The sequence below is a fragment of the Simochromis diagramma genome, unplaced genomic scaffold, assembly GCF_900408965.1.
Source record: "Simochromis diagramma unplaced genomic scaffold, fSimDia1.1 OVJJ01000501.1, whole genome shotgun sequence".
Taxonomy (NCBI): Eukaryota; Metazoa; Chordata; class Actinopteri; order Cichliformes; family Cichlidae; genus Simochromis; species Simochromis diagramma.
Window position 1 is genome coordinate 1645995 of NW_024387320.1, and position 53256 is coordinate 1699250.

A 53256-nucleotide genomic window follows, 5' to 3' on the forward strand; every position below is an offset into this window, starting at 1 on the left:
TTTGGCGTTCACGTCATCCCTTGCTGTTGCCAGTAGCCGAGTCTGCAGGGTGCCCTGGAAGAGCTGAGTTAATGTTCGACTCCTCCTGGTCAGGCTCTCCAGCTGGATGAGCTGAGGTCTCCCCTCTCGCCGCTGCCTCTGAACACAGAAACACAAATTTCATCTGAAGCAGGAGGTGCAGATTTTTTTTGCTATTCTTTTCTAAATCCAGGCTAGATCACGTGGAGGTATTTGGAAAACTTTTTTGGCCAGCGGATGACTGTTGTCTTGCAGAAAGTCAAATCAAACATATGCGATACACAATCAATTCACAAGAACACATAAAAAATAAGTCCAGTTCTTGCCTGATTTCAAGTGAAATCTGCATCAAAACAGGGTGACAGAAGTAAAACGAGTGCACAAAGCCTCACTTTGTACAAGCCTGCTATTACAGTTCTCCTCTATGCAGACGACTTTCCTGTTTTCAAGGCACAACTTGGATCTGCTGTACAAATCTTATGGATACACACTAAATGAAACAATAGTGTGCACGACTCCAGATTCTGATCCCTCATCCTAATATGGTCCCAACATAGCAACAGCAATAAAGCAAATGTTGAGGCTTCAAAATACAAAGTCCATAAACCAATGGCTGACGTGGGTTTTATCATAAGGGTGATAAATATACAGATTTCAGTCTGTCTCAGAGATTTGATGTTCATTTACCTGCAGATGCACTATACGTACCTGCTCCATGGTTTTTCACAACATTTTGCACATCACTATTTAATACAGGAAGTAGGTGAACTAAAACAAGTCATCATTCTTTGTGAGAGGACCATATTAATGAAACAAACCTCAATGACATCATAGGGATCCCTAAAGATGCTCCTGCTGCTTCTCTTCCTCCTCATCCTAAGCTTCCTTCTTCTTGTCCTCGCCTTCCATCCAATTGTAATTCAACCTAATTGTGTTTCTCCCCCTCCTCTTCCTCATTTTGTTGGAGCTGTGAACACAATTAATGTGAATCTGGATTAATTTGTGCAAACAAGAAAAATCTACAGCTTTTTGGTCAGAGGTGCTCTTGTGATTTAAGCCAGGTAGAGTAGATTTATGTGTTGATGCGACCTGCTTCAGCTCTGGCTGCTGAGTGATATTTACACCCTGGCTGGATTACAAACTTTAACCATGTGCTGAACTTTGGCCCAGCGTTGATACCTCTTGTTAGTATAACGACCTCTTCTTAGCTTGTATGTATGATGTATGATGGTGGATAAATGAAATATACAAAAAAATTAACTATATTACAAAAGAACATCTATCTTGGAAACATCAAATGACCGGAGCATAACTTGTCAACTAGTCCGAAACTAAGTTATGCAGGAACAGTCAAAGACACACCTTCTCATGTTTGAAACCATTGTTTGAAAGGTTCTTTGTGGCACCAAAAAAGGTTCTTCTATGGCATCAGTCTAAAGAACCACGCTCTATTCATTTCTATATAATTCGATTAGACAATATAGAGTTATCTAATCTAATTATTCATTCAAAACTCTTATGCATAGCTGCATTTTATACAGCTCATACAGAATTCAAAGCACAGGTTCATGTGAGTATTTAATGTACGGCTCAGATCTACAGGATTTCAGAGTTTCTAGAGCAGACACAGAGCTCACAACAGGCTTCAGGCGCCATTTTAGTGACTTTAACAATATATTAAATTTTAATTTCGGCCTAGCTGACATTAGGTTATGCACGCAGCACGCAATTGAACCACATATTTTAGAAGCCAAAGGTTCAAATTAGCTGGGAGCAGCTTCACTTAATTATAACAGTGGTTTTGTTTGGAAAACAGTTTCTGTATACCGGATACTAAATTGCGCTGACGTCAACGGCTAACGTATCTAGCTAATCGCTACTGTTAGCATAACATTAACAGCAAGCTACAATGACGAGTAACAAAAACAAAACAGTAATAAGGTTTTAATGAAAATGTTTTACCTTTTCTAACAGTCCCAGAATCCACAGCTTCAAAGTCCAACAGGTACTGAAGACTGTTATCCGTTTCGCTGTCACCGTCCGTGAGTTTTTTTTCCCCGAAAGGTCAAGGCCCGCCGCTCGCGCACTCTGTCTGCGCATGCGCATCCCAACGACTGACCCCCTCCGTCCGCTCCCGGGAGGTTATAGTATGACGTGTTCTGACGTCACTGTCTCTCTCCCTGTCATTTATTTGGCTCGAAACACATATTAACAAATTGCTCAGTGATGAACAACTACTCAGATCATTTACCTAAGCAGTGTGCTTTGTCAAAACGAAGTGTGTGTTCATTACACTGACATTCTGTTCTGCAATTGTTATTTACTTGTATTTCATAATTTGACTTTACATACTGCTGGGTGGTTTGTAAAGCTTACAATAACTAGTATTATCATTATGCTATATTTTCAAAAATATATAATAATCTCAAAAGTAATGCCTTGGAGTAGAAAATAGAATAGAATAGAATAGAATAGAATTCAACTTTATTGTCATTGCACATGCACAGGTACAGGGCAACGAAATGCAGTTTGCATCCATCCAGAGGTGCTTTAGTGATATAGATATATTGTATTACATATTATATATTATCCATTATAGTAATGCTTTATCAAAATTTATAACTAAAGTACAGTATTTGAATGTGTGTATTGTGTCTACTGTTTGTTAACTCACCATATTCATAATGTGTTTGTGGGGTTAGGGGTGTGTGTGTGTGTGTGGGGGGGGGGGGGGGGGGGGGGGGGTTAGGGTCTTTAGGCTTTGGCCCCCCACCCCTGCCACCAGTATATTTTTAAGCAAATATTTCTAGCTTTTATTTGAATATTCAGTTTCCTACCATCGTCTCTTAAAGGGTAATTGCCAGGTATCCCGTCCTCTCCCTTCGCACACACATGCACACAAAGAAAACACACAGTACAATTCACAGCCTCATTATAGTGAATAAATATTTATGCCATTTACACCATCAAACTTAGATTGCTAAGGATGAAGAACCTTTTGTTCTTTAAAGAACCATTTGTAATAGCTGAAGAACCATCCACAAAATAAAAAGGTTCTTTGACGTATGATGGTTCTTTAAAGAACCATGAAGACATCTGAAGAACCATTTAAGAACCATAATTTTTCTGAGTGTAGGAGCAACATGACCCTAGAGTCAGATAGAAAAGAGAAGCAATCACTATCAGATCTTAGAGTAACTGTTTCCCATTTTTACTTAATCTATTCAATTCAATTCAATTCAATTTTATTTATATAGCGCCAAATCACAACAAAAGTCGCCTCAAGGCTATTCTATTGTGCAATCTTCTTCTTTCTGGACGAGCAGAATACACTCATTCATTGTTCACAGTTTTAATCGTCTCTAAGTTAAACTTGATTTAACCAGTCAAGTGATGAAAGGCTGTGAGGCACCACTAAGGGGCAGTATTGTTAAAATTAAAGTCCACATGCCTGTTCTATGGCATAATTTTGCATGTGGTAATCTGAAGATCATGGCTTTCTGTCTACATTTTTATACTATTATTTGTCATAAACAAAATCTCTAACATCAAACAAACTTTAGATGAGGATTAACAGAAAATTCCATTTCAGAGAAACTTTTGTTCCCTCTACATCTTGCGACATCTTGGGCTTCCTCTTGAGTTAAGATATAGATCTTGTGGTATCACCATATCCTGTACACCTATTTTGCAACGTTCAAAGTTATATTAAGATAAAAGTGAGGGCTTGGTAAGGCTGAGGAAAGCCAAGTGAGACAGTCATAGCATATTATTATTTTACTACTTTAATAACAACCATGTAGTTCCACAGTGTTTTTCTTCAGTCAAGTGAAGTAAAAATGCCATAGCAACACAAGTTTGTTGCCATGCCACTTTACAGTAATATGCATGGTGGATCACCATGCATCACCACAAAATGGTTAGTTAGGTTTATATGAGCAGGCAGAGCAGCTTTTAGCTAAAAAAAGAAATTAGGCCACATAACAATTTACAATTCAGTTTTATTTATATAGCATTAAATTAAAACAGCATTTTAAATACATCAGGAACAACAGAGTTTTAAAACTGCAAGCGAAGTGCTCTAATGAGGGGATACGGTAATATAAGGTCATTAATATAAGATAGGGCCTGATTATTACAGACAAGTGACTTTTATTTGGCATTTCAACCATGTGCAGTGGTACAGTACAGAGTGAAACGAGACAACGTTCCTTCCTGGTGCTACATATGACATATAACAGATGAACACAGGACTACGTAAAATGCAAAAGGGCAAAACAGTGGAAGACCGGATGGAACAGGACGATACAGACACATGCTATTCTATTGTGCAAAATGCTATTCTATTGTGCAAAACGAGTGAGTATTGTGCAAAAAGTAGCTTGGTGTCTGAAGGTGTGCATGTGAAGCTTGGGCTTCAAGATGGCGCCAGTGTGTACGGCTTGCCGTCTGATTCTGTTTGTACTAGTGTTTTATTTTTACTTTGTTTTAAAACATGCTAACTCTCTGCTTTTATATGATCGTCAAATGCTGCTGGCTATAAGATCCTCTCAGTTAAAAACTCTTTATTGCAATCGTGGATATCAGGGAACCTTCTCCCCACCACTCCTGTCAGGAGTTCCAGCTTGTCTCCGTTGCGTTCCGGCGCCACCTCAACTGAGAGGGCGCCGTAGACGCCGTGGGAAACGCAGTGGCTTATTGGTGAGAATGAAGGCAACCTGGACACGATTTCGAAAAATACCTCACCCTATCCAGACTGGATTTGACCGCGTCAACTACTGGCACTCTTTGGACACGGCTTACACCTGCCTGACACCTGTTGTCGGGCTTACGACAATAACCCCTGCACCAGCGTCCCCCCCGTCTTCGCTCAGGTGGAGTAAACCCTCAGAATCTACGGCCGATAGGTCGGGCACCCACATCGGCTGCTGAGCCACCTGTACCACTGAGATTAAGTCTTGTTAATGCACGATCGCTAGCAAATAAAACTTTTATTCTTAAGGACTTTTACCGATCGGGAGCTGGATCTAATGCTTTTAACGGAAACTTGGCAGAGAGTCGGTGAGTCCAGTTGTTTTACTGAACTTTTACCGCATGACTGTGAGTATCTTAATGTGCCGAGGATGACTGGGCGTGGTGGTGGAGTGGCAGCTGTTTTTAGGAAGAAGCTCTCTTGCAAACAACTCTTAACTGACTCATATTCTAGTTTTGAACTTCTGGCGTTTGAATTGGGGAATCCCCGCCCGACACTCGTTGCAGCTGTATACAGACCTCCAAAATACCACAAGGATTTTACCCAAGACCTTTCAAACTTCTTAGCTGGAACTGTGCCAAGCTACGATCGAATCTTAATCGTTGGAGATTTTAATATTCATGTGTGTTGTCCCTCCAATTCGCTGGCCAGAGACTTTTTAAGCTTGATAGACTCTTTCAGTCTTGCTCAACTTGTGTCTGGGCCAACCCAGAAACAGGGTCATACATTGGATCTTGTGCTGTCTCTAGGGTTACCGGTCCTAAACATGGAAATATGTGATGCTGTTTTTTCTGATCACTGCCCTGTTGTGTTTGACATACTTTTATCTCTCCGCCATTTTACACCTCTTATTTCAACACGTCGTTGTCGTGTTTTTAACCCATCTACAACAGAACAATTTTCTATTGCTTTTAAAAAAGTTTTAAGATCTCCCCTTGGCTTTGGCAGCAAATTGAAAAAGCTGTTGGATGAGTGGAGTCACCTGTAATCCAGAGGGTGGGTGCAGTAGATGTCCTGGAGGGAGGGAAGAGATGTACCCATGATCCTCTTTGCTGCTCTCATTACTGACTTTTCCTGGCAGGACTGTGTTCAGGAGCCATAACACACAGTGATGCAGCTTGTGAGTGTACTCTCAATGGTGCCTCTGTAGAAGGTGCTCATAATGGGGGTTGAGGCTCTTGCACACCTCAGTTTGTAGAGAAAGTAAAGTAAAAGCTAATAATAGCTAATATTAACATTTCTCTGAAGGAAATTTCCAAGTGTGGAATGTTTTGTTTTAGTGAAGGTAAACGAACCGCAACATTTCTAAAACTCATGTGTGTGTGTAATGCCTGAAAACATGAGACAGGCTGTGAACTACGACTCACTGAGGTTGAACAATCCACAACCCCTCACAAACAACAACAACAACAAAAACCATGCATTCATCACAAAGACAAAAAATGCCTAAAGTAAAACACAATCATAAAACAAACAAACAACAAACAGCCATAACATTGCTTAAGTGTCTGAAAGCTCTGCTACAGGAAGATGTGTCAGAATATCAAACAACTGATCCAAAATGACAGCGTGATATAAATGTGAGCAAGTGGTGACTGGATATGTTAGTGTGTGTCTCTGACAGATAAAAATAGCACTGTCTAGGGTCAGAGATTCCAGTAATTTATGCCTCAGAGGTCCAAATATATGAGTCACATGGATTGTGGGTAAAAGTACTTGCTCTCACTGCACTTTGCAGATGTTTGCAGTTTTTGGAGACTGCCTTCTTCCCGAAACCTGGGTGAACTACTATTTACTATTTACTACTTTATTATAAATTATTATTGTTAAACAGATAGGGTTTGCTTAACTGTAGCTTGGAACATTATTCTCAAACTCAAGGGAATCTTTTTCATATCTTGCACTCTTTCATGTTTGACTTTTTACTGCCTACAATGCCAAGTAAGAGCACAAAGTCGTGACTGCTGAAAGGGGTTTCGTTACAGTGTTCCTCTTCCTAGTTTCAAGTGGACTTTTATGCATTTTTAAAAATGACAGACGAAGCAAATACATGCCATGCGATCTGTAGCCTCTCGCTGTGGTGTTGGTATAAGTAGAACATTGCAATAAAGGGTTGTAAGCGACTACAATATGCCATCGTCAACAAATGTCAGCATGTACTCTCAGAGCATCTCCTGCAACTTTCAAAGGCCAACCAAAAAAATATGAGCATATCTCTCACATGGCCACAGACCAAAGTTTTTCACTTCCTGTGTGGAACTGTATCTGTGGTATTGTGAAAGAACGACAGCGAGGCTGTATCTTAACGCTATGCACGTATGCCCCCCGTAGAAGCTGTGCCTTCTAATTACTATAGCTATTAGATATTGCTTTTTCTTGCTTTTGCGACCTTAAAGCTGTTGTCGTATTGAGATAAGGACCAAACAGCATATGGCAATCAATACTGGTAAGATAATTGCTGTTTATTACTCTCAAGGATATTACATTTCAAATCTAATTGAAGCTCTCGTAGTAAAAGATGCAAATAAACTACCAGTTAGAAATATTCGCAGATCATCCAGCACATACTGAAAATATGTTTCTAAATTATCTTTCCTTCATGTTGCTATGGAAGACTTTTCAAGATATTTGGGCATCAACTGGACCTTGACTCTGATATGGTGCTTCTTCTATATTTTCTTGCAAGCAGGTAAAATAAATTTGAACTCTCTCTGACAATGTGCAGAGCAATATGTGACCCATAGAACAGCAACGATAAGCTGAATATGTGGGTGAGTTATAGTTGTAGCTTTTTGCTAGCAAGGTTGATTTTCAGTTCAGTTACGACAGCTTTAATCGGCAGAAGACTGCTACTTGAACTTTAATGCACTACTTTTTGTGGCTTTGCTCCCTACACTTTGAAATGCAAACATGACTATGTTTAAGTTACTTAATCTCTATAATTAATAAAAATATTACGCTAGCAATGAACAATAAAAATGTAGAGTATGTACAGTTTAAATGATTTGCAAATCAATTAATTGTCTTTTTATAGACATTTTGAGCTGTGTTCAGATTTTTTGAGGAATAGTTTTGTTTTCCTGTTGCTTTAGTATTCAAAAGTTTCCAGCAAAAACAAAACCTACAATATGATTTTCTTTTTTATCAGAAACACACAGGATCTCACAGACAGCTGGGAGCACAGTGACCCTGAACTGCAGCAATGACTCAATTATCAACTTAACTCAACTGTCGTGGAAAATGAATGGGGAGATTCTGTTCACTATCAGGACAGACAAAACCTTAAACAGCAGCTCAAATGACTCAAAGGTCAGATTTGTAACGTCCTCTAAAGCTGAGAGCCTGAAGCTGAACATGTCCATGTTAAAGAGCCAACTATATGCATTAACCATAACGAGAGCCCAGAGGTGGCACACGGGAAACTACACTTGTGAATTCTCCGCATCAAAGGGAGTCGGGGAAAAGAAATGGGAGCTCGTAATTACAGGTGAATTACTCATTTTGAAGTTTACAGGTCACATAAAAACACAAGCATTCCTTAAACACCTGAAGTAACAACAAGAGAAATTATTTATCATGACTGAGGGGGTAGTCAAGCTATGGAAACAGGAAGAAGGGGGCAATAACGACACTTTCCATATCAACTTCTCTCTCTCTCTCTCTCTCTCTCTTTGTATCAAAGACAAAAGTTGGGACTGCCAGTGGTTTGGAAGCTTTTAGGGTGGAGTAGGTGAAAGTTGAGTTTCCCCTACCACTGCTTAAATGTTATTCTAGGGGAAAGTCAGACACTGAAAGTTGCCTCTGTGTTCAAACACAAAAGAGGTGAAGACATCTGGCTTCACTTGCATTGCCTTTATATTTGTGTTTCTTACAACTCTAGACATTTTGTGGTTAGATTGGTTTAATGTAAAATTTATTTTCTGTAAAGCTTGCAGGTTTCGGACTTTGACACAAAGAAGAATTATGAATAGGAACATGTTTTGAGAGGCTGAGGTCTTTAGAGAGACCACAGGGGATGTGTAAGCAGTGCTAACTTCCTTTCTGCAGGTCTAAAACAGACTAGAAAACTCATACTGGTCTTCCAGTGCATAAAAATATATTAGATCACCCAATGTAGGGTTTATAACACATCACTAACAGAATCATTTTTTATGTTTCTACAATGGTTAATAGGCTTAAAACATGGGCATAAAAACATCCAAAAGAAAGGCTCATAAGAATATAATCTTAAAATGAGTTTCTGACAGAGTTCTAAAATATTTGTCTTTAACAGTTTTTAGGATAGGTGGTCTAATAGATTTGTTAAAAACTGTACATGGAAGTGAAAAAAGTTAACTGAACATTAGAACTGCAGTGAAACAAGTCCGTTTTTGTATTTTACAGAGGATGCTGAAGCAGGAAATCAATTGAAAATCCCACTTGCCATAGCCGTTATTGTACCTTGTACGTGTTTCCTGATCTTTCTAATTACTATTGTGATCATTCAGAGAAAAGTCTGCAAACGACGTTCACGGTAAGTTGCCTGCAGTCACTGCTTTTAAACAGTTTTATGCTAAATGTATTACACTGCTAGGATTAAAAACAACATGTCTCTCTCTCTTTTTATAGCTCTCGTTCTCCTGCTTCAATAATGGTAAATATAATAATTTTTATATTGTCTGTTGAGAAGCAACAAGCAACCAGTCTGTTTCTATGCAAGATCAAGCTGGTCCACTACCTTTTCCACTTTAGGTATTACTAAACATCTGGACATGTTTAGTGGTGCCGAAACATCTGAATTTGGTTTTCTTCCCATGTTTTTGTGCAACAGGAGCAGAAAGAAGATATTTATGAAAACTGCCTGGAACTTGAAAATCGCCGACGTAGTCAAATTCAGGTTCAACCTTACAAATACAGAGTTCAATGATATGGACCACACATAGTAAAAAAAGACTCAACTTTTTATAGCAACAGATTTAAACAGCTTTCTTACATGTAATTTAATAATAAAAACAAATATAAAATGTACTTAAAGCTGCATTTTTCTTGGCTACTTGAACTTCTGTCAGTTTATAAATAAGTCAGCAGTTTACACATTTGCCATTTCAATAAGGAGAGATCGTTCGGAAGAACTGATCTCTATGATATACTGAGATAGAGAAATGGATTGATGTATCTGGTGACTGAACTCTGGTCCCAATGGTGATCGGTTTTAAGACAAACCCCCTCTGGAGTCGTAGTGCTGATGGTGGTGAAAATGAAGATTATGGCTCTGAGTGACTCAGCAAGGTGGAAATGGGGAGGAGGTGGGTTGCACGTATGAGACTCTGAAAGTGTAAGTGACAGACCATTGAGATTTAAACTCTGCAGAGTGGAAGCTGATTGGCTCAAAGAAGTCGGGTAAGAAGATGATTGGACTGCTATAAGGATGTTAGTATTGAGATTAACAGCGTGGGAATGTAGCAGTAATGCAAAGAGTTCCAATAGTGGTTTACGTCCTGGAGCTCTTCCTTGGATGTCAGTTGTGCCGAGTCTCTTTTGTATTGTTCAATCTCAACACCTGGGTTCTGGGTTCTTCATTTGGATGAGTCACTGTTTACTCTTGGAATAATTTGGGTCTGACCACTGCTGGGAAATTTCACTGTTACCTGTATTTTTGTACACAGTGGCTCTCACTGTGGTTTGCTGGAGTCCCAAGGCCTTAGAGATAGTTTTGCAACGCCTTCAAAACAGATAGCAGCCTGGAAAGAGTAGAGTGTCAGTAAATTCAATGTCGTCTGACATGAACTTGTCTGGTGAAATATAACCCAGATTTATAAAAACTGCATTTAACCACATTTCGTTCATGATTTAACAAGGGCAGCAGTTGCTTTTTCACACAGGGTCAGGTAGCTTTTCTTAATTAACAACTGAAATCGTCATTTAATAACTGCATTTTACATTCACATTTCACTCTGAAACATGTAATGGTGAGAAATATGCAAAACACTAAGAAATCAGGAAGGGGGTGACTTGCACACGCACTGACCTCACTGTCTTAAACTTTCACCACTTTTAATATCCACCATTAGTCATGTGTTGCAATAAGGAAAAGCATAATTGGTCCACATTAAATATCTTACTAGATCACAGGAGTGTACTATGAAGTAAGTTGTATGCACTTAATGTATTTCAGGCTTTCTGCGTGCTAGCTGACTAGACTCCACCTAAGATCGTAGTCAGAGATAATGGGTATCATGATGGTGGTTATCAACTGTCTTTGTTAAACCTTCTGACCAACTGACAGCCTCTTGACTGAGTCAGAGACCTGGGTGACAATCCACAAAGAATAGAAAAAAATAAAATGAATAATACGATAATAATGATAATGATACAATGCTGGTGGAGAGTGCTTCTTCACCCCTCTGTAGTGCTGCAGGAAATTGTGCTGTGGTTTATGTTTAATGTGACAAACAGCTGTACATTTGAGGTGTTAAACTTTAAACTTGATGCAGTTTTTTATTTAACCTTTACTTATATAGGTAGTCCCACTGAGACTCTGTGTCTCATTTACAAGAGAGATTTGTCTGTTTCAGACAAACATTTTAAACTTACAGCAATAATAAAATAGCAATAAAATAACAAAAATAAAAATTGACTACTGTCAGTCCTTCTGCAACATATTCCATGAAGACGAGGCAGAAAAGGAAACTCCAACATCCAACAACTGAATGTAATGAAGTCCTAAGACTACAGGCTATGGCCAAAATGTTCATGTATCACGTAATCTGAGAAATAAGAGGGGACTAAACCACAAATATCGTGGTTTATCGTTAAACATTACAGGCTACTCAGTGCATTCATGTCTGAATACCCATAATTACAATTCATAGTACTCCAGTACACAGGACTGGCTTCTAAGGCTACGTTCACACTGCAGGCGAAAGCGCATCAAATCCGATTTTTTTGACCCTATGCGACCCATATCCGATCATGGTGTGACAGTGTGAACGGCACAAAACCGATATTTTCAAATCCGATCTGGGTCACTTTCGTATGTGGTACTGAATCCGATACATATCCGATGTTTCAGAAAGCGACTGCTGTGTGAACGGTCAAGTCGCATTAAATCCGTCTTTTACGTCACTGACACAAGACAGACGCCAATTATCAGCGCCAGAGAAGCGCCCGAGAAGAAATTGCGAATGCTTCCTGGCCATCCGGTGAGACTGCTGGGAAGACAACGTTGGAGAAACGTGAACATTTTATTTGTACTGTATAATCTGCAGATTCTGACAGAAATCTGCAACTATCCTTTGAAGCACCGCTCCTCTAAAACAGCAATAAGGATCATTATTAGGTTATTTACATTATTATGTAAATAACAAAATAAAGCAAAAATTGGGAAACATGAAGTCCGAAGTCTTTATATTAAGGCCATCAGTCAAACAATATAGTTTGCTCTGGGTCTAAACAGAGCGCGTTGTGTGTGACGTCTTCTTTTGCGCATGCGGGCCGCTTTGAGCGTTCACACTAGAGCGCGTTTGCTGTCACATTTTATTTGTAGTGTGAACGAGCAGACAAAAAAATCAGATTTGATCAAAAAATCGGAATTGAGCATTAAGACCTGCAGTGTGAACGTAGCCTAAAAGAAGGCTTCTTTCGGTCCATGCTTTGATGTGTTTAGCCATCACTACAGAGTAAGACAGTTTATCTAACAAAAACAGAGTCTCTGGGGGCATTCGAAATGGACTGGTGATCACAGGGAGGGAGAGGCTACTACTAATCCTTCCTTCTATAGCTGTGAATAGCCCTTTTCCGCTGCTGTAAGGGTACGTGACATACCCCACGTCAGGGGTGTCCAACTCCAGGTCTCGAGGGCCGGTGTCCTGCAGGGTTTAGATCTCACCCTGGGTCAACACACCTGAATCAAATGATAAGTTCATTACCAGGCCTTAGGTGAACTTCAAGACTTATTGAGGAGGTCATTTAGCCGTTTAAATCAGCTGTGTTGGCTCAAGGACACATCTAAAACCTGCAGGACACCGGCCCTCGAGGCCTGGATGCTTTTCTGCCCCTTTGTCCATGCAGTGTGAAAGAACAGCTTCTACACCATACAGAGAGGCATTGCAGGACATGATAACACACTTCTGGGGATCAAAATGCACGAGGAGTGGTGCAGAGCGTAACGGTTGCGTTACCTGCTGGAATGCCTTCTTATGAGCTTGGTACCACCTCCAAGGACTGTCTGTGCAGTAACCCATAGAGCGGTTGAGCACGGCGGAGAGGTCAGGCAAAAACTACATTTGACCAAACAGGGACACTTTGTTTTCTGCGCTAACCTGTTATTTCTCAGATATCAGCCAATTTGCTGGCAGATGCAATAAAATAATAATAATAATAATAATGATGATGATAATCTCTCTTCTCATTACTTCTTATCGAGAAGAGAGAAAGACCTAACTCATGGAGAGGACACGCACAAAGACTAAGCTCACTGGGAGGAGCTTGATGACAAAGTGTACAAAAGAACATGCCTGACAGTGGTCAATTTCGACATTGATATGTTTTTTTTGATAAAGTTTCTTTTAAATTGCAATGTATGCTCATAATACAGCTGATACACTCCTCATTAAAAGGATACAAGCATAAACCCCACGGTGTGAAGGGTTAACTAAGACGGATAGAGCTGAGTGTTGATGGTAAACACTTACAGAACACAGTATCAGACAGGAAGGGCTGATTGGCCTTGGGTGTATGATAACAGGGCGCTGTAGTCAACAAGAAATGGAAACTTCCTTGTGTCACTTGAAGCTGACTTTAGCATGAAAATAAGATGTCTGATCCCTGACTGGAAGTTAATAACTGTTGCCATGAGAAAAGACCCTGAGGAGAATAAATCAGGGGGCACTAAGTGTTAACCACCGCATCTCCCCATCAATAGCCAATCACAATTATTTCCTGTTTTCATGTGTCTAATATATACTTGGAATTATGAATTGTATTTCATTCTCCGTGTGCAGACTGCCTGACACTGAGAAGTCCACAGCTGTGCAAGAAAAATCTTTAACTGCCTGATAATAAAATAGTGTGAACTGCTAGACTGTCTTCTGAACTTCTCTTAGTGAAACAGAACGCAACAGTGACAAGATCCTTTGATCCTTTGACAACATCCTTTGATGCACACGAACGACTCCTTTACACAAACCCAGAGCCTGGACTTATAGATCATAAGCTCCCATTACATTGAAAAAAAGACAAGCCTTCTCTGTTGCATGAGCTGAGACAAAAAGGAGAAACAACTGAGACCAGTTGTGTATCATTTTGCCTTGAAATAGGTACAAATCATAACCATATGAATGGGTCAGTAACAGTAACACCACGTGTAACATTTTAATTTGATTCATATGCTTTGTATGAGCTAAAAATGCAGCACAGGGCAAGTGAGAGAGGAAACTTTATTTACAGCAACACAAACCAGTCATATCAGGAGCATGACGCAATCAACTCTACTCTCATATTTTTAAAAGTTTATGTTGCAAAGGGAAGAAAAGTACATTAAGCAGTAGTTCATCTTGATAGATGTCCTTCTGGGTAGATGAGGAGATGAGATAATGGTTCAGTGGCGAGCCTGTGTGTGATTCATAGGTCAACACACAGAAACAGAGTGAGCCACAAAATGACCACCAGCAGGGAAGAAGAAGCGAAGAAGACAGGCCACAAGAAAGCAGAAATACAAATCGAGGCAACAATGGTGGCATTAACTGATGGTTAGATAATTAGATGATCATTAGATGATTATGCTGTCCTATTCCTTGTTTTCTCTTTACAGTATAAGGATGGTGATAACGATTTCTCCTGAAAGAAAGGGGGAGACACAGCACAGGTTTAAGAGAGAAAGAACAATATCACACCTGTGAAGGATACCAAGGAGGGATGTGAGGCTTTCAGTTTAAATATGGATTCACACCTTAACGGGTGTAAAAGGAGGGATTTGTTAGAATTCATTTTTTATCTTTAATATATGTATTCCCTAATATTTTATATTTCACAAATACCTCATAATTTTAATCACACATTTTATCTTTTACTGCACCAATTAATTTGAAATTCCAACCATTTAATAATAAATTGTAAAAACCTATACTATGTTTTTACTACTATGGGTTTCTTTGTCTTCTCTCATAAACAATTAACCCTGACATCTTTCATTCCTTCTTTATCTTTAGCACTTCTGCATTTCTTGGTTAAGTGCCCCTTTTTCTCACAGTTATGGCATACACCTTTAAAAATGCAGTCCTTGGCAAAATGTGCACCCCCAACACTCCACTGGCTTCCATGGCTTGCTTTTAATATTGATGTACAGTGGCTGGGTGCATACTGCCGTTAGCTTTCTGATTTTCTTTAGGGTTATCAGCTGCTGTCACTATTTTATGTGTTCTTAAAGTTAAGTTTGGTTTCTCCCAACAAGTGATGTTGCATGTTGTCATCATTGATACCTCAACATATCAGATCCAGTCGCCATCTCTCTCTGTGAACTCTGTGAGCCAGCGAGCTAGCTAAATGCAAATTCATACTCTGACCATAATCTCCTGAGAAAACACGTTCATCTTTCTTCTTTTGTTTTTTATCCTTGCCACCTAAAAGGTGTTATAACCTCGGGGTACTCATTCGTGGAAATTTAGTGACCTTACTAGGATTTTTAATGACCTTTTTTTTTTTTGAGGTCCTGATGGGTAAACCATGGTTCTGTGGTGCAGTATTCCCAAACACATCAACACTATCACTTCTGTAACAATATTTATTTTAAAAATATATAATTTCTGTTTCAGTGTTTTTTCATTTCTTAACCAGCAGTGGTGGGTGGGGGTTCATACCAGATGAGTCAAAAGATGAGTAATGACTTTCTCTGGTGCTGCTGGTCAGCAGCATTCTGGTAAAAGCTGTTATTCTATTGGCTGAAGACCAAAAAAGGAAGAGGAAAAGCGTAAGAAAAACAGAAGCTGGAGGTACGAGTAGGACTAAATATAGATATTGTGGTTGGTAAAGGAGGAGACCTTGCTGATATGATGGAGAGAAGGAGGTAGACATATTTTGTGTGTGTGCAGGGGACAAATATGAAGGGAGGCAAGCTGTATTAAAACTTTGTAGAAAGGAAGAGAAATAGGACATTAAGATAAATAGTGTTGTGGGGACGGAGAGATGGTCAGACAGGATCAGTTTGACATCGAAAGGTTAAAGAAAAAAAATGAAAACAAAGAGGTTAGCAAAGAAAAAGTGGAACATTCAGAGAAATTAAGAAAGTAACAGGAGTACAAGGAGACTGGGATTACAGGAAATAGACAGGTGTCAAAGACAACACACAAGAATGATAGTGAGTGGTACAGACACCCAGGAATTCATTGGCTGGTCAGAGAGACAGAGCTGGACAGGATCTGTAGCAGATTAATCTCCATCATTAATCTGCCTAAACTGTACTTTGAGCACTTTAAGTGCTCCAGGACAGTAGAAAAGCCCTACATACAGTAAAAATCAGTCCACTTATCATTTATTAACAAGTGGAGAAAGTGTATTGAAAAGATGGAAGGAGCAATTTGAGGATCTCCTAAATGTAGAAAATTAGTTAAAGAAGAGGACAGATGGATGAAGTCAATCAACAAGGGCAGCGGATAAGTGAGAGCAGTAAGAGGATGTCCAAGGAATGTAGACGAAATGTACTGGTGCCGGTTTTCAGAAGAACGGTAATAAATTAAAAGCAGTTTGCAGTGAGGGGTGAAAAACCGCCCTCCTCTGGCTGCTGAGTGAAATAATGAAGTAAAGTACAAGTTTTCCAGGACAGGATGTTGTGAAGCAGGGGTCCTTAATCCCAGTCCACGAGGGTCCCTGCAGGTTTTAGATGTGTCCTTGATCCATCACAGCTGATTTAAATGGATAAATTACCACCTCAACATGTCTTGGAGTTCTGCAGAGGCCTGGTAATGAACTAATCATGTGATTCAGGTGTGTTGACCCAGGGTGAGATCTAAAACCTGCAGGGACACCGGCCCTCATGGACTGGGATTGGGGACCCCTGTTGTGAAGGAAGACATACACATGGGTGATGTGACACAGGAAGATGCTACAGATTGGATAAGATAAAAGCACATAATCCACTGTGACAGCCCCTGAAGGAAGCAGGCGAAAAAATAACAAGAATTCAACAAAAGCCTTCTCTTCCTTTGGATTTGTGGCAATGCCATAAGGAGGCAAGACCCTGCTGAGGTTTTTTTCAATTCAGAATTTATCCACATATTGTTTAAGAAGTTAGCAGTCATAGCACTGCAACATCAGTGAAGGGATCAAGACCTCCCTGTAGTTTCTTTGTTAGTAATGGCATGTAAAACCAGCATGTTTTTGGCAGTATTGTACTGTACCATGTATAAACGCTGTCTGTGTAGTATGGACTGTTTGTCATGATCCTGGGTCAAACTGTGTTTTTGAACGTTTAAGTGGTGAATTTTCTGTCTCGATTTGTAGTTTTGTTTATTCATGTATTTATTGAGTATCGTGGAGGAGTCTTTAATTCTTGCCATAATCGTAATTTTAAAGTTTCATTTGTTCACTCTGCATTCCCTGTTTTGTTCTCTTGGGTCATGCTTTAGTGTTTCCCAATTTTATTATGGTTCTCACTTCTTGTTTTACTTTGATTTCTTTTGTCTGGTGTCGGTGTTTAATTCTACGTCCCCTCTTGACTCTATACCCCATGTGCGTACACAGTACTGGCTTCCCCTCAGTCTTTGTCTCAGCGTCTGATGTTGTGGATCTAGTTTGCTGCTTGATTTAACTTTGAACTCTTTCAAAGCCTTCACAAAGGTTTGTTTGTTTTATAATTTTTTGTATCTCTCTGTATTTGAGTCTGCAGTTCATGACAGTTTGGTACCAAATTATAGGTCTCTGTAATTTGGTACACAGCAAAATCTCCAGTGTTAAATTAACACTGGAGAGTGTCTATATGGGTCCACACCTCTGAGTGTTAAATTAACACTTTTGACAGTGTTATATGTTTAAAAGTAACCTAGTCAGTTTTGAAGATTAACAATGGCTAACACTGCCTCCCCCCACCGCAGGGAAAAGGGTAACACCACCTGGGTCTGGGTGCAGTTCCCCCCTCCAGGGGCAAGGGTACCTAGACCCGGTTCGTAGAGTACGCTTGGGGAGTGTGATCGTGTGTACAGCGTCTCTTTATGTCTGTCTCCACGTTGGTTGAGTGTGGAGTAAGTGCATATGAGAGCATGAGGGTGGGAATGGATGTTTGTGTCTGTGTGTGCCTGTATGTCTGTGTCTATATGTCAGGTTGGGTATCAGACGCCACCTCTCTGGGGACATCTCAGGCCCCCTAAGGTTTGGAGGCCTATCTCCACCCACCATCACTTCCCCTGCCGGTGGCGGACTCCCTCAGGTGTCGGTGCGTTGGTGGTTCTTTGTGTCTGGGGGTGGGCGTCCGGGTACACACCGGCTCACTCCTTGGTGGCCGCTTATCGGGGCCTGGAGCCTGGGGCTCGCTCGGGCCACTTCGGAGGTGGGGTGCCCCCGGCCTCTCGGCCTGGGGCTCGGTCACTCAGGCACAGCTGGCTGCCGGCGGAGCTCACGGGTGCGTCACTGCAACTCCCCCTGGCTTCTGCTCCGCGGCTGCTGAGTGAGCCCTCATCTGGGACTCTCCTCAGCTCTTACTGGGACAGTGGCGCGGTTGCCCCTCTGTTGGTCTTCCTTGGTCTCTTGTGTTCTGGGGGCCTCTGGATGTCTGGAATTTTGATCTCCTCCATACCTGCTTCATACCCTGGAGGACGGGGCTGTGGCTCCCCACACTCCCTAGCAGATCGTTACATGGAGAAACCTTTGGAATGCAAGCATGCTGATCCACACAGGTATGCACACAGGTGTACACACGGGTATTCACAGACGTGGACTACAGCTTTCTTGGCTGCTGCCTCAAAGCACATTGTGCGCTGTCTATCTTGCGTGCTGCACAATATCGTTTATTATTTAGTATCTACTGATATCTACTGCTAGCTAGTTTATTGTGATGGTGCCGTTTTTTTTTTTTTATTATGTTGCTCTTTGTTGTTTGCTTTCTCTTCTGTTTTTTTTCCTCCATACAGGTGACCCAGGAGTTTTTTTTTTTCTTTCTTCCCCCCCCCTTCTCTCCCTCTCTTTCATTCTTTCTCCCTGTCCTATCCCCCAGTCATGTCTGTCCCGTTTGTAGCAACTGAAAATAAAATAAATTCATAATTATAATAAAGGTCAATCAAATGGACCAATATGGCAAGGCCATGATGATCCACTTGGTAAAATAAATCCGCTTGACATCTTTCTTGGCCTTAAGACTGTCACGGCTGGCGGAGTGAGCCGTGTGGAGTGGAGGAAAAGGAGGACCCAAAATGCAGCACACTGATGATACGAGTGAAGTTTATTTACACGGTGGCAGTGGCAAAAACAGGCAATGAAGCATGAGTAATGACAAACCTAAACTGGGAGAAACTAAAGAGCAAACCTGAAGTCTACAAAACGGAGAGCGGAGCGGAGCGGAGAGACGCAGACTAAGGAACAGGATACCAGACTGACATGGAGTTATACAGACGAACCGGCAACAGGCAGGAGAACACACAGGGCTTAAATATACACACCAGTAATCAGGGGATGAGACACAGGAGGGCAACACAGCTGGGAGGAATCTGAGCTGACGGAACAGGGGAAACATAAACTGAGCACACTCACATATGACACAGACCTTCACAATAAAACATCACACGCAGGCTCGACATCGAGAGACAGACAGGAAATAACATATGAAACTAAACCTGCATCTTAAACCCAGATAAACAGAAACATGGAACTCTAATAATAAACATCATAATCATCATCATAAACATTACCATAACACAACAAGAGAACAAGAACACAATCCCTGATGCAAACTTAAATCAAAACACAATAAACTCAAAATACTGGGTCCAACGGACCCAGAACCGTGACAGTACCCCCCCCCCCCCCCCCTAAGGGCTGGCTCCCGACAGCCCCAAACAGAAAACAGAACAAAACCGAGCACCAGACCAGGGCGGGCGGAGGGGGCCCAGGAAGGAGGGACAGAGACCAGACAAAAAACAAGGAGCACAAGAGACCAGAACAAACCAAAAACAGGCCAACACAAAACAAGACCATTCACGAGTCCACAGTAAAGTCCGGGGGTCGACAATGCAAGAGCTGAAACAGTTCAGGGGGCCGACCGTGCACACAGCAACGGCGGCGACGAGGAAGCAGGTCCGGGGGCCGACCGTGCGGACGGCAACGGCGGCGAGGAAGCAGGTCCGGGGGCCGACCGTGCGGACGGCAACGGCGGGCAAACAGTCCTGGAGGCCGACCACTTGGAAGGCAGTGGCAGCCACTGAGCAGGTCCGGAGGGCGGCCGCGATGCCAGCGGCGGCGACAAACCCTTTCCGGAGGCCGTCCCCGAAGGCCATGACGCCACCTAATAGGCCCGGAAAACGGCCAGCAGAGGTGAGGCGGAACGGGTCGAGCTGGCTCTGACGGCGGTGTGGCAACTGCAGGACCAGGCGAGGCAGGACCAGACGACGCTGAAGCTGAAGCGGAGGTTGGACCAGACGAGGCTGAAGCTGAAGCGGAGGTTGGACCAGACGAGGCTGAAGCTGAAGCGGAGGTTGGACCAGACGAGGCTGTGGATGAAGACACGGAGGCCGGACCAGGCGTGGATGACGGCAGCGGGACGGCTGCGGAACCTGACGGCAGCGGGACGGCTGCGGAACCTGACGGCAGCGGGACGGCTGCGGAACCTGACGGCAGCGGGACGGCTGCGGAACCTGACGGCAGCGACGCTGCAGGCGGTGATGCGAATGGTGGTGATGTGAATGCTGTAGGCGGTGGCGTGAATGCTGCAGGCGGTGATGTGGATGCAGGCAACGGTGGCGTGGAAGTCGCGGGGGATGAGCCAGCAGGTGACGGCTGAACGGACTCTCACGGACTGTCAGCGGATGTGCGGATGTGCCGGACGGGCTCCTCGGGCCCTCCAGCAGACGTGGCGTGGGGCTGGACGGGCTCCTCGGGCCCTCCACCAGACGTGGCGTGGGGCTGGACGGGCTCCTCGGGCCCTCCAGCAGACGAAACAGGAGGCTGGCTGGGCTCCTCGGGCCCTCCAGCAGACGAAACAGGAGGCTGGCTGGGTTCTCCAGAACCCCCAGCAGACGAGACTTGAGGCTGGACGGGCTCCTCATGCCCCCCAGCGAAAACAGTCTCTGGACCAGTGGGCACCGGGGCCCCTGGAACACACAGGTCAGAACCAGCAGGCACACAGGCCTCCGGCAGGGACAGATCAGAACCAGCAGGCGCACGGGCCTCCGGCAGGGACAGATCAGAACCAGCAGGCGCACGGGCCTCCGACGAACACAAAGCGGACTGCGGCTGCACAGAGCAGTGACTCAGCTCAGGCAGCGACAGCCGGATGCAGTCCTCAGCTGGCTTCTTAACCTCCAGGGGTCCAGAGTCGGCTGGGGGCTGGAACCCAGCCTCTGGGGAGGCCCTGGAGTGCGTCACAGTCTCTGTACTGGCCAGCTGTTGCGGACTGACTACTGCGTTATGTGGTGTGTCTCTCTGCTTGACATGAACAGGTGAAAAACAGTTCTTTTCAGGTTGGACGGACTTAACTTGTTGTACAGGAGGAGTGGGTGAAGATGATGGCTGAGCGGCTAACTGAGCTAGTGGCTGCTGGGCAGCTAACTGAGCTACCGGCAGGACAGCCGACTCAAAAAACACAGCCCCGGAATAAACAGACACACAGTCCAAAACAGAAAAAGGGTCCTTTTCACTCACCACAGCTGGCTGTTCCGAAGTCCTAGTCTTCGGCTGTGGGGTGATGCGCCGACGGCGCGATCGTCGCTTCCTCCCGGGCAAAGCCTCCGGCGGGCTGGGCAAAATCTTCGCCGCCGGGCTAAATCTTCGCCGCCGGGCTAAATCTTCGCCGCCGGGCTGAGTTGGGAAGCGGTAGCGGCTGGTGGGTGAAGGTGCAGTTCGTTGAGTATGAAGTCCTGTACGAGCGGGTGAAGAAAGTCCAGCAGCCAGGAGTGAGCAGAGATGAGCTGCTGTAGCCTGGCTTCTACAGCGCGGAGACACTCTTCCCCCTCATGCTCGAGCCATAGGTTAAACAACCTAGAAACGGAGTCAATTAGTTCCTCCCGAAGCTCCTTGGGAGGTGCGGATGCTGCTGGGTCCATGTCTGGTCGGCTCGTACTGTCACGGCTGGCGGAGTGAGCCGTGTGGAGTGGAGGAAAAGGAGGACCCAAAATGCAGCAAACTGATGATACGAGTGAAGTTTATTTACACGGTGGCAGTGGCAAAAACAGGCAATGAAGCATGAGTAATGACAAACCTAAACTGGGAGAAACTAAAGAGCAAACCTGAAGTCTACAAAACGGAGAGCGGAGAGACGCAGACTAAGGAACATGATACCAGACTGACACGGAGTTATACAGACGAACCGGCAACAGGCAGGAGAACACACAGGGCTTAAATATACACACCAGTAATCAGGGGATGAGACACAGGAGGGCAACACAGCTGGGAGGAATCTGAGCTGACGGAACAGGGGAAACATAAACTGAGCACACTCACATATGACACAGACCTTCACAATAAAACATCACACGCAGGCTCGACATCGAGAGACAGACAGGAAATAACATATGAAACTAAACCCGCATCTTAAACCCAGATAAACAGAAACATGGAACTCTAATAATAAACATCATAATCATCATCATAAACATTACCATAACACGACAAGAGAACAAGAACACAATCCCTGATGCAAACTTAAATCAAAACACAATAAACTCAAAATACTGGGTCCAACGGACCCAGAACCGTGACAAAGACAACAATTCTGATGGCTAAAGATCCAAACGGGACACAAAAAAAAAAAAAAAAAAAAAAGGCTAACACTGAGCAGTGCTGATTTTCTAACACTGGAATATTTCTAACATTTTGAGTTATTTTCCAGTGTTAGAAAATCAGCACTGCTCAGTGTTAGCCATTGTTAATCTTCAAAACTGACTAGGTTACTTTTAAACATATAACACTGTCAACAGTGTTAATTTAACACTCAGAGGTGTGGACCCATATAGACACTCTCTAGTGTTAATTTAACACCGGAGATTTTGCTGTGTACAGAGACCTATTATCACATGCATTGAATGTCTTGTTTTCTCTCTCTCTCTCTCTTGGCTTGTTACTAGTTGTTGCTGGTTCACAGTGCAGCAGGGTGTTTTCTAATTTGACATATTTTGCTGCATTTATATTACTTTTTTGTTTTTCTGTCTGTTCACGTCAACCTTTTCACTTCTTCATCCGCACTAAACTCTGTTCCAAAATGTGCATGAAATTGATGGTAGGGGTCGTGCTGAGAGATTCTGATTGGAGAATGCAGTATCAGTAATGACAATGAATGAATAGGCTGTTGTCAGTGTGTGTAAGTACTGGTGCGCAGCGGCCCTTCAATTGGCTTAAAGGTGCATTGGCTTACTTTGGCATGTGGTCATGGCTTGGCCTCCCCAGAGCGTAGACACTAACATTACTGAAGCAATGTGGGATCATTTTGAGATAGCAAAACAAACAAATAAAAAAAATGATGTCGGAGAACTATTCCTGAAGACTTATATTTTCAGGAATAGAGCAAAGAACCAGTAATGTCACACACATGCACCAAAATGGTGGCGTGGCAAATCAAACATAAAGCTCTCATAATTGGCCACCCTGGGAATTTTACCCAAATTATGCTAATTACCAAGAAGGCACTTAGGTCTTTTACACCTAGGACTTAGACATGGTTCAATTAAAAACAAAACAACAATTTATTGACAACTAGTTAAAACATCACATAAAAACAAGAGCCGATGAATCAGTTGCACATGTATTCTAAAACTCAGAGCTGTGGCTTACCAGTGGGTGAGTGGGATGCCAGATGAAGGTAGGTCAAAAAAAAAAAAAGAAATCACCAATGCATACGTGCAGCACAACGTCATGCACACACACACTCACACTATTATGCTGCTCAAGACAAAGGTGTATAATAAACAGAAGGTCCCACCACCAAGGCATCCCAGCCACCTCCACTTCCGGCCTTCTGCATCTGAATAAAAGAAAGAAACGTTATAATGTATTCCAACAAAAACCTAAATGCACCCTCTGTTGTGAGCCCAACTGCAGAAACACCCTGGTGATCCACAGCTAGAAAAAGGGCCTCCTTCCAGTGGTGTAAAACACAAACAAAAGTATACAAATCAAACAGTCAGAGACCAAATATACAAACAAAGTAAATGAAACCTTTAACTTTGAGCAGACGGCCTCACATGTCGGCTCAATGCTTTTCTAAAAATGTTCACTTTTAGTGAAACGGTAAACAACACTGAAAGAAAAGGCGAGAGAAAAAAAAAAAAGAAACCCAAAAGGAAAGGCTTTTGGGTTTCACTTCTGTCAATGTAGCCTGGAAAGGCAGTAGGGTATTGGCTGCCCTCTGAGGCCCACACTTCCTGCAATGCATCATACAATTAGTATTTACAGAAAAAGACAATAGAAGGATCGTTGCAGAGTTACGCACCGGTCAAACGGGGTCGCTGTTAACAAAGTGGCCCAGAGGAGGCTTCTGCAGCTACAACCTATCCAGGATAATTGACTGTTAATGACTGGACTGTCACAATGGTTCCTTTCTTTTTTAGCCATTCTGCTATTAAATTTGCTGCTGTGTTTGGGACCACTGTCCTGTTGTATGACCCAGTTTAGCTTTCACTGTAAAGCAAATTGTACAGTCTCCTGCATTTTTAAGGAAATCCACTACTTTGATAGCTGCTGTCCTGCATGTTTTCCACTTTCTCATTGTAGCAAGCTGAGCTTTAAATTGTTCAGAAATAGCCTTATAACCCTTTCCCGATTGATGGGCAACAGCACTCGTTTTGTATCTAGATCTGCTAAAGAGCAGCTTATTTATTTTTTCAATCATATTCTGGCACATAATACCTTAGAAGTAACAGAAGGTGTGCTTTCTTTTTTTTTTATAGTGACTGTATATCCCACATACTTTTTGAGAGATGACTTTTTATAACAAGCTTCGAAAAGACAAAGTGTCAAGAGAACAGAAGCACTGTCAGAAAAAAAAAGCACAAAAAAGTAAAGTAAACCTCACCTACTTTATGAGATGTTATCTATGACCTGTTGCTGTGGTATTGGTAAAAGTAGAACAGTGCAATACTGGGTGGGAAAACTACTACAGTCAGGGTACACTCTCACAGCATCGTCTCCGACTTCAAAGACCCAACCAGTCAACCAAAAGAAAAAAACGGCATTTCACTCACGTGGTCACACACCAAAGTTATCTGTTTCCTGTTTGCACTCCATTTCTGTGGTATTGTGTAAGCATCTGGGCATGGTCTTAATACTATGCATGTATGTCCACTGTGCAGGCACACATGCAAAGAAGCTGTACGCTAAAATTAAGATGATTATTAGATATCAAATTTTCCTGCTTGTGTGACATCAAAGCTGTTAAAGTTGCCGTGCAGAGAAAAGGATTAAACAGCATATGACTCAACGGTAAGAAAACAGTATTGCTATTTAGTCTGTACCACCTTTAGGTTTGCACAGGATGTGACCGTTATCGTTCTTATGAGCAGTTTATTGCTTTTTATTACAGTCATAGGGTATTTAAAGATTACTGTTTTGATACTGCACTTCAATTTCTTGTAATTATTAAGAAACTCTCAGCTGAAAAGAGCTCGAAAAGTTTTCGTGCATTTAAAAATTTTGCTCTTTTGCGTGACCCTGTTTTTTGTTGCTTTGTGTTTAGGACATCCTTGATATTTACTTTTTGACACTCAGTGAGAACAAAAGTTGCAGTTGCAGATATTTACATTCCAAATGAATAAATAAATAAATAAATCTTTTTTTTTTAAGCTGGCATGGAAGACTTGTCAAGATATTGGGGAATCGACAGGATCTTGTTTCTCATATGTTGCATCGTCTCTATATTTTTACAAGCAGGTAAAATTTATTTTACAGCTTTGACAATGAGTATAATGTAATGGAAAAGTTTAATAGTTTAATTTTTTCAGCTTTTGCTTTTATACTGGAAGCTACATGGAAAAAAGTATGAATAGTGCAAAATAAGCTTAATTTTATATCTGGATTATGACTTAAACTTCAGTTCTTTGTTTTTTTGGGATGGGCTGTATTCTGCAACGTGCCCGCCTTTTTACAAAGCTGTGTATCCTTTTTTGTATATTTGTCACAAAATACGGTTAAATGTTGATTTATATCTCAAGTGAAGTAACCTATCCAGATCTACCTGATATTAAGAAGTAATTCCTCCCTAAATATAAACCCTGTTGCGCAGCCTTGGCAGCAAGAACTGCGATCAGCAGTAACTTGTAATGCGTCTTTCAGATCACTGTGGACAAAACTTGACCCATGTCTTGGCCAGACACTCTTTAAGCATTTTCTTTTAAAGAGCAGAATTCATGAAAACAGAAAAGCAGCCTCCGACCATCACACTACCACCACCATGTTTTACTGTAGCTATGATGTTCTTTTCATGAAATGCTGTATCAGGTTTATAGCGCATGTGCCGAGGCTCAAACCTTCCAAAAAGACAAACTTCTTTTCTCTTGAGCCCACAGATTAATTTCCCAAAAGTTTCATTGATCAACAAGTTTTTTTTTATGTCAAATGTGAAATAATCCTTTGAGGTTTTGTTTATTGGAAGCTATGTAACTCAATTTTTAGGGTGTTTTTTTTATTTATAAATGTTGAAACATGAATACTGACCTTAGCTGAGACAAGTGAGGCCTGAAATTCTTTAGATGTGGTTTCATACCTCAGACACCCTGTGTGTTTTTCTTTTGTTGTTTTTTTTTTACCTCCTCATTGAGTCGTCAATTCTCTCTTGGGGTAATTTTGTTAGACTGGCCACTCTTGGGAAGGTTAATGTTTATTTACTTGTGGATACTGGCTCTCACTGTGATTTGTTGGAGTCCCAAAGCCTTAAAAATTACTTTATTACAGTCAGGTAGATTTGGATATCTTTTTTCCTGAACAAATAGAATCACCATTTGAAAACTGTATTTTTAAAATGTATGTTGGTTATCTTTATCTAATATTAAAAGTTTTTGCTCTGAAGCATACAAAAAATAGGAGGTGGGCAAATAGTTTTTTCACAGCACTGTACATGCGTTCAATATTGATAAAGTCAGAAAAAGGATGAAAAAGCAGAGCTGGCATAACGGTGGGCTGCAAAGTGACTTGAAGAGAAACCAGCATCGATAGTCAAGCGATAGTCGATAGTACCCATAGGGTACACAATGAGATTATGTACCCTATGGGATATAACAGTTGAAAGTGCGTAGGAGCATCAGCTGAGCTAACTGATATACCAGGATTAACTTCATTCAGTGACCTGCTCTGTATGTTCTTCTACTCTTTATGCTCAAAGTTAAAGCTAACCATCTGCAGCAACTGTGACACGCTTTCATAAAAATTAAAATCATGTAAAAACAAAAAAAAAACACATTTCCCAAAATGCAGTCCTATTCCCCAAAATACTGATGCTGCAGAATGTAAACACAACCCAAGCTTAGTATACTACAGGATACTATATATGTAATGGAAGTAATGAGTAAATGAGGCCTATAAAGGGATTTTTTTTTGTCTTTCAAGAAGCGAACAGCACTTCCAGGATGGTGGGGAGCACAGTGACCCTGCACTGTACCAGTAACACAACCGGTGACCTCCTTCAACTGACATGGGGAAGGAATGGGACTCAGCTGTTTAGTTTCAGGCCACAGAAAACCTCAAACAGCAGCTCTGTCACCTTAAGGAAGTCTCCTGCTGCTGCCACCCTGAATCTGATCATGTCCACCTTAGAAAGCCAATCATATGCACTAATCATAGAGAGCGCCCAGAAAAGTCACACAGGAAACTACACTTGTGCAATGACCACAAACTCGGGAGTCTTCGAACTGAAATGGGAGCTTGTGATTATAGGTGAGTTTATCAGCTTTTGATTTTTTGATTACAAAAACCAACCAACCAAACAGACAAAAAAGCACACCTTACACACCCATCATGACTGAATACAGTGTGGGGGCGAGGGCAGAGGCTGGCTGATGGTGGGGCACGTAAAGAAGAAGGGGTTGGCAACAATGGCCTTTTTTTTTTTTTTTAGCTTATCCCATTTTTTATCTTCTTTTTAAAATACACAAGTCCCTGCCCTTTTGCTCTAAAGATTACACTGGATTAACTTCATTCAGTGGCCTGCTCTGTATGTTCGCCTACTATTTATGCTCAAAGTTAAAGCTAACCATCTACAGCAACTGTGACGCGCTTTTGATAAAACTTAAAATCATGTAAAAACAAAAGAAAACACATTTCCCAAAATGCAGTCCTATTCCCCAAAAATACTGATGCTGCAGAATGTAAACACAACCTAAGCTTAGTATACTATAGGATACTATATATGTAATGGAAGTAATGAGTAAATTAGGCCTATAAAGGGATTTTTTTTTTTTTGTCTTTCAAGAAGCGAACAGCACTTCCAGGATGGTGGGGAGCACAGTGACCCTGCACTGTACCAGTAACACAATCGGTGATCTCCTTCAACTGACATGGAGAAGGAATGGGACTCAGCTGTTTAGTTTCAGGCCACAGAAAACCTCAAACAGCAGCTCTGTCACCTTAAGCAGGTCTCCTGCTGCTGCCACCCTGAATCTGACCATGTCCACCTTAGAAAGCCAATCATATGCACTAATCATAGAGAGCGCCCAGAAAAGTCACACAGGAAACTACACTTGTGAAATAACCACAAACTCTGGAGTCATTGAGCAGGAATGGGAGCTTGTGATTATAGGTGGGTTTATCAGCTTTTAAAGTTTTTAGATTGCAAAAACCAACCAACCAAACAGACAAAAAAGCACACCTTACACACCCATCAGGACTGAATACAGTGTGGGGGCGGGGGCAGAGGCTGGCTGATGGTGGGGCACGTAAAGAAGAAGAGGTTGACAACAATGGCATTTTTTAGCTTATCCCATTTTTATCTTCTTTCTAAAATACACAAGTCCCTGCCCTTTTACTCTAAAGATTACACTGGATTAACTGCAGTTTGTGGGACTTTTATAGGCGGCTGGTGAGAGCACTACTCAAATGCTGTTCTAAGTGAAAGTTGAAAACTCACCCACACACATTAGCACTGAACACCTCTGGCTGCACTGACATTTCCTTCATAATTGTGCATTGACCTTAATGTTAGATTGTGTGGCAGGATTAATGCTTTTCCCACTCAAACCACAGTATGAAAGTAGAAATATAAAGCTCCCAAGTTTCAGACTTTACATGAATGACATGAATGACATGAAGCGGTAAAAAAACATTTTGTGAGATGCCTGAGGTCTTTTCAGAGACCACAGGGCAGGTGTAAGCACTTCTGACTTCCTTTCTGAAAACATAGAGCTAATAATAATGATAACAACAAAAAAACAAGATACTGCTGTTGGTTGGAAATTAGCATATCTGAACCAACTGAATTGCAGTGAAATGACTCACTTTTTTTATTTTATTTTACAGAGAACGCTGAAGCTGAAAGTTCGAATAAAATCAGCAAAGTTACAACAATTGCAATTATTGTACCTTCGCTATGTTTCCTGATCTTTATATTAACTGCTGTGATCATTCTCAGAGGAGTCTGCAAACGACGTTCACAGTGAGCTTCCTCCAGTCATTCTTTTACATTATTTTATGCCATTGCTATTACAAATAAAGTGGTTTTTTTTCTTTTTCTTTCTTTTTTACAGAGCAATCACCCAGCCTCCTAGAAGGTTGGTAAGTGTGGTAAGTTAGGAAGTTTCTTCGTTTTTTCCCCATTTATACACAATACTTAGACTTAGAAGGTCAAATAGATCTGCCACCTTTTCCAGCTCCACTAGCACAAGGACAGAAACCAACCAATACCACAATATCTGCATTCATGTTGTATTTAAGCTCCTTAAATATGATGTTTTTTTCCTCTTTTTTCCTTCTGCAGCGGGAGCCGAGACAACCCACTTATGAAAACCTGGATTTTGAAGGTCGCCAGCAATGTGGACAAATTCAGGTTCACCCTTATAAATACAGGGCTGAGTGATATGAATCGCACAGTAAAATAAGGCATAACTCTTTTAAACGATCATCCACTTTAAGCAGCTTTCTCCCTGAGTATGTTGTAATGAAGAGCACAATCTGTAATTGAAGATGCATTATTTTTTCTCTGGGTAACTGAACACCAGTCAGAATGTGACATCATCGATTTGTAATCATAAGTTGACAGTTGACAGTACATCCCTGTCAGTTTGTACAGGGTGTGTAAATCCTGAGCAAAATAGCTTTCTTGGAGCTCCTAAATGCACTGTTATTCACTCACTGGCTAATGTTGTTTTAAATGAATTCAGTTTTATTTATACAAGTCCAAATCACACCCACATGTCATCTTAGGCTGCTTGTCTAGTAAGCTCAAGACGTTACAGTTTTACAGAGAGAACAAGTGCCCATTCATTATGCTCTCAGTGCTGCAGTTGCGAAAGTAAAACTTTAAACTTGACGCATTTGAACATGATAGGGTAGTTAGTGCGCTCATCTCTGATGCTGTCTCACAGTTTAATATAGGAGATGCAGAGAGAACCAGATCAAAGCGGAATTTATTTACTTAATTGAAGATTCTTGGTGATAAATAAGACTACACAAACCCTGATCACTGTTTTTGTTATCTGTGTATGCTTTCATTTCATAAATCAGACTTCAAGGCAAATAAGTTACAAGTATATTTATTGTTTTTCTCATCACCGGGTAAATGCAAATGCATGACAATGCAAAAAACATAGTTTATGCTGGTGTAACCTCACAGGCGATCTACCTTCTGTGGTTTTAGTACGATACGTCTCAACAGGTTACATATATAGAAAATATTCTTTCATCAGAGATTGTATATCACTGTTAAAGCACACTGTAGCAACAACCCCAAAAAGTTTGACACTGTGTGAAATAAAAACAGAATGCAATTATTTTCCAATCTCATAAACTCACATTTTACTATTTCATGGGAAATATGAGCTCATTTTCAGTTTAATGGCTGCAGCATGTGTCAAAAAAGCAGGGATAGTAGCAACAGAAGACTAATACTAATTAGGTTAACTGTTTTCAGGCCATTAGAACCGATTTTAGAAAATACGACATCTACAAATTGTGGAACAGTTTCAGAATAATGTCCCTAAACATGAATCTGGAGAAATCTCTGTGCACATGTGACAAGGTGGAATATCAATAATTGATGCCTGTCATGATTCTGTCATGGAGGTCACTTCATCAGCTCAGGAACACAGTTTACTGTGCCATCCACAAATACATGGAAACCATACTGGCTGAACCAAAGAGGACCATCAGGCTCAGTACAGATGCCTGTATCTGTGATGGTAAAGTGTTGCATTAATTAGTGCTTATGGAACTGGCAGCTTGCATCTTTAAAAACGCTTTCAATGCTAGCCAGGTTAAAGGAAAGTCAACTTTATGACACTGCAGACTCTGACTTCAAGCTCACTAATGCATTAATGGCACTTTGTACTGCACTCATTTTGACTGTATTCTGAAGAGGAGAAACAGAGAGTCAATAAGATGGTACTAAGATCACATTTAAAGACTCTGCATGACTCAGTGGAACATATCTCACATCCTTCCCTTGTCTGTGGTCACTGGTGTGAAGTGGCGTCAATGCTTAAAAAAACAAAACAACCACAACTCACAACAGTGTTTGTTTTTTTTTAGGTCAAGAAACTGTTTAATTCCAGGCACGGATGTAGGAGGTAATTTCCTGTGAAATTATTTTTCCAATCGTTTAAGAAATTCAACAATAAAATCTAAAAGTGCAAATAGTGCACTGCTAATGCAAGTAGCTTACTCAGTTCATCAGCTGGCAAAGTGAATGAAGAGAAAACTTAAAATTCATGATGAGGGCATTTTAAAAGAGAAGTGCAGTGCTTAAAAATGCTTCAAAAGACACTAACAGTACACATGAGCCAAGTTTAAACTCAGCAAACTCCTACTGGTTGGAGCTGCCCATGCTGGCAGTCCACACCTCTAATTTTAAAAAGGCTGTAATAAAAACAAGAATAGATAAGTCCTAAAGTAGAAAAAACATCTCCCTCATCCATATTAGGTTAACTGGGGATTCAAAATTGCCCAAAGGTGTACATGTGAGTGTGAATGGCTTTCTGTCTCTATGTACTGTCTCTGCAGAAGACATTGTTGAACCCCTCTCCCCACAGCCCAACCTGTTTGGAATAAGTTAACACATTGCTCCAGTGTTGTTGTTGTTGTTGTTGTTGTTTTTTTGAATACGTATCATTTAATGTGTAGCACCTGTGCTTGTCAGTATAAATGGCTCTGTAGAGACTACATCGATCAGGCATAACATTATGACCACCTGCCTAATATTATGTCTGCCTCTTTTTCTGCTATAACAGTAAACAATTCCAATGCACTGTGTATTCTGAAACCTTTTTATGTGAACCAGTCTTACCTTTTTTGGCAATTTGAGCAAAAGTAAGTCATCTGTTGGATCAAAACATGTGGGCCAGGCTTTGCTTCTCATGTGTAAAATGGCCTGTATTTGTATAGCGCTTTACACTACATTCAGTCATTGGTGATGGCAAGCTGCATTGTAGCCACAGCTGCCCTGGGGCGCGCTGACAGAGGCGAGGCTGCCGGACACTGGGGCCACCGGGCCCACCACCAGTAGGCAACGGGTGAAGTGCCTTGCCCAAGGAGACAACAACCAAGACTGTCGGAGCTGGGGCTCGAACCGGCAACCTTCCGATTACAAGACGAACTGCCAACTCTTGAGCCACGATCGCCCCAATGTGTCAATGACCCTGTTGCTGGTTCACCACTGTTCCTTCCTTGAACCACTTCTAATGGATACTGACTATTGCAGACTGGGATCACCACACAAGAGCTGAGAGCTGGGTTACTGAGATGCTCTGATCCTGCCGCTTACCTGTCACAATGTTGCCCTTTTCAAACTTAATCAGAGCCTTGCCCATTTTTCCTCCTTTAAACACATATAATTTTAGGGCAAAATGTTCATTTGACCCCTAATATATCCCACTCAGTAAGACGTGACATGCTGATCAGCGTTATCAAAGCCATAACTTTTGGAAACTTTATTTACACAAACAAATTTTTGGGAGTCGTAATTGATAATTAAATTTCATGGAAACCCCACGTCAGACACATAAAAACCAAAATTTCCAGAAGCCTCGCAGTTTTGAACAAAGTGAAACAATTCCTTGATAAAGATGCACTTCGTACTCTGTACTGTACCCTGGTTCTTCCATATCTTACATATTGTGTGGAAGTGTGGGGAAATACATATAAAAATACAACTAATCCATTAGTCACAGTACAGAAACGAGCACTGCGTATTATTCACAAGGCTGGTTATCTAGATCATACTCACAAATTCTTTCTTCAGGCAAAGTTACTTAAATTCCAGGATCTGGTTAATTACAATACATCCATAATTTTGTATAAAGCTTTTACTAAACTTTTACCGGCAAATTTACAAACTAGATTGGAAATTCGAGAAAAGGTTTATAATGTGAGAGGCTTTGGAGAATTCAAATTACCCAGAACTCGAACAACCCGTAAAGGTTTTTGTGTGTCTGTATGTGGTGTGAAAATCTGGAACAGTCTGAGTTTACAATTGAAACAATGCAAAAATATTCATAGATTTAAATTTCTCTACAAACAGTTGGTCTGGTCACAGTATACTCAATGATGGTTTTAGTGTGCTCTGTAATGTCTGTTCTCTTACCATTGCTGGTATGGATTCCAAGAGAGGGAAAAAAAATAAAAAAAAATAAAGAAGAGTGTGCGTATGTATGTATATGTATGTATGTATATGTATGTATGTATATGTATGTGTGTTTGTTACTTGTAGTTATTACTGCCTGTTACCTGTGGTAATGCAATTTAAAATTTATATATTCTGTATTCAGTTATGAAGGCTCTAATTGTTGTTTGCGAGCTGCCGTTTAGATGCTTGTATGTACCCGGGGCTGTTGATGGGTCTGTATGCAATGATGGGCGTAGCTGCGGGAAGTTTATTGTTTTTTTTGTTGATGAGTGAGTATAGGGGTGGGATTTAATAAGTTTTCTTCGTCCCACTCCTTTTTCAGGCAATTTTTGTTGTTTGTTTTGTGCATTTTATGTTCAGTATAGGTATTTGTTGTGCCTGAAAATGAACAAATAAATGAAATGAAATGAATTTTGTACAGAAAAATAGAATGTGAGTGTTGAGTGTATAAAACAATGAAATAAAAGGAAATAAAAAAGAATAAGAAAATACTTCTTCATTTAAAATCAAATTAACACAAGGGGAAAAGTCACTTACTCAATGCATTTGGTCCCTGCTGTGCCTCTGACTCAGTCCTCATGTCTGGATCAATCATTCCTGATCAATCATGTGTTAACCTAACTTCCTAAATACTCCCACAACGTTGTGGATTTCTCATAGACGCTTTGGGAAAATGAAGCCTATTTTGTTAATCTATGACAGAAAATCCTTAATATAGACAATTGTGTATGGTATGCTCATTGTGATTCGTGGTTGATAAATTGTTAGCCAGTGAGTGCGCAGTTTCGCAGTTGTTTGCTGTCACATCTTTTTTTTTTTTTTTTAAACCAACATTGTAATTGTGGAAACATTTATTTTGAGGCTTGAGAACGGACATCATAAACCTGCGGGTGATGTCACAGAAGCTACGCCAATCTTTAATATCATATATGGGAACAGGTCTCGGTGACTTCATAGCTGGTTATGGCCATATATGGAATAAATACATCTTTAGAACATCAGAAATCAATAATGTGCAATTCAGGTAATGGGAAATTCTTATATTATTTCTCTTTTTCAAAAGATTTAGAGTTATCATGAATTGTTTTAAAGCTAGCAGACATCTAAAGTGCGAATAACTGTAAAAAAAAAAAGAAGATATAACTTTTAGTTTACTCAGTGGTCATTCATTGTCAGCGTTGCTGTGAATGAATATCTGTCATGGTCCTGGGTCGGTGACCCAGCGCTTTAAGTTTATTATTATCATTTTCCAATTTATTATCATGATTATTATTGTTGTTTGAGTTCTACGTGTTATATTGGGTCTGCCTCTGAGTCTGCGTCTGTATCTGTCTGTCTATGGTGTCACCCCTTCTGTTTGTGAATCTGTCTGTTTAGTTCAATGTCTTGTCTGGTTCCATGTGTCTGAGTTTCCTGTTTTATTGTGAAGGTCTGTGTCGTATGTGAGTGTGCTCAGTTTACGTTTCCCCTGTCTCGTCAGCTGTGATTTCTCCCAGGTGTGTTCCCCTCCTGTCTCTCATCCCTTGATTACTGCTATCTGTGTATTTAAGCCCTGTGTTTCTTTGTGTCAGTGTTGTTTCGTACCCTCAACTAGCTGTGTGTTCTGCTTCTATGTTCCTAGTGTTTAGTCTCCTGCGCCAGTTTAGTATTTCTTTTCCAGTGTTTCAGTCCTTGGTTCCTCTGTTCTGACTTTTGGTTTTCTTTTGGTGAGTTTAGTTTGTACGAGGTTTTTCCCAGCAATAAAGCTGCGCTTTAAGTTTCACTTCCGTGTCTGAGTTCTGCATTTGGGTCCACCACTCCTGCTTGCCTGCCACACAGCGATTCATGACAATATCACCCCCACAACATCCAGCCAATCAAGAAAAGCGAATTACTCACTTGGCCAGCGACCAAAGTCATTCACTTCCTGTATGGAAACCACTCTAATATAAGTACTTGGGTAAGGTTGAATCTTTTGCATACATGCTATAGCTGGTCTACTGTATAATTACGATGATTATTATATATACACTTTAATTGTTTTTGTGGCCTACAACGTGTTAAAGGTCTGTTATAGAGATAAGGACCAAACAGCATATGACTCAATACTGGTAAGAAAATGTTGCTATTTCTGTTGTTACTGCATTAGGTTTACACAGGATGTGATCGTTCTTACTGGAATTATAGGTTATCTGTTTGCAATGAGACGTATTTAAATTCTTCTACTGTTCTTCAGTTTCGTGTAATTATAACCCTGAAGGTAAAAAGTCTTCACATGCTTAGAAGTTTTGTTATGGTATGTTTTGCGCTAAAGTGTTTATTGCGTTGTTGCTGATTCACTGTACAAGACATTCTTGATAATCACATGTATTACATGAATCTCAGTTTACAAATATCGACAATTCATCTGTTATATTATAAGGTGGCTACTTTAAAAATGTTATGTTTCTAAATGGATCTTTCTTTCAAGTGGGGATGGAAAACCTTTCAAGATACCTGGACATCAATCGGACATTGACTCTAATATGTTGCTTCTCCTGTATTTTCTTGCAAGCAGGTATTAGCAATTTCTGTGATGATGATTATAAGTTATGTTTCTCTTTCTAATTAAGAGGTTTATTGTAAAAACAACAACAACCATAAAAACAATAAAAAAAGACATTTTGGAGGATGTTGTGGCTTATTGTTAGCAAACTTGCTTGTTTAGTTCAGTCAGTGCAGCTTAACTCCAGGACAAAATTTTGTGGATGCAATCTTTATTTCCACAGTGTTTATTTTTTTATCCCCTTCAGAAGGTAGCAGCACTTCCTGGATGGTCGGGAGCACAGTGACCCTGCACTGTACCAGTAACACAATCAGTGACCTCCTTCAACTGACATGGAGAAGGAATGGGACTCCGCTGTTTAGTTTCAGGCCACGGAAAACCTCAAACAGCAGCTCTGTCACCTTAAGCAGGTCTCCTGCTGCTGCCACCCTGAATCTGACCATGTCCACCTTAGAAAGCCAATCATATGCACTAATCATAGAGAGAGCCCAGAAAAGTCACACAGGAAACTACACTTGTGAAACAACCACAGACTTTGGAGTCTTTGAACAGAAATGGGAGCTCGTCATTACAGGTGAGTTTATCAACTTTTGAAGTTTTCAGATTACAAAAACCAAACAAATTATTACTGTCACACATTTATCATAACTGAATGTGGGGATGGGTAGGCCCCATAAACAGGAAAAGGCTGGAAACAATGGGACTTTCCATACATAGAGCTTATCTCTCACGTCCTGTCTCTCTCTCTTTCTCTTTGTTTCTTTGGTATCAAAGATAAGTCTATCTAAAAAAATATTCCATGTGATTATCAAAAGTTAAGCTTCCAGAGCAGGCTGGGGAGAGTTGAGATTCCCTTAATATACTCGTCTACCTCTATATGTACACCTGAACACTTTTGGTTACAGTGGCTTTGCTTTCCTGTTTGTATACAGAGCAGAGACACTGTGGGTACATGAGTACTTCTTAAATGCAAAGCTCCCAAGCTTCAAACTTTGACATGACGCACAATTACAATAAGTTACATTTTATAAGAGCCAGAAGTCTTTTGCTTTTACATTTAAGTGAAATTAACTGAGTATTAAAACTGCAGTCAAATGAGTTCCTTTACTATTTTACAGAGAAAGCTGGGAATGCATTGAAAATCCATATTGCTGCAATTATTGTACCTTGCGTGTGTTTCCTGATCTTTATAATTAGTGCTTTGACCTTTCTGAGGCAACTCTGCAAAAAACAGCCAGAGTAAGTTGACTCTAGTCATTCTTTTGCAAAATGTAATGCTAATCGCATGACACTGAAACGAACTCTTTCATCTCAACATTTCAACAAACTCTTTCTATTTTTTTCACAGAAATATCACCCAGTCTCCGACTGTGACATTGGTAACTAGAATAATTTTTGTACTTTCTGCTGAGAAGTTAGATTGTCTTTGTAGACAATTTGCAAATTTATATTTGAAAGATCAAGCAGATCTGCCATCCTCTCCACTTTAGACAATACTGAAGATCTGGATATGCAGCTAAACTCTGATATAGAAAATATAGAAAATCAGTACCACCACATACGATATACCTATTTATGTTAAATTTACTGTTAACTGTTTTGTATTTAATTTAGTTAAATTTTAGTGGGATTTTTAACTTTTGAAGTTATTTTGACCTGCGAGACCGTATGTGTATCATTGAGCTACATTGTTTTACATGTTTTGCTCTGCTGTAACACATTTTGTCTTATTTTGATTCCTTTTGTGCCAATTTTTTTGCAGCAAAAACATATTTATGAAAACCCCCTGGAATTCGAAGCTCGCCGACAACGTTTACAAATCCAGGTTCTCCCCTACACAAAGAGTACTGAGCGATAAGAATCACACATAGTAAATAAAATTAATAAAATTAAAATGAAAAAAATTCATAAATAATTACTTGTACTGTAATGAAGAGCACATTGTGTACTTAAACCTCCATTAATTTTTTTTTTTCTTGCTGACTGGACACTTACTATAATGCGACCTCATCAATGTGTGAATACGTTCACACATCTGTTTACAAATCTCTGTAAATAAACAGCAGGTAAACTGGAGCAGGAACCTGCACTTTCTTCTCTAAATGCACTGTCCTTTACTCACTGGCTAATGTTTTACAATCACAATCTACATTTTGTCATTTTAGGCTGCTTGTTTAATAATTTTAAGACTTTGCAACTTTATAAAGAATAAACAAACAATTTAATCAAGCAAATGGCAGCAATGAGAAGAAGAAATGACATCTTACAGAACAAGATTCAGGTTCTGTGTCTGTCTTTTTAAAAGCTGAGAAGCCAAAACAGTTTTTCAGCTTTTATTTTTACTGGCCATGGATTTTTTTTCCATTAAGGAAATAGAAACAATGGGTCCAAAAATTCCTCTGCTGAGGAAACTGTGGAGTCAGGTGATAACGTCCAGACTCAGACATACAGTTACATGCAAAAATGATAGCAGAGGAAAGGTTCCAAGTTCCTAATAGCATTTATTTCATATATAAAAGGGCAATAGGAGCCATGCAAATTCAATTCCAAATGAAAACATGAACAATTTTTTTTCTTTTCTTCTCTCTCTCTCTCTCTCTCTCTCTCTCTCTCTCTCTCTCTCTTTTACTGAAAACAAAGAAAGCAAATATTAGGTTGTTAAAAAATTGCAGTGTCTGCATGTAATGCAGCATGCCTGTCATGCCTGTTAGTCTGTTGGTTGGCCATTACTCTGCTACACCTAGTCATGAATTTGTATCACAATTTCTGCCAAAATCAGTACTTAAACACATTAGTAATGTTAGACTGCTATTATTTTGCACATAACTGTAAGTAGCCTACTTACAATGTGTCTTTTTTCTCTTCTTAATAAAAAAGCATTTTTAAATATCATATTTGTCTCCTCCCTTACTGAAAAATGTAGGTATCAGAACACTAAATTTATTGCCCTTCCAAGTCATTGAATTCAGATATTCCAATCACTTCCATGACTATAGGTGTTTAAAATAAACCACCTAAGTATTCAGACTGAAATGGAAACAAAACACGCATTAAGAGGGTCTAATGCCTGTGTCTCAATCTTGCAGTCCATGTCACCCCTACTTGCGGCCCGCATAATGACGTGAAGAAATGTTTTTTTATTATTCAAAAAAATATGAAGCATGTAAATATAATAATAACCACTGCAGCTAAAAAGAGTGCCCGACGAGCCCAGTTGTAAGTAAGCTATTAAAACTCAACTGTACAGTGTGTTCGTGTTTTCCTCCAAAACAATAAGTTCCGTTGGAGCAGCCGTTCAACGTCTCTCTCTGGTTCTTGCTAGCGAACTTGACCCAGACAACAAAGTAAAGCCATTTTTCAGCTACGAGCCCAACACGGAACCCGACGTATTAGCCAGAGGTCCCTTTACTACGGTTCGGAGCCGCTGACTTGTTTTATATATGCGTACAAAATCTTTTTCTATACGAGATTGCTGCAAAAAGTGCAGCCTTACCTAATATCCACCCTACTATTAACTCATTTTATATTACGATTTAAACATCTAGTTGGTATTGGTATGGAGAGTAGCCTTTAATAGTAATAAATCACACAGCAATAGTAGATTCATGTAGTTGTAAAAAGCTTGATAATATATTTAGTAATCCAAAGTATTGAGAATACGTTGCTCTCATTGAGTACCGTAATGGAATACGTTACAAAATACGTTTTGGGGCATGTATTCTGTAATCTGTAGTGGAATACATTTTTAAAGTAACCTTCCCAACACTGCTGGTAACAGGTATTACGAAGGTCGTTATCAACATACTCTCTTAAACCAGGCGGTCCTCCATTAGTTAAAGGCATTTAGCAAAGAAGAACCCATATGTAATCCACAACACCTTCTATTGACCAAAGATAGACTGGGAAATTATTCTGTAATCAGATGAATCAGAATTTTTAATTTTCCACAGTGTGAAAGATTTTGTAAGCATTTGTAAATTTGATCACGTCAATTTAAGTCCTAAAGGGTTCAGTGACAATACTGCTGTGTAAAACACACATACAGTTTATGATTATATAACTATAAGCTACTGTATTCTACTTTTCATAATGGACCCAACCGCTAGTTCAGAGGGAACTAATTTTCCTGAGGCAGAGATTTCCTTGGGAGAGGGTGGTTTCTCAACGACATGATTCTGACACCCAAAGTGGGTGGGTCACCTCTGTGAATTACAAACCTCATAGACAGCATCTTTAAGTACACCCATCTCAAAGCTGGCTAGTCAGACTGGTTAGTCCATTATGAGTAACAATAGGGCATTGTTGGGGCTGTTACTTACAGCAAAAAAAAAGGAATGTATTACACATTTCTCATTACTTTTCTTAAAGGTAATGCAGTGCATTATGCAATTACTTGTTTGCAAAAGTATCACTGCTTCTTACATTACTTTGTTATTACTTTCTTATTAAGGATGTTATGCACCAAACACATTATAAAAGTGACAAAAAATTGTGAATTTTTTGGAAGTGTCCAAGAAGAAAAGGTGTTTTTGTTTTGTTTTGTTTATCTGTCTCTGCCCACCTGTCCTGCAGATGATTTAAGAGTGCAAAAAAGAACGCATTAAGAAAAATGACTTTGGGCCTTTTTGTGGACATGCCTGGGCTAAGTAATGCTATTGAAATTGTTGATGAGTGCCTATGGTGGCAGGGATGTATTGTTTAGCATCCATAAGGTGTCAGTGATGTTCACCAAATGTAGCACCTTCAAGGATTGACGTAGGCATAATGTAGAGTTATAAAACAGGCTTTATTCTGGTCTTGACATCTCATGAGAACTGTTCACGGACCAAAAAAATAAAACAAAAACATCACATCAAAATGTGCTCTTGTACTTAGTGTCAATCAATCAAAAGTCCTTAATTACAGAAAATAAAACATTTAAAATACACAAACCCCGTGAGCTGACATCCAGGAGGGGCTAAATAGTCCGTTGTGGTCTTATTGCCTTATTCTCCATCTTCTTTCTCACTTATTTCTTCTCTTTCTCTAACGTTAAACACTACTTCTCCATGTGTGGAGCTATCCGTGAGCTGCAGCATGCAGACACCATGTACGCTAGCAAAAAGTGGCTGGGTGGAGACCCAAACTGCAAACAACTGTACCCTACACAGTTTACCACCAGAGGGTGCAAAAGAACAAAATCCGGACATACAGCTTAACAAAACATCAAATACAAAAGACCGTTACACCAAATATCGCACTCTTCAAATTGTGTTAAAGAAGCCACAGAATGGACAGCCATGAGGTCCAGGAATGCATTGTGACTTCAGTGTCAACTCAGGGCATGCATTCAAGTTCTTCCCGAAGCTCCAGGGACTGGTGGGATCATAATAACAGTGCAGGTCACTTCCAGCTCACAGCTCATCTTGAACTTTGGGCTTGTTGTGCAGTCTCGACCTGCAGACCTCACTCCTCAGATTTGCCCACAGCAGGCCCTCTTAGACTCAGTCTTGGTGTTTAGTTACATAATTTATTATTTTATAATCCTGTTTCCTTGTTCCTTATTTTCATTATACTTTCCCATGTCTTGTTATCAGATTTAATTCAACTGTGTGTAGTTCCACTGGTATCTCCACTCTGCCCTGATCTCTTGTTTATTCAAACCATAAAGCCGTTGTTTTGTTCGTTGGTCCGTACTGACTGTTTGGCTGCGTGTGTATTTTCCTCCATGCTTTCAATGGATTTTTGGACTTGCAGATTGGTATTGTTCTACAACATAAATAAAGATTTGTTTAATGGTATTAATTAGTTCATCTCGGTCTCTGGTTTCGGTCCATACATTCCTCAACAACATGACTGCATCAATGTCTTTATGCCAGTGTGCCTGAGGGTTTTTCCTAAGAATTGTCAGGACTGGGTGATACCAGTCAATCCACTCTCATGAGCTACAACAAAGAGACTATGTGTCTCATGCTTCACTAGTAGTTACTGGAAAAGCAGTTGCAAAAGACATGGAAGGAGATCAGTGACCCAGGCCAAGCCAGAGTCAGCCTTTGAAAAAAGTATTTCACCCACACTTGGAGAGGGGCAGTGTGGAGGTGAACTAAAATCCCTTAGTGCAGATGAGTCAGATATGATAACATTTGCACAGGTATGCCAGATCTTTCATGTTGGTTCAAGGATCAGCAGAGGGTTTTTTTTTTCCAACACCCATTTCTAGCAAATGGCAAAGTTAAATTGGAGTGTATTATGAGTCAGAAGGCTGAATGTTTACTTACAGTGTGTGGAGTGTTATAGGTGAACTAATAGAACAATGGTGGTCTTAGCTGTTTTGGAAAGCAGGCCGTTTGATTTGACTCTTATTGTCTACGGAGTGGGGATAGGTTAATTGGATAATCCAAATTGTCACTAGGTGTGAATGTGCGAGTGAGTGTGAATGGTTGTCTGTCCTTGTGTGTTAGCCCTGCAACAGACTGGCGACCTGTCCAGGGTGTACCCTGCCTCTCGCCCTATGACAGCTGGGATAGGCTCCAGTGCCCCCCGCGACCCTGAAAAGGATAAGCGGAAGTGAATGGATGGATGGATGGATGTCTACGGAGTTCCTGTCTTAGTGGAGTTAGGCCAGTGCATTAACCCTTTAAAGCCAAGTGCATCATATCTGATACATGTGTTTCTGTGAGTTTTTGAGACTTCTACATCATCAGCGTGATGTTTTTTACCCTCAAAAAATGATATAGATTGCATGACACATTTTTAATGACTAAATTACAAAAATCTTAAAGCTCGTATTTACTCGTAATTAAAACTCGTATTAAAAAACTCGTATATGCACATTAAGATTTGATGTATTTTCATTTATGTTTTGTCTAAAGGTTCAACAAACACTCCATTATCAAATAATTAAAGATTTCTGGCAGTTATTTCAGGGTTCAGGATTTAAACGGTTAAACTCAGTGTTGGCTTGAATGTCCTTAAGGACATAACTGATGTTGTGAAAAACACTGATGACTACTGCAAGCTAGTGACTAAGAGCATTGCTTGGTTATTATGTCATCCACCACCAGACTGATGAGGTTTCTGATGAGATAATCACTGTGAAGTCGCACCGTACTGTCAATCAATCAGCAACATTTGCCTCAACGTGTTTTATATTTTAAGTTGAAGACCTTAAAATCACTCAGAGAAAACAGAAAAAAACCCACCCCCATTATACTACAGTGTAGCATTAAAGTTTGCTTTCAGCTTGTGATAAAAAGTGGTTGTCTACCAAAAGGACATTTCTAATATTTCTGTGTATTTTCTATGTGTAATACCTTTGATTAGATTGGTAAATAGACTTTACTGAACACGATTAATGAAGGGGTTATATATAAAATATATAAAAGGGCTTATTGTACCTATATAATAATCAATCCAGTCCCTTTTTTACCACTTAAATTATCTTGATAAAATATTTGTTGTTACATTATATTTGTTTCAATTTCTACTCCCCTCTCTCTTGGAAAAGAGTTTTTTTTACAGTGATAAATAAAGGATATGAAAAAGCCACTTGTGACAAGGATGTTCTTTCTGGGTCTTTCGCTCATGAGAGATATGTTCAGCCTATGTTTGACAGATTGTAGGCCAAGTCATTTACAACTGTGTAAACACAAGCAATCCTTTTGGGGCAAATATCAGAAATCCCCTTTTGGCGGATGACTCATCTTTTACTACACTGTGGTAGTGTCATTCTGTTTACTTTCTGTGTTTACCCATAACTCTCATCCCAGATTTGATTCCTGCTTCCTTCCTCCCTCTTCCAAGTCTTTCCACCATCTTTGACACTTTCCCTCTGTAACAGTGGGATTGTTGTGAATTGTTGTTGTTGCTGCACTAACTGTTACTGAGGGAACACCAGAAAGACCCAGTTTGTGTGTCTCTCACAAGTCAATTTTTCAAACTTGGTCATTCTGTTTTGTATAGAGTGTTCAGTTATTCAGTCTCTCCTTGTTAAATGTGTGTGTGTGTGTGTGTGTGTGTGTGTGTGTGTGTGTTTTAAACCAACATGGCGATGGTAGAAATGTTCATCTTGAGGAGTCAAAACATCAGCAAACAGTGGGTGACATCACACTATTTTTTATACCGTCTATGGGCACAGACCTTGGTGACCTCACAGCTGGTTATGTCCACGGATGGATAGATGTCATTCCATCTTGTTGAGATAGAATATGTAAATGTTGAAAACTCCCCTCCTTCTGGGTCATATTCTCAAGCTGTGCAGGTGTAAATTTTGAGACATATCTTTTAGGACTTCTATAAAAGTAAATTCCAACGCAGTTTATGGGAAATTCTTATATTTTGGGGGCATTTTTTTTTTTAAATTTGTGCTGTGATAAATTGTTTTAAAGTTATAAAAGGTCTAATGTGCGAATAACTATCTAAAATCTATGATGGGCCATCTTAGATGTTAGATGGGATTGAACTTTTATAACACTGTTTAATGGTAATCTTGTAAAATACATGTGAAAGGGAACCCAAAATGAAACAGTTTTGGTGAAGATGAATAAGTGATGGGACTAGAAGTCTTCTCTGCAGATGTGTTTGAGTGTCTTTACACAGAATTTTTGCTCTTTTTTTCATTTATGGGCTGTTTGTGTTGTGATGTAGCTCCTGCAGAGAGTGCAAACATGCTGTTCTTGACTAGTTAGAAAATAAAATGTAAAATTCAAGATAGGACTGAGCAAAAATCGTCCACTGATGCGTTTCTCTCCCACAAATTTTCAGTGGCATCACAAAACAATCTTAGAGAAGGCAAAATGCCATTTCAAGAAAACAGAAGCACGGTCGCAATGAAGTACAAAAATTTACGCTACATCTCACCTACACTGGAGGTCAAGCCATTACATTTTCACATTCATCTTGAGCCATGCAGCATGGAATCTGTAGTGCCTTATCTGAGCACAAAGCAGTGAAATGCTAAAATGCACTTCATTGTTGGATTCTATTTGATAGCATCAGGGGTACTTTTGTGCATTTATAGACATGGAAAAAAAACAAGTTATGTGATCTGTGACCTCTTTCTGTGTTGTTCAGAAAACAGTCAGAAAATGTATGTCACTGTCAGTGTGTGCTATCACAGCTTGTTTTCCATCTGCAGTGATATAGTAAACCATAAATATCTTTTCTTTTTAATTAAAAAACTATTATGAATTTAAAGTTAACCAACATCTGAAGTGAGAATAACTGTATTAAAAATTGTTTTAACTTTTAATGTGTAATGTTGCTCAGTGGCCATCTTGTGAGTGTTAGAGTGAACAAATGTCACTCTTACAACATCCTCTCCAACTTGTGATCCAACCAATCAAAAAAAGGTACACCACAGACCAATGCCATTCACTTCCTGTTTGGAAAATATATGTGTGCTGTATTAAGTAGTTAGGTAAGGCTGACTCTTTGGTTGTATATGTGTTGTAGATGCTGTGCAGTATAATTGCTATGATTATTACATATACAGTTTACTCTGTTTTGTGGCATTGAAGTTGTTAAAGGCGTTGTATAGAGATAAGGACCAAATTACACATGACACTCATTACCGGTAAGAAAGTGTTGTTGTTGTGCTATTTCTGTTGTGACACATAAAGGTTTACACAGGAAGTGATCTTTCTTACTGGCAATTTAAGGTATCTGACTACATTCACATCTGATTTAAGTTCTTCTCTTTGGCTGCTCTTCTTCAGTTTTATGGTGTTAAAAAGACAATCAATGGAATGCTTGGTGAGATATTTTTGTGCTAGACTGTTTATTAAGTGCCGCTTCACTGTCCAAGGCATGATAAGGAAATCTTATTTAGAATTTAACTTTTACAATTTGAGTCAGTTGTACTGAAATCTTGTTTCTAAATAATATTTTCTTTAATTTGCTATGGAAGACTTTCTCAGATATTTGGGCATCAACTGGACCTCGACTTTGATATGTTGCATCTTCCTGGAAGCAGGTATATTTAATTTACGCTTTCCATGACAATGGGTATAACCTACAGGAACAGTCTGACAATTTGTGAAATATGTTTTTTTCCCTAAAATACAAGTTGGGAAAGTAATTTTACCCAACATTTTACTTAAATATCTACAAATCTTTCCATATAGTGCATAATGTTGCATTTAATGGAATCTGTTCAAATGAAATATACATGATTGTTATACATTCAGTTTATACAAAGCACAGTTTCCTTATTGATGAATTATTTGAAGAAGCAATCTTCAAATAAGTTTGCTTCTTCTGCATTTACTTAAAATTCTTATTTCAAGTTTATTGAGAGTGACGAAACATTTTTAGTTTATCACTTCAGGGATCTGCTGGGAATTTATAGACTTAAAAGTTCACTTAGGTGTGCCTGTGACTGCTCATGTAGAGCTCTAAAAGTCAAAACCAGAATAGAAAAGTGGACTCTGAAGTTCGTCAGAAACAAGTCAGAAAATTTCACTCTGAACAACTTGAAGACATTTCAAAGAGGTTGTTTTTGAGACAATAAATGACAATAAAGAAGACAAGGTCAAATCAAAGCATGAAGACAAATTTGTAATTCAGTGTGTGAGACAATAAAACGTCCACACCCTTTTACATGATATTGATTAACGCTGTGCACCTCTACCCCAGCTCCGCATGAAAAAGCAGAGGTGTAGTTAAAACAGCATCCATAGAAAAGCTGTAGCAAATTGAGATGATAGATTTGGATGTGTTGAGGAGTATCAGCTAAATCTATAGTTGATATGACCTGTCGCTGACATCAGTTAGTGTTTGGGGATCTTGGCCTCTGCTTAAAGTCAGCATAGCAAAATGTAAATAAAACCAGAATGCAATGATTTTTTAATTAATATGAAGTGTGTATGTTCCTTAAAGAATACATAGAATAAAATAGAGAATTTAAATCATTTGCAAATAATTGCATTCAGGTTTTGTGCATTATATATCATGCAGCATCAAAATTAAACAGGAAATAGGTTAGATTTTTTTTAGTGTAATGCAAATGTTACAAATCCATTGGATGCAGCAAAATGATGACTATGATGTGATTTTACTTTGTTCCTCAGTTGGGAAAGGCACATCCTTGACAGCTGGGTGCACAGTGACCCTGCACTGTACCAGTAACACAATCGGTGACCTCGTTCAACTGACATGGAGAAGGAATGGGACTCCGCTGTTTAGTTTCAGGCCACAGAAAACCTCAAACAGCAGCTCTGTCACCTTAAGCAGGTCTCCTGCAGCTGCCACCCTGAATCTGACCATGTCCACCTTAGAAAGCCAATCATATGCACTAATCATAGAGAGCGCCCAGAAAAGTCACACAGGAAACTACACTTGTGAAATAACCACAGACTCTGGAGTCATTGAACAGAAATGGGAGCTTGTGATTACAGGTGAGTTAATCAACTTTTGAAGTTTTTAGATTACAAAAACCAACCAACCAAACAGACAAAAAAGCACACCTTACACACCCATCATGACTGAATACAGTGTGGGGGCGGGGGCAGAGGCTGGCTGATGGTGGGGCACGTAAAGAAGAAGAGGTTGGCAACAATGGCATTTTTTTTTAAGCTTATCCCATTTTTATCTTCTTTCTAAAATACACAAGTCCCTGCCCTTTTGCTCTAAAGATTACACTGGATTAACTGCAGTTTGTGAGCTTTTATAGGCGGCTGGTGAGAGCACTACTCAAATGCTGTTCTAGGTGAACGTTGAAAACTCACCCACACACATTAGCACTGAGCACCTCTGGCTGCACTGACATTTCCTTCATAATTGTGCAATGTACAACATTAGAGACCTTAACGTTAGATTGTGTGGCAGCATTATTGCTTTTCCCACTCAAACCACAGTATGAAAGTAGAAATTTGCACTAATCATGGAGAGAGTCCAGAAATATCCCACAGGAAACTACACTTGTGAAACGGTCATGGACTTGGGAGTCTTCGAACAGAAATGGGAACTTAGTGTGAGGTGAGTTCCTCACTTCTAGGTAGGTGGAAAATGCAAACAAGAAGAGGGTGAAAATTTTGGCATTTTCCTCACCTGCTTGTCACGAGTCGTTATGGTTTTACCTGTGGTTTGAAACCTATTAAAGGGTGATGGGGGGGATGTAAGTTTCCTCTAAAATTGTTTTTGGGGCTGGCAATCCCACATAAAGTGATTTTAGGGGAACGCTAACCTACACCTGCAACTATACATCACATCAGCTGTAACTGCACTTCCATTGCATTCATATTTGTGTCTTACAACACTAGAGACTTCTTTCTAATGAAGGGAACACAAGTTAATTAAGTACTACAAGTGAAATGAGTCACTTTGTTTTCCACAGAGGAAGCTGAATCAAGTGGAATCCATGATGCAACCGCAGTTATTGTACGTTGTGTGTGTTTCCTGGTTATTACAATTACTGCTTTGGCCATTATGAGAAGAGTCTGCAAACAATGATCCAAGTAAGTTGCTTCCATTTATTCTATGACATGATCTTGTGCTAATGGAATCACAGTGATAAGCAACAAAATCTCTCTCTTTCTTTTTTTGAAGAGAAACATCACCTGATCTCTCAGTGCTCAAATGGTAAATATAATGTAATTGGAGTCTTGTCTGTTGAGAAGTTATGATTATGATTTCAATAACATTATTATTAGACAATAAGATAGAATATACAGTTCAGTCCAAGGCCAACGTCCATTTTCTTTGCCTTGACAAACTCGCGATTTGCTTTTACAGTATGGGTGGAGTCATTAATTATTAGCACTGTGAAGCCATGTCCAGCATTCAGCTCAGTGGGAGTAGAGAGTAACACCCTCTACAACACTTGGAATCTGTTTAATATGTTATGAAACAACAAGGGTACATGTCGCAGCTGGCCATGAAACCACTTCTCAGCAAGTTGTGCAATTATTAATTAAGCTTTTTAAAATGGGGGATTGTGGATGAAAGTGACTGTAATTCATAAACAACTAATGCAATACTTTTGTAAAACATCTTGAATAAAAGATAATTTGATTTAAAATTCGGTGTGGTTGTTTATAGAAGCAACATTACGAAAAAAAAGTTACCAAAAACATATACATCTCCCTGCAGGCAAGTAGGGGATCAATCTGAATTACCATATCGTCCACTTTAGGAAGAGATAGTGAACTTTACTGATACTGGAGATAATGACTTTTTTTTTCCGTAGGAGGAGCAGAGAAGATCTTTATGAAAACTCATGGGAAACTGAAACTTGTCAAACATGTGAAGCACATTCAGCTCAGCTATTACAAATACATGCTGAATGACCCAATTGTCATGTTTCTGGGTCATTTCCCCAGTGTTTTTGAAGTCTTGTGTTTTGGTGTCATTTTTGTATTATTGTTTATGTTCATTAGCAGTCTGTAAGTTATTCTGTCTTGAGTTTCTTATATCCCCCTTTGGTTCCTTCTTTTATGTGTGGGTCCTTCTGTCTTATTTCACTTTTCTGTTCACATGTTTCCCTGAGCGTTTTTTCCTCTCAGTTTTTGTGTCATGTTGTGTGAGTTTTATTTCAGTTTAGTTTAAATTAGTTGTGTAACTCCTGCACTCCAGCAATAAAGCTGCTTTATTGAGTTTAAGTCCTGTCCGTGAGTCTGCTTCTGGGTCCTATCCTGCCTGCTGTGCATCGCCAGTCCTTGACATCACACATAACAAAAGAATACACAACCTTTAGCTTTACACATTATGAGATTATTATACTATCTTATGCCACCTTATACTTCTAATCAAATAATTGTTGAATCATTATACAGCTACAGGCCACATTATGCCTTGGATTAGAGATTGTGAAATCATTACACTGATTTATGATGCATTATACTGCTGAGTTATAAGAAATGCTGTTTGTGTAGAATCATGGCCTTCCTTTTCTGATTAGAAAGAACAAAACATACTGAACAGGAAGCCAAGTTCGTAACTCAGGCTCACTGAGAGAGAGAAAAAATGTGGATGTTTAGGTTTTATGACTTTGGAGGGGGGCTTAAGCTATAAGAAAGGGAGAAACCTTCGGACACTTCGAGATCTGGCGGACACCCTCCTGTCCACATCTCCCGTCCGGACGTTTATGCTCAGTGTTGTATGGAATAAAGAGATTGTTGATTGAGCATTTATACACCGGGTGTTGTTCTTCCTTGATCCCAATGATCAAAGACTTGGGATATTTAACAACTTGGTGTGTGTGACCCGGATCTTTGGTGTGCTGAGGAAGGCAGATTTGGTCTGTGGTGAGATCGTGAGACGAGGTGAACAGAGGACCGGTCCAACAGAGTAAAAAGGTGAGCGCCACCTGTTGTAAAAAATCGAAGTGTGCATATTGGACATTCTAAATTAATCTGTTCACTAAGTTACACGTATTTTCACATTAAGTTCTGTCGGTGTCTGGTTTTGGGAGCGAAAAAAAGAACATCATAAGTTGAGGCTGAATTCCAGTGTGTCTAGGTTCCACATTAAATTCTACATTTAATTTCGTTTATGACTGGCTTTTGGGGCAAGAAACTGTGAAAAAAACAAGTTAGGGCCAAATTTCAGTATATGAAATAGAGACTGGCTTTTGGTGCAGAAAAACTTTAAATTATTTCCAAGTTGAGCTTGGAGGTTTCTCTGTGTGTTTCTGCGTGTGAAATATGAACATGGTGACAGTGACGGTGGATGTGTGAATTACAGGGCACTAGAGTGAAGACATGTTTGATAAGATACTCAGGTTGACGCCTAGCGGGCCTTATGGATTTTCTCCTAGGAGTGGTTCCCCCAACCGGTGTTCTGGACGCAGCCCGGATGTAACTAGGATAGCAACCTTGGGAGTAGGACCTCTAAAAAGCTTTGTTCATGGTTTGGCAACCCTCCTGCCTTTGGACGCAGGGGCAGGCCCAGCGGCGTCTGGTTAGATGAGGTGGCTGGCGACTTGGGAACTGAGGACTCCCGCATCAGCCCCAGTATAAACAAAGAGTAGATGTGTAATCATGGGTTGAAGTTTATTCTGGCGTAGAACAAGATACGTATTTAAAAATCACAGGTTGAGTTCTACAATAGGTAAAAAGGTTGACGAGCACAGCGGCAATAGATTAAGATAACGGGAACCACACCCAGCAAGAATCCGCAGCTGTAGAACGGACAGCAGCAAGGAGATAATTAGAGGAGAAATGAAGGTTTTAAGAGCACATAAAAATTGGGTTGAAATTTGGGCCAACTGAGTTGTGGAGGTTCAGAAAGTGTCCAGAGCATCGCAACAAAAGGTGAAACAAAAACACGCACACAGGCAGGGAAATGTGAGAGAAAGGCACCTTTTAATGAAACGCCTTATTGGGGGAGAAAAAAAAAGCTAAGGCAGAGAGAAGCTTTGCTGGATCTGCAGCTTCACTGAACACACATACACTGGACCCCTGCTCTCCCCTCTCCCATCTTTGACGTGACCCTGACCAATCGCTGCAGCAGCTGGACCCACAACAGCAACCTGAAAATGTCAACCGTGCTGCAGGAAAGGGATCTTATGCAGCAGAGACGGAGAGCGCTAAACTTGGGGCCTGTTTCACTACACGGGGGGAAATTCCCAGACAGCTTCAGCTCACAGAGCTGTGACGAGACGCCCATTAAGCCTGGATGAAAAGTGAGGCCGAGCAACATAATGCTGACCTTGATTACTCTGCATTAACACTGTGCAGGGCAGTGACGGACCAACACGGATGATCGGGCGGCAGAGGAAAAGGGAGTGGCGGAGACAGAACGAGCAACTGAGGTCAAAAGCCACCTCAGAAAGGACAAAACACAAGAAGATGCAGGTTTCACCTGCGGCAACCTGATGCAGGTTTCACCTGCCAAATGTCCCAATGGACATTTGGGAAAGGACTGCCCAAATTGGGGTCAGAACCAGGATGGACAGCACTGTGAGCAGCAGCAGTGGTCGCAAACAGACTGAAAAGGAGGAGAGCACGACCCCAGGGCACGCTTCAAGCTGTGGTTTACCCAAGACACCAGAACAGGAAAGTGATGAACACACACACACACACACACACACACACACACACACACACACACACACACTGACTCAGCACGGAGTGATACACACACATGAACACATGTCCACTTGTTGATTGAGTGAGAAATGACACACACACCTAAACCTAGATGCTGATGCAATGAGAAGTGATCCACACATAAAATACACATGCACAAGCTCGTGCAACAAAGAGTGATGCACACACACATGCTGATACAATGAAGAACGCTTTACTAATAAGTGCCTATGCAAAATGCTGTACACACACACACACACACACACACACACACACACACACACACATACAGAATCTGTTACATGAAGCTATTGATAACACAGAACACATTTTATGTCATCCAGAGGGCACATATGTACATTTAAGAAAACAATGAAAACAATGTCTCTGTGTGGTGACAGGGTGGACTTTTTGCGTGTGACTTCATGCCTCGGGATGTTTATGGCTGCTCAAGGCCTCGACTGAATTGTTTACTGTGCTTCACGCAGCCTGATGAGGAGCAGTGGTACAGAGTGAAAATGATGAACTACCTTTGTAATGTTTAATTTGGAGCACTGCTTTTTCTATGATTGAGATTTAATTCATGGAGGAACAAAAGGTGCTACGGCAGCTGAGGTTATACTTCCCAAACACTAAAGTTCCATGAGGAAGCAAAAACTTTCCTGTGAATTTTCTGGTTTATTTTTTTGGGTTTTGCTTGGCACTAGGTTGATTTTATCAGTGAGGTTAGGGTTGTTTTCTTTCTCTAAGAGAGAGAGAGACGGTTTTATGCTTGGACATGTCTGGAACTGGCCCTAGTATTTGTTATTCGTATTCTTATTTTATTGTTTACTTTTGTTACAGTGTTACAGCCTTTGCTTCCTATAGCACCCACTTGACCACACCACCAATTTTCACACCAAAAGGTGGGTAATTGCAAATGTTCGAGGGAGGAATATCACCGAAAGTGGGAAAAAGATTGGCTAACCTGGCCAGGGAATGTAATAAACAGGACTGTCAGAATAGTCGGCGTTAAAGTCACCTT

The 53256-nt window shown here is 40.4% G+C and overlaps 3 protein-coding genes across 13 annotated transcripts; all 3 read left to right on the top strand.

Annotated features, from left to right (window-relative positions):
- The first annotated feature begins 4436 nt into the window (after nt 1-4436).
- Nucleotides 4437-10473, top strand: LOC120717446. Of its 2 annotated transcripts, XM_040005458.1 has the most exons (7): nt 4442-5079; nt 5720-7217; nt 7386-7460; nt 7920-8258; nt 9155-9284; nt 9380-9404; nt 9582-10473. In XM_040005458.1, exons 2-7 carry the CDS (start codon nt 7202-7204, stop codon nt 9675-9677), a joined length of 681 nt encoding a protein of 226 aa, XP_039861392.1. In that variant the 5' UTR covers nt 4442-5079; nt 5720-7201; the 3' UTR covers nt 9678-10473. The 2 variants fall into 2 exon arrangements, with proteins under 2 accessions (XP_039861393.1, XP_039861392.1); XM_040005459.1 differs by lacking the exons at nt 5720-7217; nt 7386-7460 and having other exon boundaries at nt 4437-5079.
- A 12387-nt stretch (nt 10474-22860) lies between these two features.
- LOC120717444 lies at nt 22861-33680 on the top strand. Of its 3 annotated transcripts, XM_040005455.1 has the most exons (7): nt 22865-25360; nt 25721-25807; nt 27479-27805; nt 28341-28667; nt 29384-29519; nt 29611-29647; nt 29841-33680. In XM_040005455.1, exons 2-7 carry the CDS (start codon nt 25726-25728, stop codon nt 29937-29939), a joined length of 1008 nt encoding a protein of 335 aa, XP_039861389.1. In that variant the 5' UTR covers nt 22865-25360; nt 25721-25725; the 3' UTR covers nt 29940-33680. The 3 variants fall into 3 exon arrangements, 2 of the variants coding, with proteins under 2 accessions (XP_039861389.1, XP_039861390.1); XR_005692197.1 differs by lacking the exon at nt 28341-28667 and having other exon boundaries at nt 22861-25360; XM_040005456.1 differs by lacking the exon at nt 25721-25807 and having other exon boundaries at nt 22866-25360.
- Nucleotides 33681-35269: 1589 nt separating this feature from the next.
- On the top strand, nt 35270-38852 carry LOC120717445. Of its 8 annotated transcripts, none has more exons than XR_005692201.1 (5): nt 35533-35640; nt 35747-35791; nt 36151-37464; nt 37574-37604; nt 37988-38852. XR_005692201.1 is itself a non-coding variant. In XM_040005457.1 (5 exons), the coding sequence occupies exons 1-5, from the start codon at nt 36123-36125 to the stop codon at nt 38081-38083; spliced, it is 690 nt and encodes a 229-aa protein (XP_039861391.1). In that variant the 5' UTR covers nt 36103-36122; the 3' UTR covers nt 38084-38852. The 8 variants fall into 8 exon arrangements, 1 of the variants encoding a protein (XP_039861391.1); XR_005692204.1 differs by lacking the exon at nt 35747-35791 and having other exon boundaries at nt 35537-35640; nt 36151-36237; nt 36473-37464; XR_005692200.1 differs by lacking the exon at nt 35533-35640 and having other exon boundaries at nt 35671-35791; nt 36151-36237; nt 36473-37464.
- Nucleotides 38853-53256: the final 14404 nt, after the last annotated feature.

Excerpts from the sequence above, each read along its gene's own strand:
- LOC120717445 (XM_040005457.1), top strand. The coding sequence starts at position 36,123 with ATGTTTCTAAATGGATCTTTCTTTCAAGTGGGGATGGAAAACCTTTCA. Across the intron at positions 36,238-36,472 it reads CTGTATTTTCTTGCAAGCAG|AAGGTAGCAGCACTTCCTGG; the intron begins GTATTAGCAATT and ends TATCCCCTTCAG. Across the intron at positions 37,605-37,987 it reads AGTCTCCGACTGTGACATTG|CAAAAACATATTTATGAAAA; the intron begins GTAACTAGAATA and ends ATTTTTTTGCAG.
- LOC120717446 (XM_040005458.1), top strand. Across the intron at positions 8,259-9,154 it reads ATGGGAGCTCGTAATTACAG|AGGATGCTGAAGCAGGAAAT; the intron begins GTGAATTACTCA and ends TGTATTTTACAG. Across the intron at positions 9,285-9,379 it reads GTCTGCAAACGACGTTCACG|CTCTCGTTCTCCTGCTTCAA; the intron begins GTAAGTTGCCTG and ends CTCTTTTTATAG.
- LOC120717444 (XM_040005455.1), top strand. The coding sequence starts at position 25,726 with ATGGAAGACTTGTCAAGATATTGGGGAATCGACAGGATCTTGTTTCTC. Across the intron at positions 27,806-28,340 it reads ATGGGAGCTTGTGATTATAG|AAGCGAACAGCACTTCCAGG; the intron begins GTGAGTTTATCA and ends TTGTCTTTCAAG. Across the intron at positions 28,668-29,383 it reads ATGGGAGCTTGTGATTATAG|AGAACGCTGAAGCTGAAAGT; the intron begins GTGGGTTTATCA and ends TTTATTTTACAG.